The following is a 72,089-nucleotide window of genomic DNA, read 5'->3' as shown; positions in this document are numbered from 1 at the left end:
AACTTGAGAATGAAGTTGTTGGACAAATTCAGCCCTTTTTCTGCCATCAAAACAAACGTGCTCATTGCGTGGCAATGGCATAAGATAAAGAGGAGTTAATGGGTTAAAACCGAAAACAACCTCAAATGGAGAACAAGTTGTAGAGCTATGAATCATACGATTATATGCAAATTTAGCATTAGCTAAAAATTCTTCCCAACTCTTTAAATTCTCATTAACTAAGGCACGTAACATGCTTCCCACAGTTTGATTAACAACTTCTGTTTGATCATCAGTTTGTGGGTGGTGTGATGTGGAAAACATTAATTGTGTACCTAATTTAGCCCAAAGTGTTTTCCAAAAATAACTTAAAAATTGAGAATCCCTATCAGAAACAATGGATTTTGGAACACCATGCAATCTAAGAACCTCTTTGAAAAATAATGAAGCAACATGCAAAGCATCAGTGGTTTTTGTGCATGGAATAAAATTTGCCATTTTTGAAAATCGATCAACCACAAAAAATATTGAATCTTTACCAGGACTACTCCTAGGCAAACCTAATATGAAATCCATAGAAACATCAACCCAAGGGGATTCAAGAATAGGTAGCGGAGGATACAAACCGTGTGGATGAACAGAAGACTTCAACAAGAAGCACGTTGTACACCGACGAATTGCTGCTTCAACTTCTGGAGGACGTACATAATGTTGCCATGTGAGCAGGTCCTGCACTAAGGAGTACAATTCCTTATCGTAGGTTGAGAAATTCAACGCAGGGCCATGTAGCTTTACACTAAAAAATGCAACGGGTCTCTTTTCTTGCGAGAGGACGGCGTCAATACCTACACTAGAGGCATCAAGTTCAAACGGTTTAAAGAAATCAGGTAAAGCAAGTACGGGTGCACATGTAAGTTTCGAATTTAAAGTATCAAAAGCATTTTGTTGTTCACTTCCCCACTCAAACTTATCCTCTTTTTTGGTAATTGCCGTTAAGGGTGCTGCAATAGTGCTGAAGTTCCGCACAAATCGACGGTAGAAACTTGCAAGGCCATGGAAACTGCGGACATCACGTACGCTAGTAGGTGTAGGCCACTCTTGGATGGCTTCAACCTTCGCAGGATCTACACATACTCCATCTTTTCCTACAATAAAACCCAAAAAGTTGCACTTGTCGACACAAAAGTCGCATTTTTTCAAGTTAGCATATAACTTCTCAGCCCGTAAAACATCTAAAACTGCTTGTAAATGTTCAACATGTGTTTCAATAGAAGTACTATAAACAAGTATGTCATCAAAGTATACTACCACAAACTTATTTATAAAATTCCTTAAAATATGATTCATCAATCGCATGAATGTGCTTGGGGCATTAGTAAGTCCAAATGGCATAACTAACCACTCATATAGACCAAAAGAAGTCTTGAAGGCAGTTTTCCATTCATCACCTTGATTCATCCGAATTTGGTGATAGCCACTTTTTAAATCAATTTTTGAAAAAATTGCAGAACCACACAAATTATCAAGCATGTCATCTAATCTAGGAATGGGATGACGATACTTAACTGTTATAGCGTTGATGGCTCGGCAATCTACACACATGCGCCAACCTCCATCTTTTTTGGGCACCAATAGGACAGGTACAACATAAGGACTTAGACTTTCACGAATCCAACCTTTGCTCAGTAGATCCTCCACTTGCCTTTGTATTTCTTTTACCTCATCCGGGTTGGCTCGATAGGCTGGCCGATTAGGAATTGATGCTCCTGGGACAAAATCAATTTGGTGCTCAATCCCACGAGTGGGTGGTAAACCATGGGGTACTTCATCAGGAAAAACATCATCATACGCCTGCAATAAGTTAGAAAAACTAGATGGAAGTTTGTTAGAGTCATTCATGGAAAAATAAGAAGGTTTAGAAAGTAATAGCAGACAATGAACTCCATGTTCTAATCGTAAAGCTTCCTTCCTACACATAAAAAGATTAGACCTCTCACTCTCGTGTTTAAGATTCCAGCTGGTTTCACCCTGAATCACTACACTCGTGTTTGATTTTTGAGTAGAAGGGTAGAGTATTTGAGAGTGGCTCGGGGCAGATGTATTTATTGGTGAGGATGAAGATTTGAGAGGTTGAGGGGTAGTTAGGCTATATGAAAGAGTAGATGCACTTGTATCCGGAGTACCTTTTGTTGCGGGTGATTCTAAGGAGGACTTCGAATTGGACCCCTCTTTTCCTTTGTTGATATGTTGTGGAAGCGGCGCTTTAGGTAACCCTACAATTGGAGCAAGTTTAAACGGATTACCTTGCATCCTCTTTGATTTTAGTTGCTTCTCCACCTTTATGGCCAAGTGTACCATCTCCTTGAGGTCCACGTATTGGTACATCTCTACCGCATCAACAATATCCCTTTGAAGCCCATTCAAAAATCTAGACATCGTTTGCTCCTGATCTTCATGGATATCGGCTTGTAGAAGAAGTGTTTCAAGCTCCTCATAGTACTCCTCCACTGACCGAGACCCTTGTTGTATGCTCCGCAATCTCCGCAATACTTCACGATGGTAATGAGGAGGAACAAACCTCTTCCGCATGAGTGTACGAAGTTCTGTCCAAGTACGCACTGGAGCCTCCCTATTTCTGCGGCGGTTGATGCTCAATTGGTCCCACCATGCAAGGGCATAATCTGAAAACTCCATTACAGCCACACGGAGTTTTTGTTGGTCAGTTAATTGTTGAACATCAAAGATTAATTCTAACCTTCGTTCCCATTGCAAAAATACTTCGGGGTCAGATTTTCCTTGGAACGGTGGCACTTGAAACTTGATCGAGTTGATAGCCTCATCTCCATCTCGTCGGTGATAGTTATTATGATGCCTAGGTCGTTCCCAATTTCCTTCAAACTCCTCATCATCGGGTTCGTCAAAGTTGTGTGGGGGTGGGGGCCGGATGTTGCGTCTTGGCCTCAAATGCGGTTGAACATCATTTCGCCTCTGAGCTTCCCGTAACGGTCGGATATTCTCTTGTAACTTTTGTTGATTCTCTTCCAGTTGATCCATCCTATTATTCATCAATTCCAATCGAGAATAGTGAAGAGTTTTGAACTCTTGTAGAATGGTATTGAGAAGACTTTGAACATCAACTTGTTGAGAATTGGGTCCTTCACCCCCTGCCATTAGAAAGAGACGAAAGAAAAAAAAAAAAGAAAATAACCTCACTAGAACTCTCGTGTATCACTCCACACCTTATGTACCTCTCCGTCTCGCAAAAAGGATTCAAATCAAATCGATGGAATTCTCCCAAAGACGATAGCCAAAAAATCCAAAATAGTTGGAAAACCAAAAGAAATATAAATTAAGAATGAAGGTAGAAGACAAATAATCTAAATAGATTATTTTTTGTTGTTTTGATAAAAGAAAAGATGATTCGAGAACTAGAAGTAAATAACAAATATCTTGATATTTGATAATAAATTTCTTTTTTTTTTTCGTTTTTTTTTTTTTGCCTCTTTTTTTTGTTTTTTTTTTTGCTTTTTTTTTACTCTTTTTTTTTTTTTTGCTTTTTTTTTTTTGCTTTTTTTTTTCTTTTTCAAATAAGAACCGTGATATCAATCAAGAGATTGTATCAACTAGCTCTGATACCAGATGACACGGCCCGGCCGCGTATAATTATAACCAACATAATTTTCTTACCCACAAAGTTCAATAGAACAAATGGATTAAGAATATGTATAAAAGAAAAGAGAAAGAAGAAGAAAGATAGTGCAGAGAATGTGAATTAGTATAGATGATAACCAACCACGAGAATAAGTCTCGGACCTGAAATCAATCTATAGGTAAAGCACAAACAATAGGCTAAATCCCACTGCAAAGGATTGGAAGCCACGAACCGATGGAATCACTCCAAAGACCCGATTTGAAATTCTAAATGCGAGGAAATCACTCCCTAACACTAGAAAATATAAAAGTGAAATTCAATTCAAGATGTAAAAAAAGGTTCGCATTACAATGATAGGCAAGGACCTTATATAGAGGTCCTTGAGGAAAATAAAAGGCAACAAATAATAAAGGAAACAAACCAAAAGGTAAGTCTAACTATAAGGAAATAAATAATTAGGGAAGTTTTAGATATGGAATTATACTATATGGAAACTTATAATAAAAGGAAATAAGTGATGATTCCCTTGATATACTTCCATGATTTAGTGATTCTCTCCATAAGTGATGATTCCCTTGATATACTTCCATGATCGGTGATTCTCTCCATAAGTGAGGATTCTCTTGATATACTTCCATGATTAGTGATTCTCTCCATAAGTGATGATTCCCTTGATAACCTTTCATTATTAGCGATTCTCTTGATCTTTCAATTGGGATTCTTGCGGGTCCCATTGAAGGAGCGTCAGGTGATGGCTAAGTGGTCTCCAAGCATCATCCTTAAATTGATTCTCCATGAAAAATCGTCTGATCAATGCAGTGACGGATTTTTGAAATTGATGAGCTCGGCTTCGAGTGATGGGTCCCACGGGCATTTGAATGCTTGAAGATTTGACGTCCTCGTCATTACTCCCTTCCAACCTAGCTAACACGTACGTGAACTTCATGTCAAAGTCACAGACGGCAAGACAATTCTGCATCGTATCACCCCTTCTACCGCGGAACATTCGTTGATCCCTGGCGGGCAGGCAAGCGTGAACCAATGTTCCGTCAATGGCCCCCACACAGTCCTAGTGAATAAAGACGTCACCATATTATGGGAACTCCGCACGGATAATGGATGAATGCAATTTAAGGCAATTACCTTGAAGTACGGCCAGAAAATTGGGGAGTCACGTATCCTCGTGGCCGGGTTGGACATGTCACCTGGGCGGATGACGTGCGGTGCCAGGCGAACAAGCGCTTTGGCCACCTCGTTAACGTGGTAGCACACGGTCGATGTCGAGTGCTGGAAACGCTCCGCAGTTGAACGTTGCCTGTTCGAATGAGCCACTGTGTGCAAAAATATTGCTACGCGCTCATGAACTTTTATCCGTTGCCTATGGTGGCAATCCAATAGGCCTTTTTCGACCAAGGTGGCGCAAAGATCATGAAATGTATCAGATGATACCCGCAATAAATTTTTAATCCTAGCTGGGTGACCGTGCATCAGCTCGTGAGTGAATTTCTCTCCCCCGAGTGCGGAGTCGTAGCACCGACGCATCGAACAACGTGAGGCTAACGACACGGCGGCAGTAGTTGCCATAGCCATCAACAAAGTGTCTTTCCTGTCACTCTCATTCTCATTTTCTTCTGTGAACCGACGAGCCAGACGAAGAAGATTACGTTGTCGGTTAGTGCCCTCCATGTACTTCCTGCGTTCGACGCAAATTAAATTACAGCGACATTGCAAGGTGAGATGATGACGAAACAATCAGTCTTCCGGAAACACGCCATTAAAATTAACATGTACGAAACCGAATTCTACGTTACAGGTCGACTCAGTCGACAAGCAGTGCGAACAATGTCACGACACCAAGCAGACGATCCTAAGGTGAGAAGTGGAAACTTCACCGAAAATAAAGGATCATAAGTACTACTACTTAAGGGAAGAGACACAGGGATGAGACGTAGACACTTCAACACATCACAAAGGTAGTCCAAAGTAATACGACAAATCTCTACTACATAATATGGTCGCCGTTGCCTCTCCTTATCAATCCACAGCAACGAAGGCATCGATCCACTTAATCCGAGCCTCTGCGTCCAAGGACAACCAGTAGTCCCGGACGTGTGGAAGGAGAAACATGTCGTTTGCCTTCCTCCTAACACGGGGCTCCAATCCGGGCACAGCAAGGAGGGCCGCGCTAACCTCCCCAACAAGCTCCATATTCCTGGCTTTCTCCGCTTCCCTTTCGGCGTTGTTGCGCCCAAGGATATCGCTCAATTCCTCTCGAACCACAGCACGCACCTCCTCTGCGTGCCCCGATGCTCTCCTCCGTCGAACCCTCCTAACACTTGGCCCGGCCTCAGAGGGCCTTGTCTGACCCGTCCCGGTATTCGTTCCGCCCGTCCCTTCGACCCCTGTTTCGGTGCCTGTGGCTCCGTCCTCTGTAATGGGATCAGCACTTGCTCTGCCACCTGGTCCGTTGAATGCACTATCCCAACCAGAAGATAAAGGTCTGCGTGCCCCCTCCCCGGTTGGACCGAACATATCGTGACAATAGTCCAAGTGGGCGAACGGTTTAGTTAAGAGATGCGCAAAGTCTTTATGGGCCTAAGATATGTTAAACCTGGTCAACAACAAATCGTAATCTATATGGATAACGGTATAAGAGGTCACCAAAACATCTAAATGATGTACCACAGCCCAATCCGCTTTTCGCTCCTCGTCTGCTACTATCAAACGTGACTCCGGATCCCATCCGAGTCCCGTTGTATTAACCACCAACGATTGAAGTTCCAAATACCCTTTCTTCGTACGCTTTAGCTTTGTCTGAAGCTGTTTAGCCTGTAATGCGCATTCATCTCCGCATTAAACTTTGCGGTTATATCTTCCCACACCGGTTTTGTGAAGCTCGTTCCTTGATACTCCTCCAGTTGCCATTGCAACCACACTAGGTGGAGGAAACACTCCTCTTGTGCCAACGTCCAATTAGCCTGCGGTGCAGGAGGATCCTCCGTTGCGCGTCTTCCGCGTGCCATTGCCTACGCACAAGATCGGATTTACCAATAATACTTCTATGCCAGCTAGATCGCAGGAACTATGGAAAGTACTCTTTCTCATGTAACTAAAAGCCATGCGCACTAACCTTGCGTTTTACCCCCCGTTTGTGGGGTTGGTCGCAGCTCCCGGTTGAACTTTGCGCGTCAGGAACGTCACCCTCCAGTTTGTCACTGTATAAGCGTTATAGGGTGTGGGCAGTCTTTAGTGTAGACAAGTGAATGTTCTAATGGTAGTCGGGTATGCCTTGACGGATTACAGGCAATAACACTTCAATGCATATATTATTTTAGTAATCGACCAACCACGTTACTTTTTGGCTTGTAGGTAACACAACAAGTTCATCAACAAGAATCTATCGCAACTATTGAGTACCTAAGTAGTAAAACAAGGCATACTGCGTAACGTAATGTTTACTAGGCACATTTCCGATTAAAATAGACTTTCCTCAAAACTAAGTCTGGGGATTAGGACGTAAACTAACAAAGGACAGATACAATCTCCCAACCCATTAGGCAATACAAATATGTTGTAGGACGTAAATGGAACTTCTAATCGTACAACTCATTGCTTAAGGAGTGGAAACTCGCTTCGCTATGTGTGACTGAGATGAAATTAAAGCCACTTGGACCACATTATTTCTTCCTTCCACAACTTGGCCAAACTTGAAATGTAGCATACATTGGCCCCCTCTAAAACGGAAACGGCCAACTATTCCGGCGGGTATTATTGTTAAGCACATACCCCCATCCCCCAAAGACAGTGGTCCTAATATTGGTAAAAGTAGGCACCGTTCATTAGATAATAACATCGAAGAAACCTCATCCCATTCCTTTCGGACAAACTTCCTTATTTCCGGCAAAGTCAAGCGAGGGACGCAATATTGGCGAGTTATGACCTACTATCGATGGAGGCCGTGTAAGACCTGAACAAGTCGACACTCCCATCCCCCAAACACAGTGGTCCTAATATTGGTAAAAGTAGACACCGTTCATTACATAATAACATCGAAGAAACCTCATCCCATTCCTTTCGGACAAACATCCTTATTTCCAGCAAAGTAAAACGAGGGACATAACATTGACGAGTTATGACCTAGTTTCGATTGAGTCAGTGTAAGACCTGAACAAATCGACACTCCCCCCCACCCCCCGCGCGTAGCTTGTAAGTGCAGTATTTACGAGCTTTCCACTTTAATAAAGAACAGGGGAATCGTCTCAGTTAGCGAAGAACGCAATCATTTTGACCGGTTAACAAAGACCACTGGAACTACATGTAGTGCCAGAACGACTCTCGCCGGAAAATCGGCTCCGGAAGGTACACAAGGAACCCCAAAATTGAACAGAAATCACGAAACTCAAACAAACTTCACGCAATATTGATGAAATTCATCTACATTCGAACTAATTTCAAGCGATTTATGGAAAAAATTGCAGAGTAGAACCGAAATCACGCAAAATTGGGGAGACAGTGTCTAGATATACTCACCTCTGGGTCGTCTGGCTGTTTCCGTCGCACCTTGATCTACCGAAGACCTCTTCTTCCCCACCGAGACGCCGGTGTTGAGGACACCACCGATTCGAAATCGAAATCCAACTCGTAATAAGAATGGTGATTACTTATTGCCTCACCTACCGTCACCTACCGTCCAGTCCGTCAATCAAATCAAAGGAGAGGTGAGTACACAGCCGATTCTGCCGACAAATTCTGCTTACAGGGACGTGCGATAAGAAGCCTACGGTTTACGAACGTGGGTAGGTTATAGGGCCAGGATTTGTAATTCGAATTTTGTACAGTAATTTAACAGTGAAATTTATAAGAAACCGTCAAACGAACACAGCCTAAATCTGAATATCTAAAATATCTCAACACAAGTTAGTGTATAAATTCATACAATATTTGCAAAAATTTGACAATTAGATTTTAATTAACATGCATTTTAAATTGAAATATAAAAAAATATATATATTTAATTAACAATAAAATTATAATGTCAAAGAGATATACTAAATTATAATTGAATATATAATTATATAAATATATTAATAAATAATTTTATATATAAACATCCGTATCTGAGTCGATTTCGAGTCGAAACTAGAAATATTGGATCCAGAACTATATAAGATGGATTCGAGTCTAAATACGGAGCTCGGATCCATAAAGGGTTCTCCATCCAGGAAAATTATGCCGAATTTAGATCGGATCCAGCCTGAAAAAGAGTTAATTGACAAACAAGCCTATCCATGGTTATAAATTTATAACATAATTATTAAGGAGTTTGTTCATTTTCTTTATTTTTAGGCTTTAAATTTGTAAGTAAAATAATTATTAGATGTGATCATTTATATAAAATTAATATGCTTTTTATAAAAAAATTTAGAGTTTATATAATAATTAAAAAATAAAAATAATAATTCTAAGGGCTCGAAGCATAAATAATCTTATAGTATACATAAACATGTCTTTAATAGATAGGTGTAGATTGAAATGTTTCAAATGTAAATTTTAAATTAAATTGAGCATACAAGGCTTCTATCTGTCTAATTTGGTATAATAATTATAATTTTTTTAAAAATTGAGAACAATATAAGGTTTTATATTTAATGTAATATTATAAGATAAAATTAAAATTTGATGTGATATTTCTATTTTTTTTATTTTTTTATTATTATTTTTTTGTTAGAAGTAATATTTGGTGACTAAATATTTGAAACCACATATTATAACCCAAACATGCATTTTATTTGTAGTTTACTATTGGTGTGTTTTGTCAGTTTTGATTGTGGTTTGAATTTTTTTAAAATAGAATATTAATTTATATAAATATTATTGTGATATAATATTTTATAAGAAAAGAAATATATATATATATACATACATTTTTTGTTGTTACAAAAAGTCAATCAAACAAGTAAAAAGCTCAAAACTTTCAAACTCAAATCAGACTTAAAAAAAAATGTGCCGATTATTCGATAAACATAATTTGTCGCATATAATCCTTAATTAAATACGATATAGTTGGAATATAATTTCATTACCGATTACTTTTGAATGTTTTATCTTCTAGTTTACACTGCATTTAGTATTAGCTACTTGTATGAACTAATGGGACACCTCAAACCGAAACAAACACATCTGTCGTAACACTTCCGAGTGTCATTTAGCACAACTTGAAACATCTACATGTATACATACACATTAAAGCAACAAAATCATCGAATAATAAAGTCGTTAATGTGGCCACAAGCTATGTATTTCATTATCAAGCAAGAAATCCGAGCCTCTCGCCATTCTTTTTCGCTAGCCGAATGAGCCCTTGTCGTTGCTTGGCATCCGCTCCTATCGACTTACAAAATTCATTGATCACCTTAATCAAAAGTGAGACCGAAAAACAATAAGTTACCAAGTTATATATTTAAATTCGACTATTGAATTTTTATTATTATTATTATTATTATTATTATTATTTTTGTATGTTTAAATATTGTTCATAACAACTATTTTAAATTTTGTATTATTCAACTATTGTGATTTCATATCAAATTAAACACTACAACTAAACCATCGTACAAACAACAAAAACCCAAATCCAACAAATATTATCATTGGAATACATATATATTCTAACAACTATTGTGTTTGTCAAGTGTTTTAATTTAAAATATCTTCTATGTAAAGTACAAATAATAATAATTTTTTTTTTTTTTTTTTTTTGCTGGACTAGCCAAAGCTATGACTTAAATGATAAGTTGTGGATACTTACAAAGGTTAAAGAGTTGAAAACTTGTCTTTAGACTACATCATCGTTTCCAATAATAATATTTTTCTTAAGTAACAATATAAAAAATACTATTTTTTCTTAAATATTAATTTTTAGTGACAATATATATATAATATGAAAAATTGCAAAAATTACCTATTATGTATCTCAAATTATTATTTTTAGACATTTTTTTTCTGGTTTCGCAAAGTAGGACAGTAAGTGTTCTGAAGACTTTTTTTATATCCTCCGGCACCAGAAAACGTCACGTGCCTAACACGTACGCATACGTGGAATCGCCGTTGCCGACGTGTACATGGCCGACGCAGACATGTACCACGACGTGTTATTTTTCCGGTGGCTGACGTGGCATTTGTTAAAAAAAAAAAAGAATTAAATTAAAATTACTTTTTTTAATTCTAATTTGGCCCGATTGGACCAAAATGCAAATAACATATTTGCAATTTGGTCCAATTGAACCAAATTGCAAATAACACAAATTTAAAAACATTACAAATATGTTATTTGCAATTTAAAAAAAAATGTAAATTTTAATTTATTTTATTTTATTTTTTAAACAAATGTCACGTCAGCCACTGGAAAAATGACACATTATGGTACACGTCTGCGCCGGCTATGTACACGTCGGCAACAGAGATTCCACGTCTGCGCACGTGCCCGGCACGTGACGTTTTCCCACGCCGGAGGACATAAATAAAGTTTTCGGAACACTTATTGTCCTACTTTGCGAAACCGAAAAAAAAAAATGTCTAAAAATAATAATTTGAGATACATAATGGGTAATTTTTGCAATTTTCCAAATATAATGTTTCCTCCGTCCATTTAGAAAGTATACATATTTTTATTTTTGGACGTTTAATTACAAAGTAATTATTTTATTAAATACCTCACTTTTTTTCACAAATATATTTACTTTACATCAAATCATTACTTTTATACCAAAAAATAATAACAAAAATATCATTACACTGTTTTTATCTACTCACTGTAATTAAAATATTATTATTTTTTAAACTCCTTAACAAAAGTAAATATGTACTTGTTACTGAGGGAGTATATTATGGAGTATATAGGAATTTGTGTGAGAAATATTGCAGTTTAGGTGAACAAATCCCTCTCATAATCTTTCAAATTTTATAATTAATGAATCATTATTACTAAAATTAATTTTAACAGTAAAATTAATACCCTAAATCAAAACTTCCATTCAATAAAACTTTATAATTAAATTAACTAATCAATTAGAACTAAGTTCAGCACAACACCAAAATATATATATATATATATATATAATTAGTCAGTTACCTGTGAGTGAAGAGCGATGGCTTTCCCTCGAATCTGATTGAACCTCTTCTTCCCAACAATGTTGCGCGTGATGACCACGAGGGGGGCGAAAACCCCCTTCCCTTCGTTGATGTTCCCCATCATCGGAAGCGACCTGACCGGCCGCCGCGCCACCCTCACCGCCCTCGCCGGCGGCGTCTGCAGCACGCCGTGATCTTCGCCGCACCGGCTGCCGAGAAAAGCAGACGCAGAAACTGAAGCGACAGCTGCCATTACGCGCACGCCGTAGTCTTCGATTTTAGCTGCCTCTCTCGGGTATACTAATTCCTTCGATTTCTTTCTTCTTCGTATTGGATTTGGAATCTGTGTTGGAGATTATTTTCAATTTTTCCATTTTTATGGTTGGAATTGTGTTGAGGATATTCATCGAATGGCTGGTGGCCATTGGGGGATCTGTAGCTTCCGCGGTACTGGTTCTTTTCCTAATACCTGTTTCCAGATTACGACACGTGTATTTTTCTTGCAATCTTAGCCGTTCAATTTCAGCAAACAAAATATTGCGCAATTTTGTTTTGTTCTTTCGTTTTATTCGTACCATTGGTTTTTTTTTTGCTTTCAGAAAATTAAATAAGAAAATTAGTGGTTGCTATACATACCGCGTGTGCGCGAATATTTTATGAATATAAATATTTATAAATTTTGGTAATTTTAGTATTATATTTTAAATTATCAGAATAAATTAATTGTGTATTTTGAGAATAATTTTAAGTAGTTTGGAGTAAAATATTTTTAATTAAAACGAATTATTGAATGTAGTATTTTAATTTTGGTTTCAATATAATCAAAATTAATTAATTTTGGTCTTAATAGAACCAATTTCAATTAATTTTAGTTCTATTATAATTAAATCAATGAAAAATAATGACTTGGACTTCACGGAGTCGATGTGACGGATGACATAGAATTAATACAACAGTGTATAATCCAACATGTCTATATTTGAAAATATTGTATACTGAATTTGAAAAAAAATAAAAATAAAATAACATAATTAAATATTAAATAGTACAAATTTGAAAAGTTTGAACTAAAATTAGTAAAAATAATTTAAACAACAAACTTTTAAATTTTAAATTAAGTGAAGAAATAGTACATACTTAAAAACAACATTACATACGTAAAAAAAAAACAAAAAACACAAAGTTACTCATCATCGTTTCTGCTTTGATGATCTGCAAATAAAATATCAGTATCAATTGTGATGTCGTCATGTCCCGGTGTAGATGCATGAGAAGCGTCATCGTTTGGTAGAATAGGAGAAAGATGCTAAAAAATATGCAAAAAATGAAGATCTCATCTTCAACCGTACACCGTCCATCTGGCAATGCATTTCCATCTGCATATTGTTCATATGGCGATACCTATCCATACGTTAGCCATCAATAGTTGATCTGTCAATAGGCATGGTATCCTAAACCATGCAGCGGGGTTAATCATCCTCTGGCGCGCCCTGATCACCGGAAAGCAAACCATCCTCATCCATTGGTCCATCAGCCCTATAAATCAATATGTTTTCATCTACTCATCCCTTCGTCACCTTCCTCACTATACCCATCATCTGCAGCCTCCAAAAAACATAAGGTTGCATGACACATATAGGATCCTCAATCTCTTCATCTAAAATCCCAAGGCCCTTTTCCAGACGAGTAGCATACGAACCAAGAGAAAGTTTCCCCATACCGCTATCATCGACTTGATGTATCATAAATCGAGCAAGCATAAAACTCAAATTTATAGGCTAACATTCTAGTATACTTCAAAGATAGCATAAATCAATATTCGAGACTATCCTGGTGCTCTCGCCAGGACTGTAAAGTGAGTGGGCTGCTAAAATATAATGTATATACCGTAGTGGCGGATACTGTAGAGTCGGTGTCTTAAAACGTGCAGAGCTGTAAGCTGCTTCAGTACCAATTCGGGACTAGTACACGGCATATTTAATAGGAATAAGAATAGGCAAGCCTTGAAAGTCATCCAATTTCATAAATTTCCGATCATATAAACCCATTATCATTGAAAAGTCAGCCAATGATATCGAAAATATCTTTCCCAATAGCCTAAACGTCAAAGTCTTGGGTTTTTCGTAATTATAGTTCACCGAGCCATAATCAAGAGTTGACATGAACTCCAACATTAAATTTTTATAACTCAACTCTACAATCCTAAGAAAAATAAGCCCACGTCCTTACAGAAACTAAAGCCTCTACCTCCTCATTCATCCCCAAAAAAGACAAAACACCCCAACCGATATATTTACTCTTTGAGAATGATCTACTCCTATATCTTTCATATCGTTCAACATATTCTAATTCACTAAAATTTGAAACATCATCATCTGGCTCAAACTCTGGAATAGCTACCGAATAACTTGCATTGTTTGGCCTCTCTTAGCCTTACCCTTCCCTTCAAGCATCATTCTTCTACATTAAAAATAAAAACAAAAACAAAATTATTTTGCTCAAAATATCAATGCAAAGCAACAAAATATCAAATAATATATATCTCCAAAGCAACATAAATCATTCCGGTGGTTAATTCGTCGTTGTCGTCACCCAAAAAAGGTAAAAGGCCAAGAGGAATTAAAATTTGGTCTATCAAAATATCATTACAAACAAAATATCATCCATGTTAAGAAATCTCAAAACATGTCCAAGCATTACAGTCTATCAAAACATGATAATATATGCAAAGAAATCTTCAAAATCCATGTGTTTTTGTCATCTCCCAGATGACGTTCCAATATGATTCAAATTTGCATATTTCTTCGGGTCAGAGTTCTATTTCTCACCTATTGCATAGAAATTTAGATTATTCAAGAATATTTTATATGCAAACATAATTACTGCAAATTCATACCGTTAATTTTGTTATGGGAGCTTGTACTGTTTGCGGCTCCTCATGTTCACCCGATGGAAGCTTTTGTGCAAGAATATCATTTATTTGAGATAACCCTTTAGTAGCCTACATCGTTGTGGCAGTGGAATTGATTTATACAACTGAGTTTTTCTTTGTTGACACCCCATAAGTACATACCAATAAGACCACAAAATTTACAAGTTATTCGTCTTTTCTATTTCGACAAACTATTGTTATCACATTTTTGTCTCCTTGTGTATCCTTTCTCCATAAGCTCATACGGTCACGCCGTCTTGCCATTTTAGGTCGGTCAGCAGAACGTTTAACGATAGGTGGAATTTTTTATAAATTTAAAAATTTTGCACATGATTTTAGTAAGTGTGTATGATTTTGAAAAAAAAAAGATGATAATTTTTTTTATTGAATGGAATAACCCGCTTGAGAAATATAATCTTCAAAATAATGATTGTTTAAAAAGATTATTCAATAAAAAAAGAAAAAAAATGGGCATTGGTTTATGTTTGTCAATATTTTTATACTAACATCATTACGACACAAAAAAATGAAAGTATGAACAACATTATTAAAAGGTACGTCGATTACAAGAATAACTTACGTCAATTTTTTGAATATTTTCAAATTTTGATTGATAATCATCGTTATGATGAGTTGAAAGCTGATTTTAAAGCAAATACAAGTATTTATACATTATCTTTTCCTACTCAATTGTTAAATGCCGCAAGTATTTATACTCCTAAAGTATTTAAATTGTTTCGAAATGAATTGTGCAAAACTTAATTGTAGCATTTATGTTTTTAGTGTAACTGAAGGTGTTTCAATTTATCATATTACATCTTTTGAAAAATCAAAATATAATGTTGTTGACTATGACTCTTTGAATAGCACGATACATTGTAGTTGTAAAATATTTAAATTTGTGGAATATTGTATTTTCATGTTTTGAAGGTTTTTATTATATATAATGTAATTAAAATTCCAAATTCATATATTGAGAAGATGGACAAGAGAAGTGAAGGTTGGAGATTTTTATAATATAATGACATTTCAAGATGATTCAAAAGTGTTACAAAAAATTTGGTATACGAATTTATATAATATATCCAATCAACTTGTTACAAAAGCAGCAACAAAAAAAACATACGAAATGGTAAGAGATGGTCTCAAAGAAATGTATGAAATAGTTAATGAAAAATTGCAATGTAAACCAAAAAAAAAAGAAAAGAAGAAGAAGAAGAAGAAGAAAAGAAGAAATTGTTATAATTCTAGCCTACAAAAATGAAAAGAAAATAAAAAAAAATTCACCTACAGACGAGGAAATAGGGGTAAAGGTTACTGAAGTAATAGCTAAAATAAAAGCTGTTTTAGAAAAAATGATTTAAAAGTATACTAGAAAAAAACTTTTAGAAATAAGAAAAAATTATCCACACAAAGCTTAAATGCAACAATTCGACGAACTACAATATCCGATTAAATTTACTTAATATATATCATCATAGTGACTTTTATTATATTGACTATTTTTTATATAAATATTTATGTTCAAACGGATCAACATTCAAATCACTTGATAGTGAAGGTCATGTCATTTTAAATGACAGTTTTATTTTTTATAATAACATTTTGATTTCTTTTTTAATTTCATATTTGATTCATAGTATACAAATGCGGGATCAATAATATATTTGGAATTTTTGTATTCGAATTATTTTCCTATTTGTTTTTCATTTTTTTTTATCATGTAATAGTATTTTCTTTGGAGTATACAATGATTAATTATATAATTTAACTTGGTTTTAACGATGTTTTCTTTCTTAATTAAATAATAAAGTATAACATTTGTAACGTATGTGTCCTACAAATTTTTAAAAGATATAAGAAAAAATAATGTTATACGATTCTACAATTATTTTAAAATTTTGAAAAAAAAAAATATTTTTGTATGTTATGTATATTTTTTTCAAAAAGATATATTCTATTTAAACTTCTACAATTGTATATCAACAAAATATTAGGTATAACAGTCATTTAAATGAATTGATTAAATAACTGATGATTTTAGTGAATTTGTTTGGGGGATTGAATTAAATTTTTATTATTCATCCCATTTTTTTCCCAAAAAATATTAAACCAAATATTTATTTTTTATTTTTTATATTATACTAAAAATCAATTTTACATTCAAAACATCACATCAACACCTATTTATATCACATCATACAACTATTCAAATTCAAAATTTTTACTATTCAAATCCCAACTCAAAATCCAAACCCCCAAACAAACACACCCTAAATAAATAGTATTATTATTTTTTATTATAAGTGGCTTTTTTTTTTAATAACTTATAAATAACTTTTTTTATTGGATGGAATAGAGACACTAAGAAAATAGGAATATAGGAATTGAAACCATAATTTAATGTTTGTTGTGTGTTTGTATTTTGTCTCCATGTTAGAGGTGTCAAAATCAAATTCGACCTGAAAAATCGAACACGTTCAATCTGAAAATTTTCAGGTTCAGGTTTGGGTATTTCGGATTTGCAAAAAATCGGATCGACCTGAATCCAAAACAAAAAAAAAGTTTATGTCGTGTTTGGGTCATGTTTCGAGTTGACCTGATAACCCTAAATATAAAAGTCAGGTTGGATTTCGTGTTTCGGGTTGACTTGAAATTATTTATTATAATTATTTTATACTCCCTCCGTCCCCAGATACCGTATCTGCTACATTGTAGACACGGTATTTTAGGAGGGGTGTAATTAGTAAATAATTAAGAATGAATTAGTGAAATTAATTATCCTATAATATAAATAATTATAAATTAAGATTAAGATAGCTAATTAGTTTAATTAAAATTTAAAAAAAATAAAAAATTTAAAATGAGATCTGTGTAATCATTTTCAAAAACAAAAAATGACACGGTACGTGGGAACGGACAGAAACGGCAACGTGGACATGGTATTTGGGACGGAGGGAGTAATATTTATATTATTTTGTATTATTTGAAATGTAAAATAATATAAAAAATAAAAATAAAAATGAATTTTTTTTTAGGTTGATTTAATTTATTTTTAAGTTCGGGTCTGTTTGATGTCGAATTTGTTCGAGTTTCGGGTGACCTGAAACTAATTCAGGTCAACCTGAACCCGACCGAAAGAATTCATGTTGTGTTCTTCAGGTCAAATTTCGGGTTCGGATTGACAGTTATTTTTTATTACTCCTATAGCTCAATCCGACACGAAAACGAGTCGAAAACAGGAATTGACACCCTACTCCACATGTTCTATTTGTTTGTGTCTTCATATTCAATTTTTTTTCAATCCTTCTTAGCCTCCGCTCCGATCCACCCTTAATTCCAAAATTCGATCAAAATTTAACTCTTATTGTAAATCTTAAGACACGCCGTAAGCCATATCAGAGTTTTGTACGCTGTTTTTCGATGTTGTCGGTATAAGAATTTTTGTCGATAATCATGTCCAAATGTGGCTAATGATGCATAAGTATTGAATATGACAACCGTTGGTTCTTTCTTGATAGAACAACAACTACAAACAGATGGAACAACTCAAATCCCAAACACACACACTGATGATGTAAGTAAGATTCTTGCAAGCACATTATTCGGATGATGCAATAAAATCGCCAAAGATTATCGATTGTCTATGTCCCGACAGATCCCAACCAATTCGAGAGACTGAGATCAACCGCAATAGGCTGCGACAGATTCTTGCTCGAAGATATGTCCTGTCCTCGCAACTCTTCTGAATAATTCTTTGCCAATCGCCCTTTGCTTTTAACTGATTTCCATTGCGCCAGATTTTGGACAGGAGTAAGAACATTGAACATGTCTGATTTAGTTGGATTCAAATTTGCTTTGGTAGGAATATCATCATCATCTTCGATATCGTCGTTGTTGCTGTCTTCCTCTCCATCACTACGATCAAAATTTAACTCATCATCATCATCGTCTTCTTCTTCTTCTTCTTCTTCCTCGTAGTTTTCTCGACAGTTTTGGTATCGATTGGCTGCTTGCGACCATGTGCTTGATTCCGACAAAGTGGCAATGCTAGCTGGATGGGGTTCCCATGTTGTCTTGTCTTCTTCTTCCTCTTCCTCGTTCTCAACAATTTGTTGGTAATAATAACAATTGTGGGCATCCAAATTGAACCTGACTTTCTTCTTGATCTTGGACAGCAATGGCAATGGCAATGGCAATGGCAATGCCCCTTTCTGCGACTGTTCCTCTCTACAAAAAGAATTGAATTCAAGACATGTTTGGTAATTAAACACGCACATTGACTGTAATAACTAATTATTTGAGTAACTAATTAGTTAATTACCTGAGCTCGTCATCTGAATTGTCGATCTTAGGAGGCCCGCCATGGATGCGTAGAGGCACGTATTCTCCAGCTGGGCTCTGGAATTTCAGAAACATGTAAATAAATAAATAAAACATGAATTAAAAGATGAAGGGAAGAAAGAAGACAGCATATGTAAAATAGAATAGATTAATCTTACTGCATCAGCATCTTGAGGTTGTTCTTGGGGGCTGCTTCTTCTTGTTCTTGTTCTTCTCTTGGGATTTTTGGTGGTGCTTTCGATTCCAAGACATGTAAGAAAACAGCACCCCATTTGGATCTGATCTTGTCTGTGCTTCGTTTTCGATTAATGTTTCTCTATTTCTCTCTCCTCTCTCTCTCTCTCTAGGATGGAGGGAGGGAGGGATATTTGAAAAAATAATAACGTTGAAAAAGCAGAGGTGTAATAATGAAGGAATTGAAGGGAAATGTCAAGTGGTGGTGGGGTTTCTGTTATTATTTATTTTATTGTTGAGGTTTGTTTGTAGTACTAATTTAGATCTTTCAACGTTATTGCAGAATCTGTGTCTCGGATTTTCGTGTTTCTATTTGTTACTCCTCTGGATTTTGTTTGAAATTATATTAATGTGTGCGTATCTACGTGTTTTTAAATTATATTTAGGATAAATTATATAGCACTCCCTTATATTTTAGTAAAAATGCATAAATTTATTTATTGCATGAAATCCTTGCGTTAATATAAAGTTTGCACGAAATACTCTTTTTATTCAAAAAGTGATATTTAGTTCTAAATAAATACCTAAATTACGCAAATTTTATACAAAATAAAAAGCGCAAAATATCTTAAATAATTTTTGTGCATTAAATAAATAAATAAATAATTTATTAATCCTTGGTTTTATAATTTTTTGAGACAAATTATTGTCTGATTGTTATAAAAATTATAAAAATAAATGATTAATCAATTATTTAGTTATTTATTTTATTAAAAAAATTATTTAAGATATTTTACGTTTTTTATTTTTATAAAACTTACGTAATTTAGGTTTTTATTTCGAACCAAACATTAGTTTTAGACAAAGTTTCATGCAAACTTTCCATTAATAAAGGGGATTTTATGCAATAAATAAAACATATAGTGTTTTGTGCATTTTTAGTAAAACACAGATGTGTTATATAATTTACCCTTCTATTTATTATTTTATATTTTTTAGTATATAACTTATATAAAAAAATATTATATGAAATATACTTAGGGTTTGTTCGTTTGAAGAATTTTACCAAAATCTTACTATTCATCCAAAAATTTTTCCCCAAAAACATAAAATCAAACACCTATTTTTCATTTTTTATATTATACTAAAAATTAATTTTACATTCAAAACATCACATCAACACCTATTTATATCACATCATACAACTATTCAAATTCAAAATTTTTACTATTCAAATCCCAACTCAAAATCCAAACCCCCAAACAAACACATCCTTAGTATTTTATTTGAAGTTTTAATTTAAAATTTAATTTAAATAATTTTTTATGTGATATTTTATTAAATAAAATAGTATATTTTTATATTAGTTACTGAGTGAAAAATATCTTACTTTTTAAATATTAAAAAAATTATTATACATACTAAAACTTTTAGAATTTTCAAATTTTAGACACGGGCACCTAATGAACTCGGATCTTTTGAAAATAATACTCCCTCCGTCCAGTTAGAAAGTATACATATTTTTATTTTAGAACGTCCAATTACAAAGTAACAATTTCATTAAATACCCCATTTTTTTTCAAAAATACCACTACTTTACATAACATAATTACTTTTATACCAAAAAAGTAAGGGCAAAAATGTCATTTCACTACTTTTAGCTTGAACGGAGGGAGTATTTGATTTGTATTATTTTAAATATATTATACTATATCAAAATTGATTATGAGGCCATTTTCCATGCAATTAGCCAAAAGTTTTGATAGTGTGATACCAAATGTTGGCTTCCAACTTTAGGATCGAATTTCCAAAAAATTGATAAAAACTCCTAAACTAGATTTGGAGGCAAGAAACGCAAGGAAATATTCATGCTTTAGAAAGAGATTAGAAATAAAAATGCAATAATTTTTGTCTTGGATCATGCTGAAAAATTAATTTTTTATATGTTAAATTAATTATTGAAACCAGCCATCGATTGAACAAGGGCAAGTTCATCCATTTTTTATTTTTTTATTTTATCTTTTTTTATTTTTGAATCAATTGTCTTAATTAAATTCAGCACTGTTAAGTTATTGAATTCAACGTGCCATATCTTTAAAATAATAATAATAATAATCTGTTTTTATCAATGAATTACAATATATATATATATATATGAAAAATATATATGTCTTTATGGTTTACAAGAAACTTACTGAAATAACAATAAATAAATTATATTATAGAAAATATCTTGGGTTGAACAGGAATTATTTCTAATTATCAGATCTATAACCAAGATAATCCAATTTCAATTGTGGTATCATATCCATCTAAGTGGTTAAAAAAATCGAATTGAACCGTCGAACTATAGAACCGAGCCGAATTTTCGATTAACTGAGCAAATTTGATTCAAATATAAATACCGCATATTTAATATTTGTTCGGTTCAATTTTGATTTTTTATATTTTTTCGGTTCAGTTAATCGAACGACCGAATATATTTTTATATTTATATTATTATATTTTAAAATTTATATTAATAATTATATTCGATTTGAGTTCGATTTCAGTTTTAATATTTAAAATATTTTCAAATATTTTTTGTTTAATTAAAATTTTAATTATTTTTTAATATATTTTTTCTTAATTTCAATTCGAATTATTTGTAAATTTTGCAAATATTTTTGATTAATCGAACCGAAATTTTTGATTCAGATTAGGTTCGCAATTTCGAATATTTATTCATTTTAGTTCAATTTTCAAATACCTGCATATTTATAAATAACACAATCGTGTGTAGCTGATTGCCTTGTGTCAAACCGCGAGGAATCTGCACCGTCCCTAACATCTATGGGTGTCCTAACATCAATCTGGCCCTCAAGTCCCAGGCCCTTCAAATATTCCAACACCAATTAACCTCCCCCAACCCCAACTCACGCTAATCCGCACAAAACATCACTCCCTCCCTCTCTAACCAACCAACCAACGTTGCCTCTCTTCCCCCAACATCATCGACGGACAATCTCCACAGATCCAAATCACCAAAACCAGAATTTTCCCAAATTCCGACCAACTTGTCCGTTCCTTCTCCTCTTCCCGCCACCCCCCGCCGCCGTCCGATGGCCGATCAATCCACCCCCGCCACGTCTCCCGACGACGAACTCCTCTCCCCCTTGGGCAGCCTCAGCGGCCTCGACCACGACGACTTCCGCGAGGCCGCTTATGAGGTGTTCTTCACCGCCTGCCGCTCCACTACGACGTCGACAGGCGGCTTGCATGGCAGGGGCTCCGGCTCCGACGGAGGCGGCCCGGATGGATTCGCCTCGGCCAAGACCCCCGGCGTCGGGATGGCCGTCATCAGCCGCGTCAAAAAGGCGCTCGGACTCAAAATGGTCCGGCGCCCGCGCCGGAGTAGCTCCAGCGGGGCGACCCTCTCGTCGCCCCGCTGCAGCAGCCCCCGGCTCGGCGTAACGCTGCCATCCCGGCTCCGGCGGCCCATGACGTCGGCAGAGATCATGCGACAGCAGATGCGGGTGACGGAGCAGAGTGACAGCAGGTTACGCAAGACTCTCATGAGAACCCTCGTCGGCCAAGTACGTCCATACATACTTACATTAAATGACCATTTCACTTAAAAGTTTAAACTTAACGATTGCAATGCAGATGGGAAGGCGGGCGGAGACGATCATCCTTCCATTGGAGCTGTTGCGCCATTTGAAGCCGGGGGAATTCAACAACGCGGAAGAGTACCATCAATGGCAGAAACGCCAGCTCAAAATCCTCCAAATCGGCCTTCTCCGGCACCCGTTGATTCCCTTAGACAAATCGACCGATACACACGCCGCCAAGCTTGAGCAACTCATCGAGGCATCCGAGGCCAAGCCCATCGACATGGCCAAGAATTCCGAGGCCATGAGAGCCCTCTGCAACTCCATCATTTCCCTGGCGTGGCGGAGCCCCGACGGGGGTACAACCGACGTGTGCCATTGGGCAGATGGGTACCCCCTAAACGTCGAAATCTACATGACCCTCCTTCGATCAGTTTTCGACCTCAAGGACGACACGTTAGTACTCGATGAAGTCGACGAGTTGCTGGAGCTTATCAGGAAAACATGGTCAATGCTCGGAATTAACCGATCCATACATAATCTCTGCTTCGCTTGGGTGCTTTTCAAGCAGTATGTTGTGACAGGGCAGGTCGAGTTCGATCTCCTCGGCGCGTCGCTGATTATGTTGTCCGATGTAGGGTACGATGCCAGGAAGGCCGAGAGAGGGACCATATATACGAAGATGCTTGTGCGGCTGCTGTCTGCGATGAAGAGGTGGGGAGAGAAGAGGCTGTTGGATTACCACGAGCACTTCGACAGGGCAACGGTCGGGCTTATGGAGAGCATTCTTCCCCTGGTTTCGAAAGTTACGAAGATATTAGAAGACTATGTTCCTCCGGGAGAAGTGACTGACCAGGTGATGGGTAATATCGTTGATTACTACATCCGATCATCTTCCGCAAAAGCATTTGTCAAGGTATGTCTAGACAGCACTCCATTGTAGTCAGTTCTTCGATCCATACCTGCAAAATATACGAAGCAGGAAACGTATGAGTCGACATAAGACACTAATTTGTATGTACAGATCACAAAAGACAACGATGTGCGCGTGACCAAGCCGGAAGATTTGCGCGACTTGCTGATTCGGGTGGCTAGAGAGATTGAAGAGTTTGCCTCGAAGGAGAAAGACATATACAGCCCTGTACTCAAGAAATGGCACCCGAACCCCCATGGAGCTTCGGCTGTGACATTACACGCTTGCTACGGGACGATGCTCAAGCAACACCTGTCCAAGATGTCGCCCTATATGAATGAGACTATCTTGGCGCTGCAGAGAGCTGGGAAGCTCGAGAAGGCGCTGATACAAATGGCCATGGATGGTGCTGAAAATACAGACAAAGGGAAAGCGATCGTCAGACGGATGGTTTCTTACGAGGCGGACATGACTATACTAAAGCTGTTGAGAAATTGGATGCAGGAAAAGCTTCAACGGGGGAAGGAGAGCCTGGAGAGAGCAAAAGATACAGAAGTAAGCGTGACAGATAGCATCAAATTTTTACCTCTGGTTTTGGAAATGTTCTTCGTTAGTGACTTACGATGTTTCTCGAGATGATCTTTTTCAGATATGGATGCCTAAGTCGAAGACGGAGCCGTTTGCACAATCAGGTGCAGAGCTAATCGGATTTGCAAAGGAGACTGTGGAGAGCTTCTTAGAAGTTCCGGTGAACGTATCAGAGAACTTAGTTTCTGATCTAACCGACGGTTTGGAGCTTCTCTTCGGAGACTACATCTCATTCGTGGCATCGTGTGGTAAGAACTCGACCATTAGTTCATACATGCTGAGAAGCTTTTCGCCATGGCTGATGGTATTCCATTCGAATTTTCAGGATCGAAGCAGGGTTATCTCCCGACACTTCCCCCGCTGACTAGATGCAGTTGCGACTCAACACTGCAGAAACTGTGGAAAAAAACAGCAAGCGCGATCAAGCTAGAACATCAAAATGGAAATACAAAGTATTACGAAGGGAAGGAAGCACGGCTCTCAGTGAGTCGTGGAACACAACGCCTTTATATTCGCCTCAACACCTTGCATTACCTTCTTGTGCAGCTTCAGTCCCTCGACAAGACTCTATCTCTCTCTCCAAAGATAACTCCACCAAAGAGCCGATTCGGGAACAGAAGGCAGTTAGGGTGTTCCTACTTTGAGCACAGCCGATCACTCATACAAGCAGTCTCTCAGCGCGTGGCAGAAGTGGCTGCTTACCGTCTCATATTCTTGGATACAAACGCTGTTTTCTATAGAAGCCTGTATGCCGGAGATGTAGCAACAATGCGTATCAAACCAGCACTAGGAATACTGAGGCAGAACCTAGCTATGGTGTGTGCAATCATTATAGACAAGACACGATCAATGGCTCTAAAAGAAGTAATGAAGGCTTGTTTCGAGGCGTACCTTATGGTCTTGCTAGCTGGAGGCAGCTCAAGGGTCTTTTCCAGAAAGGATCATCCGATAATCGAGGAGGACTTTGATAGCCTCAAGCAATTCTTTTTTATGTGTGGAGAAGGCTTGATAGGGAACGACGAGGTTGCAATGGAAGCTGAGACAGTGGAAGGCGTAGTAACGTTGATGGGGAAGTCAACTGAACAACTGGTGGAAGAATTCAGCGTTCTTGCTTGCGAATCCAGTGGGATCGGCATTTTGGGCACCAGGCGGAAGCTGCCAATGCCTCCAACAACAGGGAAATGGCACAGTTTGGATCCTAATACCATATTGAGAGTACTCTGCCACAGAAATGATCGAACCGCGAATCACTTCCTCAAGAGAACATTCAAATTGGCAAAGAGAAGCGTATCCGGATGAACTGAAAATCGAAAACTAATCTTAGCAGTTAACAGACAAATGTTACAATAACAAAAATGTATAAAGGAAAAGTGTGCGCTTGATCCTTCTAACTGATGAAGATGATTATTATTACGTTCCAAACACTGTACGATCGTAGCAAACTTTTTTTGTTACACATTCTACAGTTACTAGAGATACAATCTTAAGACAGAAATGTAGGACGAAACTTCTCTCTAATGTTGTAAGTAACTTACCAAAATGAGATAGTTTTGTGCATTTTTGCTTTCTGTAACAGCTAGGATTGTAACATGTTCTACCTATTTGTGCATTGAAGAGTTCTCTCTGAAGGTAGGACTACGTATCGAGCAAACAATCTCCTATATATGTAAGTTACTAAATTTCGAATCATTCTTTTGCTATGATATTTGGTTTTACCTTTGTTCTGTTGGCTCCATAAATAAACTAATGCAAATAGAATGATCTAATAACAATCCATAAAAATATCAATCTATAAGGTTTTCTTAATTCATTCAAACATTCAAGATTTAAATCTCATAGAAAAGAACTGATGTCAGCTAAAAATGGAGCAATTTAAAAGACAAAGATATCACCCTATGCCTGAATTTAAAAATATCATACCGAATCGATATCCATGAGCTGATAATTCAACTTGGTTCCTCAACTTCTAGATCTCCAATTTTTCTTTAAGCGCTTCCATCGAGTCCGAGACTTCAACCTTATACCTATACCATCTGGCTATAACTAGAAAAGCTATGAAGTTCAAGAAGCTCAAGACTGCCAAAAATGCAAAGTACAAATCAAGACGGGAGGCGTTGAGGTTGTTCAAAATCCATCCCTTATGACTATTGGATCTGGTGACACGAGCAACGCCGGAAAGAATGAAACTACTGAGTATGCTTCCAATTCCCATGCTAGTTGAGTAGAATGAAGTCCCGAGACTTTTCATGCTCTCGGGAGCTTGATCATAGAAGAACTCAAGCTTCGCAACTTCTGAACAAGCATCTGCCACTCCCATTAGTATGAATTGCGGAAGCAAGATAAATATTGTCAATGGAACTTGCCCACCACTCTCGACTAAGCCGTATTTCTTGGCCATGTTCAGCCTATACCTTTCGGTAACAGATGCTACAGCCATGATGATAATATGAAGCGAAAACCCGATCCCCAATCTCTGGAGCAGAGTAATCCCTCTTGGATTTTTGGTCCATTTTCTAGCAATCTTGACAAATACACGATCGTATACTAGTAAGCAAGTGAGCAAGGTTAGTGTAACAAATGTGCTTAGACTTGCAGGAGGCAACTTGAAATGACTACTCATCCTTCCGTCGAGTGTCACCCCTTGTTTGATGAAAAGAGTGTTGGTTTGAGCAATCATCACGCTTGGAATGAATGTAGAGATCAAGATTGGTAGCATTTTCAAAATCTGTTTGGTTTCCTCAACTTCTGTTACTGAGCAGAGCATCCATGGACTCTTTGAATTTGTTTTCACACAAGCTTTGTTCAAAAACCTACATCAAAAGCTTAAGCTATGTTCATAACATAATTAACAACAATTCGAGCATTCAGCCATTGAAATTACTTTAAATCACTATCCATTCACAGTAACAAAGAAATGCATACTCACAAACAATGTTGCTTCATAATCAAGGAACTACAATACCAAAAGATCTAGGCAATTGTGTACCTCAAGGCAGGGGTGGATTCGAGCTTGAATTTCCCTTTCGTGTTACACACATCTTCGAGTTCATACAATTCTCCAGTGTTTTCAGGAATTGGAACTCTAGATTTCCTCGATGCCGCGACAATGACCCTAGCCATTCTCGTGAAGGGGCTTCCATGGGGCTTTTTATGCCTATAGAAGGGAGTTCCTATTACGAAAACAATAATCGCCAAAGCAAGGCCGGCGGTAGGAATTCCGTACCCCAGAGGCCAGCCGACGTTGTCCTGTAGGTAGACGATGACGGTGTTGCCGAAGAGAACGCCGGAGAAAATGCTGAACATCCACCAATTGAAGAATGAAATCTTCTGCGCCTTCTCCTTAGGGCTGAAATCGTCGAATTGATCGGCGCCGATGGTGGAGATGTTCGGCTTCGTGCCGCCGGTGCCGATGGCTAATGTGTAAAGCGCGGTGAAAAATACTGCGAGCTCCGATGTGGTGGGTGTCCGGCAACTGGTAGGGTTTGGGCCGGTGCATGGCGGAGGCCTTAATCCCGGAACCGACACCGATGCCGTCAATAGGCACATGCCCTGAAAATTATAAGAAAAAGTAAGAGAAAATGGCATGGGAGAATTGTTTGGAGTTCCCCGGAGTCCAACACCGCCCGCCATTAAAGGGGTTGAGTTCTCTTCTTCTGCATGACTTCCAGAAATAAAAATTTTTTAAATAGATATTTTATTAAAAGAAATAAATAATCAATTTTTTTATTTCATCAACTATATTTATTTTTTTATTCATAAAATTGATCGTAATGATATATTTGTAATAAGTTTAAATATAATTTTAATAATAAAAAATTATTATGATTAGAATAAAATAAATGAATATTTTGATTTGGAATTAAAAGGACAGAGGGAGAGGAAGTATAAATTACGAGGGTGGAGAAGGAAAGGGAAAGCAAGATTACCACGAGATAAATGAAGGAAGCTATGAGAAAAGTCCAATAACGGGTGAGATGTGCGTCGGCAATGTAGGCGCCGATTACCGGCGTCATCCAGACGGCGCCGTTCCAATACGTGACGTTATTTGACGCCGTTACCGTTCCTTGATGCAGCTTCCTCGTCAGGTACAGTACCAAGTTGGATGAAATCCCGCAGTACGTCATTCGTTCCAATACCTCATACACTAATCAATTAATCACAATTTCAGAGACGGCTCACAACTTCTTCATCTCAATTTCATATCAGGTAAACGTAGTTTCTGTCAATTTCATTTCTAAGTTATATATAATTAATTCATCGCAGATTCACAGAGACCTAATTTCACCAGAATATTTCCCCAAATACAGATATCTATGGTAAATTGGTAATTTAAATTAGAAATAGTAGTAAGATCGAACGAATTAACTATCAGATCTACTCTACTTAAACTATCTATATATATAGATATATATATATAGAATTTGTATGTATATGCGGTGTTGAAGATAGGATGAAGAATTAGTACCGACGACGAAGGAGCAGGCGGTCCAACCGCCGCGCTTGGATCGACGGACAGGATATCCTCTGAGGTCGACGGTTCCGTCTTTTGTGTAGTCACCGTTTTCTTCGCCTTCCATTTACGGCCGCCGGAAAATTGAGCTTCCGAAATACAATCAAGGTTTTGAAGCGAATGCTCGTTCGTGAAGAAGCAGCGGTGGTTTTATACTCGCAGGCGGTTAATGTAGAAATTTATTGGAAGGTCCCGGGATCTCAGGTCCTGAAACAGATTGGACAGTGGTCGTGTGTGGGACCCGTTAGATGAAGGGTGTAGGGGACTTGGAGGTCTAGGGACCTTCACAAACTCAGATTTCTGTGTTGTTTCTAAGTCATATTTTTGTCTTAGATAAGATAGAAATAATAATGAGTGTGTTTATAGGACTTTTAATTCCGTTTAGATATCGATTTGTGTAGGGTTTGGCATAGGTTTAATTTTTAAATGAATGAATCACCTAATTTTAGTTCAATTTCTTAATTATTATGTCGAATTTGTGCTAACTAACTTGTATAAATAATTAATTGAATATGACTCAAAACTTAATTGTTTAATACCATGTTTGTTTTTTCGTGATATCTACAGTGAATTAAATTGAATTATTTAAAATTTTACTCAATTAAAATTAATATATGGGTTTTGATTTTTTTTTTTAAAAAAAATAAACTTATATTATAGGAATAATACAAAAAAAAAGACAAAAAAAACAAAACAAAACAAAATAGATACAACGATATTTTATTATTTAACATCATCAGCTATGTCAAGTACATCAGCATCTAAGTGTGTATCATCGTGGGCAATGTGATTTGTTTCGGGGGCAGTTCTGTCTTTCTTTCGAGACCCGATACAGTTACGTCAATTGAATGGTTATGCCCCAATGACCTTTGATTCTACATCAGGTGCATTCATCATCATTGTTTTTGTTTCTCCCGGTGTTGAACCTCTATTGAGATATGTACGTCCTTCTACCATTATAGCACCGATTTGGCACATATCGGGGTCTATTTTGATAATTATTGCAACTGTATGTGTTTGTCCGACCCCGTCCGCGATTTTGACTTCGATAGCAATCAATTCGTTGATTTTTGTCCTACCGACGGCCACACACGGATTTGCCGGATGTATTGCGTTTGCCTCTGAAAATGGATTTGTATCTGTCGGTCAAGATTCGTGATTTTTCAACAACAACTTGTTATTTTGTTTGGCCAGCAAAAGACAAGTGATCAACTCGTAATATTTCTGAAAGTCTCTTTCGCGTTACTGCTGTTGCAAAACCACGTTATAGACATGAAAAGTGAAGAAAGTTTTCTTCATCGTATCAGATTCAGATATATTTTTGCCACAGTGACCCAGATATGATGTTATTCTAAACATGACAGAATAATTTTTTTTGGATTGTTTTTGTTGTGAATTTATTCTCGGATCTTTTGGATTTATCGAACAAACCTCGTATACAAAAATACAAATCAATTAATAGTGGAAGCGAAATTCGAATAAACCCAAATTAAACTAAACCGAAATCAAAATTAAACTAATATTAAGGCTAACATAAATCTGGAAATTAGAAATCAAACACAAACAAACAGCCCTAAAATTCAATTGCAGAAACCAATTTGCAACTCCCTGTTTGGGCTTCTTCCGGTTCGTTCGAGTCTTTGTTTCTCCATTGCCACAGCGACTACGAAATCAGCCACGAGCAGCGATCCTCCGGCAGCTACTGACGGAAATCCAGGATTCGGGAATAAATTTACAACAGTTTTAAAGTCCTAAAGCCGTAGGCTTTGCCACAATGTCATTCGTTTCGTGCCATTGCCAACAAAGTCAGCATCAAGTGATTATATATTTCTTTCAATCTTTCATACAATTCAAGTGGGGATTCCAACGTCACATACTGTATTTTCAGTGCCTCGTCGATGTGATGGCACAAAAAGATCATGGTCTTTGCACAACGGAATTTTTTATCTCGGACAATGGTATTTTCCAAGCCAATTGATGTTATATGCATTTTAATATCGCGAGCTCAGACCATATAGTTTTGGCAAGAAACGAAGAGAGAGAAATTTTTGTTTGGCAAGGTTAATCATAATAAAGAGATAAAATATTAGCCTATTACTAGTGGATAGCACGGGTAATTATAGAAATTGTGACATTTAATGTAATTTTATATTTTAAATAATAAATTTTATTTTGACAATAAAACTTTTCACGAAGATAGCCTAAATTAACTTATATAAAAAATAAATTATAAATAAAAATACAGTACCTAAACCAAATAAAGAATATTAAGTAAGCAAATCAAAGTTTCATAAATATATATTCAATTTAAACTCAAACGTAATAGAAATGAAAAATAATCATTCATAATCACTACAAAAAAAAAAAATATATTTGTAACTGAATTTCGTCCCTAAAGTTCACGTAACTAACGTAATTCCATTCATAATTCCGTCTCTAATGTCATTAATAACGAAAAAAAGTAAATTTAGAGACAAAAATATTTTGTTACAAAAATAATTTTTTCTTTGCAGTGAATCCCTCTTAAATTAAAAATTAAAATAAATTTAAAAGGAGTTTTTACCTATCAATGAGGAATAAAACTAATTATTAATATTTGTAGTCATTTATATTGTTGTTAGCATGCAGCAGTTGAAAACAATATTCAAACAATATATTAAATAATATATATAGTAACGAAAAAAAAGTAAATAATAAGTGAATCATAAATCAACTAAAATTTATATAGCATTTTAAATTCAAATCTAAATTAGATTTAAAATATTTATTTACAATCTTATTAAATAAAACATTACAATAAATTTTGAAATAAATTTATATATATCAATGAAAAAAATCTTGATCTTTTTATCGCATTTTTTATCGCCAATTTGAAAAGAAAGTTTAAAAAATATGCAAATAAAAAAATACATATACTAACAAAAGTAAAACCAAATATTGCATAATATTAAGTAATGAAATTAAAAACATTTATTAACAATTCATATTAGTTTAAAAACAAATTACTCTAAATTTGAATATAGTATCAATTTTTTTTTTTAAAAAAAACAAAATGTATTAGAATAGTAATTTCTTAGACTAAATTAATTAGAAAAAATACATATAGAATAATAATTTATTAGTAAAAAATAAAAAAATAATAAAAAATAACAAATGCATACTAAATAATAAGAATGAAAGTATTAAAATAAAAATAGAATTTTTTTTAATTACTAAAGATTTATCCTAATTTTCTGTATCCATTTCTTTAATATTCTTTTAAATAAAATTAGGGGATAAATATTTTAATATAATATTCAATACCAAATAAATTATAAAAAATACATACATAATAAGAATGAAATTAATAAAATAAAAATAAACTATATATATACTAAAATTTACTATAATTTTCTCTATGATTTCTTCAAATATTCTTTCAAATCTAAAGAATACAAATTTAAATATAATCTACCATATTAAAAAATAAATTAATCAAAATCAAATCAATTAGAAAAAATAAATACTTAATAACACAATAAATAATTTTAAAAAATTCATATACAATAATAATAAAAAGTATTAAAATATTATACCTGAAAATAAATAAATTAGTAACATACGTACATAATAATAATGAAAAAGAACGATTAGTAGAACACTAAAATTAATTTAATAATATTATTATACATAATAAAATAAAATACTATAACAAACAAACAAACAATAAAATACTATACTTGATTATCGTTTTTTTTCCTTCTTCTTCCTACTTCTCTAAAAAAAAAATGATTAGTAAAAATTACCGTATAATAAAACTTAAAATTTATAAGTTAAACAAAAAATAAAATTACTATAAAAATTTCACTATATAAGAAAAGATTAAAAATTATATGCATAAATAATATATAAAAGATATAATGATATTTTTTTCATGTGAAAAAAATTTTGTTTTGTTTGAATGATACCAAATTATATGCATAAATAAAACATAAATAAAATAAAATAATTTTTCATGTGAAAACCAAGATAAAAAAAAAAAATCACACGTTGTCCTTACCAAAGTAGAAAATTAACTATAATCAAATTAAATATAAGAGTTTAAAAAATACATATAAATTCACTTAATCACCATTTAATCAACCAACGAAAACTACAAATTTAAGAAAAATTAAGATTAAAAAATAAAAACCTAAAAATTTGTCATGTTATGTAATTTTTGGATTGAACTACATACATCCAATAAAAAATCTCAAAACCGTTTGATTAAAAACGCAACGAACGAATTGCAAATACTTTTTTAAAATTTCATATTGATCTGACGGTTAACGAAACAGTAATCGCCGTTTTTTGCAGTGTTGGACAAAAATTTCATAATAATTTTTGTTGTGGCAATTTTGCTTAATCTCTCAATATATATATATATATACACGAAACTCTAATTTTATCCATATTTTTGTTATTTATTATATTGATAAATTTGAATTTTGTTAAATTAATTGTCACCTTAATAAATTTTAACTAATTATCCAAACTTATTATTTAATAAATAAAAAGAAAACTCCAAAATTATGAGAGTACATGAATTAAAGTGCCTTGTCAAAAATATATGTCCATATTATCTTGCATAAATTAAAATATATAATCAGCACTTATAATATTACTATAAAATTAGACAATATAAATATTAATTATCTCTACTGCTAACTACTATTTTATATAATGTATACATATATATAATATAATATATAAATATAAGATATATATGCTTAAACGACGTATATAATAAAAAATAATATTTATATATTATATATATATGTAATATATAATATAAAAATATATACTCTCTCCGTTCATAAACTATTGTCTTAGTCCAACAATTATTGTCCTATTTTTTTTTTTAAATACAAATTTTATATTTTTACTATCCATTCATTTATTATTTTTTAATATCTACCATATAATTAAGGACAAATTTGTCAATTTATGACAAAAAGACAATAACCTAAAAAACCTAAAAAATCTTACAAATATACTTTAGGACAATAAAAATTGGATGGAGGGAGTATAATATTATGTAAAGAAATAAATATCGAGGGAGAGAGAACCTGGTAGAGAGAAAGCATGAAAATTAATTGCTAGTGTTGTGTATTATTTTATTTCATCAATTCATATATGTATTTATAGGCACACTTTTGTCGAACACATGATATAGAAACGTCTACATACTACGGAAGTGTGCACTACATGATATATATATATATATATAATCACTATGTATAATCATTTTATTCTTATTTAATCACTACATGTATATATATAGAAACATTTTATTCTTATTTGATAGTGTACGAGTTTTAAGAAAAATATTTTAAAATAGAAAAAAAAATTATATTAAAGAAAAGTGAAAAAATGATACTCCCTTCATCCGGCAAGAAAATCACCTTTTATTTTTTGCACGTAAATTTTTGAATATTAGTTTGTACAATGATATTTGTATAATATATTATAAATTGTAAGATTATTTATTATGTTAGGTAGGTAGTACAATTACTAAATTAGAAAATGATACATTTTTTTTGAGACCGACAAAAATAAAAATAGTATCCTTCTTATGAGACAGATGAAATATTATTTTTTACTAAAACGTAAAATAAATTTATATAACAACAAATAAAATAAAATAAAATAAATTTGGATGGAAGAAGAAGTAATTTTTTGAATTTGATTTAAATATATATATTTTTATAATATACTATATTATATTTTTCTCTCATTTTGGATTTATTCACGCATTCATTCCGTTTACTCAACATTTTTTAGATGAATTTTTTTTGTGTGTGGTTTAAAAAACTGTGTTGGTAATATAAAAAAAAGGGTAAACTGTTTTTTTAGTTCCGTAACTGAACCCTTTTATCATTTTAGTCCAGTAAGTGGAGCCTGTCGCAAACTAGTCCCATAAGTGAAAAATTTTCCCTGTTTTAGTCATCCGGCGCCGGAGACATCCGCGTGGCTCGCCGGAGGTGACGTGTCCGCCAGGTGTCCCGCCAGATCAGCGACACCTGGCGGACACGTGGATTTTATTTTATTTTTTTTTTTAATTGTACCAAATAAAAAAAATAAAAAAATACAAATAAAATTAAAAATAAATTAAAAAGAAGTTTTTAAAAAATTAAAAAAAATATCCACGTGTCCGCCAGGTCATTGCACGTGTCCGCCAAGTCAGCGATGACCTGGCGGACACGTCACCTCCGGCGAGCCACGCGGGCGTCTCCGGCGCCGGAGGACTAAAACAGCGAAATTTTTTCACTTATGGGACTAGTTTGCGACAGACTTCACTTACGAGACTAAAATGATAAGGGAGTCCAGGGACTAAAAAAACAGTTTACTCTATAAAAAATAATATTTTGTACTTTTTATGAGTGAATAATTCCGTCCGTTCCAAACACCCTAAATATTTCATTTTTGTATATAAAAAATGCTCTGCAACATTTCCAAAATAAAAAATAATTAATTATATTTCATCTCCGCCTCACATTTTACCTTATTACATCACCCAATAAAAAAAATAAAATATGCACTTCTCTCTGCATCACATCAAGTAATTTTTAAATTATCTTACATAATACTGTCTATCTCAATTTTTTTATTGGATATATTTTTTTTTATTGACACAATTTGGAATAAATATTATTAAAAAAATATTATTTACACACTTATAAAATATATAATATATAAATTTTATATGCTCACAAAAATTTATATTTAATATAAAATATTATTTCTTGTAGTAATTATTTTTATACTTAAGATAAAAAATATATACCTAAAAAAAAAAAATATAAAGTGCACGTACCTTCGTTGGTTCCAACATTCAAATTTCTTTTATAAACATATCTAATTCATATTAAATTTAAACTAAAACGAAATAAAAAAATATATTTTAATTCTAATATTTCTGAAACAATTCTCGTTAAAAACCGGTTAAAATGATTTTAGCGGTATCCTTAGGTTGTGTTTGTTTGGGGGATTTTGTGGGATTTCTACTGTTCCCACAAAATTTTTCCTCCAAAAATATCAAATCAAACATTTATTTTTCATTTTTTATATTATACTAAAAATTAATTTTACATTCAAAACATCACATCAATTCTTATTTATATCACATCATACAACTATTCAAATTCAAAATTTTTACTATTCAAATCTCAACCCAAAATCCAAACCCTCAGACAAACACACATAATAGAAAATTTGGCCCGGCCAATATATACGATGGGTCATCCAGACGGGTCGGGTCAGCCCGAGGGTGGAGCTACCATTGTAAATTGATGATTCCTAACCCTACATTTCAGTCGCAGCTTTCTTCTTCGTCTTCCCTCCCGTCGACTTCTTTCTCCTCTCTGTAACTTCCAACTTCGAATTTACTTCCTACACCCATCATTTTCTTCTTCTCCACTTTCGTCATACTTTTCTTTTCGTGGTCTTCGGCGTCGTCCTTCAAGACTGCGGCTTCGTTGTCGTTGTTGTATTATCGTTTTCTGCTTCTGCAATTTCGTCTGAGGCTTTGTAAGTTAAATTCCTATACTAGTTTTGAATCGTTTGTTGTTATCAAATTTTCAATGCCGGCTTCTATGGGATTTAGGATTTGAATTGTTTGATGTTAGTTGCGGAGTTATGTTGATTTTATATTGATTGGAAGAAGTGAAGTCTATTTGTTTAATTTTTTTTGGCTGTGTGCATTCTTTTATGGATTGGTAGTTCACTTTTTGTGTTTTTTGTTGGGAATCTTCTGTTTGTTTTGTTGGAATTTGTTTAGGTTTGCAGGGTTAGTTCTAAGCTATATATTTTTGTGTAATTGAAGCTACCTCTCTGACATTGGCTTCGAATTATTTGCATATTGAAAAAAGAAAAACAAACAAACAAACATTATTGCATATCCACTGATTTGAATCAAAATATTAATATAGCATGGAAGATCAAAAGGGATGAAAGTTAGACGGCTCTATGTTGTTTGGAAGTTAAAATAAAATTCTTATGTGATGTTTTTATTTTTATTCTCATTCAACAGTTGTTTTTTATTCTAAGATGATGGTGATTGCACAAAGACTAAGATAACCTTATAGGGTGGAGGATCTCATGTTTTGCATATTAGTGAAGAGGAACAAGAAGGAAAGGAAGGGTATTTTGATGTTGATGTAATTTATCAACTTTAATTTGAAAATATGTGTTTGTGCATTTAGGTGTTGGGGATAGGAGGCTTTGAAAAATCTTGATGTCTTTGTTGATGAATTGATATGTACATTTGTTTCTTTTGAAATATGTATTGCTTGAATTTTATTATGTAATCATATATATTTTATTTATTATTATTATTATTTTACATTTTGTGGATATTGCTTGTTAAAACTTGTAATTTTGAGTCCATTTTTTTGTGTTTTTGCTAGACAATTTTTACGATTCTCTAAAAATAATTATTTTCTCTCACATAAATCACATCCAACCAATGTTTAAACACAAAATGCAAATACAAAGCTAAAGTAAACAGTGTCATAATTTTAATATGTATTTTAAATATTGCTAAAAATCCATTGGGTTTGCTTGTTTCCCATTGATGGGTTGGGTTGGACAGAATAAATTTGAGTCATGCCTCACCGTGGGCCAGCTCACTAAAATCTGCTGACTGGTGGGGGTAGTGTTTTGTTCATGTGGTAGCTCTTTTTTCTTACACTAGCTATACAAGTGTCTGTTCTCTGTTCTCAGCAGACTTTCTTACTATAAATACTTTGCAGCTCCATTTGGAAGCCTAGGAACTTGGAAGCTTAAGTGTGGGATCATGACCAGATCCAATCCACGGAAAGGGAAGCATGAAAGAAATACAGAAATGACATGTGATGATGACATGGAGGGAACGTCAGCTCGAACAAGGCCTTTCAGTTTTGATGAGATAATGCTTGCAAGAAAAAACAAGGCTGATGCCACAAAACAAGTTATCAGCGGCCCTGTATCTACGGATATTACATTAGTACATGAGGGGAAGATTGTTCCTCCTGAATCCCATAAGAAAACAAATGAAGATTTTGATATTAAGGACACTAAGAATACATACGAAGACTTTCAAAAGGCCACTTCTCTGAGGAAGGGAGATACAAATACTTCCAAAGGGAACAACAAATTAGACCCAGATAATGACAAAGGATCCCAGGAGCATTATCCGAAACTGAAGAGTGTGGTGGATAAGAACATAAGCAATGATAGAGTAGCCGAAGTGAGAAAGGAGAGACGTTATTCATACAACAGAGAAAAACGTGCTGGGGAAAAGGATGGCTTTTTAGGGGATCATAATGGATCTGAAAGGAGACAATATAGAAGCTCAGTTAAGAAAGAAAAAGGTTCTGAAACAATCAGAGGAAAATCTGAAATGGATAGAAAACAACTTTATACTGACGACATGTGGGTCTCTAGAAAGAGGAAAACTGATGGTCATACAATCAGTGATTCTGGCTTCAAAAAAAGAAATGAAAGAGATATGATGCTTTTAGACAAACTATCTAATCGAGGCAAAGACAGATCTGGAAAAGAAGTTAGACACCGGCATCATGATGACGATGACAAAACTCAAGGCAGGAGTGCTGGTGAAAAACATGGTTCTGAGAAAAAAGAAAAGAAGCCCACACGTGCTTATCATGGAGAATCCAAGTCAAAGAGAAGACGATCACCAAGCATAGAGCACATTAAAGAGTCACAATCTCCAAAAGCACACAAGCACAAACGTAAAGATAAAAGGGAGCATGAAGAACTTCCACCAAATTCTACCCAAGACAGATCAGGGAAAGAAAATTCTGATGCTGACAAGAGGATATCAAATAATGGATCTAGCAATCAATATAGACGAAATAATGCCTCTTCAAGTGGTCTTGGGGGTTATTCACCGAGAAAGAGGAAAACTGATGCTGCTGCAAAAACTCCTTCACCCACTCGTCGTTCTCCAGCAAGGAGATCTGCTGGATGGGACTTACAACCTGTTGAAAAAGAGGGTGTGATTTCTGGTTCAACTTTTGCTGATGTTCATATGAGCCAGAGCCAAGGCCAAAGCCTAAGCCTGTCCATGAGCATACAGGATTCTCCTAGTGGTACTCCATTAGTACCTATTGTGATGAAGCCCATTGGGATTTCTCCTCATACCTTATCTTCACAGATGCATGCCATTGAATCTATTCAGCTAACACAAGCTACACGGCCTATGAGACGTCTCTATGTAGAAAACTTGCCTGCTTCAGCCTCTGAGAAAGATTTAATAGAATGCATTAATAAATTTTTACTTTCTTCCGGAGTCAACTACATTCAGGGAACTCAACCCTGCATTAGCTGTATAGTACGTCCCTGCCTTTCACTTGTTTTATTTCAATTATTATACTTAGTATTATCTTTGCAAAGATTTCAGTCTTTTCCTGTCTTTGTTTGAACTTTAGATACACAAAGAGAAAGGACAAGCTCTTTTGGAATTTTTAACTCCCGAGGATGCTTCTATGGCACTTTCTTTCGATGGAATTTCCTTTTCGGGGTCTAATCTGAAGTTCAGGCGCCCCAAGGACTACTATACTATTTCTGTAAGAAATATTACCATGCTTTTTTATATTAAATGCAATGATGATTTAATATATTGAATTACTGTGGATGAAGTTGATACACAGTTGCATAAACTTAATATATAAATGTGAAATTTTCATTTTTTTGATCTTGAATATGATGTGTTCGTACTAGTGTGATATAGAAGTTGATTTTGTTGAATACATGCAAATGTTTGACAATCATTTCAAATCACATTTGTAGTTTTGTTACTTTTGTATACTATTAAGAAACTAATTACGTTCATGATTAAATTCTAAAATTACTGTATGTTTGGGTGTTGCATAGTTTAACCCTATTTCAGTTTTTCCCCTTAAAAGGTTATACACGTCAGTTAAAGCTTATGTATATACATTACTATGAATAATAGCTTTTCATTTGTGTGTGTGTGTGTATACATATGCAATGTCCTATATATGTGCAGATCTTAAAATCTAGTCATTACCTACAGGAAATTTTTTTATGTGATCTCTACCCTTCTTATAATCAGTGATTTATAATTATATAATATTACTTGTATTTACACTGTTTGTGAAAAAATATATGTTAAAAAGGAAAACAAAAAAAAAAATAAAAAATAATCGTTTTTAACCTAAAATGTTAATCGAATCAGAGTCCATATGTAAGATCTCTTTAAATTTAAACCTCAGCCATTCAACTATCCTTTGTCATATTTTAATACCCTGTTAAATTTTAAACTTCCATCCTCTTATGCAGTAACGAAATATTCAAACCTGAGCAAAATTTATCATTGTCTATTGTCTAATGCTCCACTTTTAAGTGGGCTACTTCTATGCAACTTTAGTTTGTGTATTTGAAAATATTGTTGTTATAATATCTTCTGATCTCAAGTTCATCGGTGTAGCTGAAATATTTTAGGAAAGTTTAAGTTACGTGATAAGTAATTGCTTGAGTCATCTACCTTGTAAATTTTTCCTGCTTCCTTGTTGAGACATAAGCATTATCATGGTTGAGCTTTCTAGGAAGGTACTATGCTCAATGAAGTATTTTCAATTTTTACAATTATTCTCTTTATAATTTGCAGTTTCTGAGGTATAAAGTGGTTATTATTCATGTAGCAGGTTTTCAGACAGTTGCTATTTTCATGCAGACTGGTGTTCCTGACAAATCAATGGCTGCTTTTGATTCAGTTAGTGACAACATTGAAGACTCTCCCCACAAGGTGTGCAACTATCTGATATCATAACTTAACTTTGTGCTTGAGATGATATAATAATCCATTTATTGTTTGGATTTTATATATTGATATTAAGTTTCTTAACCTTATGAGTTATTTGCCATTAATCACACTTGAGCTTGGACTTTCAATCACTATATTATATACTCTGATCGAAAGGCTAGTCAATCGCATGTGTAATGTTTGGTGTGTTCCCAATTGGTGGCTGATGTAGTAATTTTCATTGTAGGTGAGTAAAATACCAACATTTGGGTTCACAAACTTGTCGTAACCAGTTATTTTCTCATGCCATTTATAATTATTCATCCATCTATTATCATGCTATTTGGTTCAAGTCGGGTCAAGTGGATACAGCAACTCTTGCTCATATTGCTTGACCAACTGCCAAAGTTTAAACATAAATGACACTACATGTAATATACTACTAGTTTGTGACTGAAATGGACTTAGAATTCTTATCTAAATGTTCTTTATCAAACTAATTTATAGGCTATGGTTCATGCAACCTGTTTATTAAATGGAGCACGTAATTTACAATAATCACTCTATGGTAAATGCAAATTCACTTCATGTGTTCCTAAGCCTATATGCGTGCATATTAATCTGTATGCATAAAAGTGACTCACTGTATTGCCACCCTAGAAAAGCATTTAGCTTTATAATTATCCGGATCCACTGATAAAAAATCAACATTTGTTTAGTTAAGAGTTTTGAAAGTGTTGGAGTTTTGGAGAATTTTGGTAATAGTAAAAGTTCAATTCGATATTTGATGTGATGTTTTGTCAGAGGAAGGTATTTGATATTTTGTTTTTTGAAAAAGTTATTGTTGATGACTTGAATAGTGCCAAAACTTCCAAAAGTGTATGTAAACATAGCCGAAGTTTCATTCAGCAAATTGGTTATTTATTTATTTGCTTTAGTATTTAGTTTGTTGTAGCCCATCTCTCTACCTCTTTGCTTTCTGATGAGACTTGTCTTGAGCTTCTAGATCTTCATCGGTGGAATCTCAAAATTCATCTCTTCCAAGATGGTAGGTTAATAATTACTTCCAAATAAATTCTATCCTATCATAAATGTATCTTACTTGCTGCCATTCTACGTGTCCTATAGCTTTTGGAGATTGCTAGAGCATTTGGACCTGTCAAGGCATACCGCTATGAATATGTTGCTGGCATGAATGAACCGTGTGCTTTTCTTGAGGTAATTATTTTGACGTGAATATTTTAACCTGAATAACTGCATGATCCCTCAAAATAACACTAACCAGGCTCCGGTTCTATTTTCCAATTTTCTAAAACTTGCCAAAGATTGCTCTGCTTTTCTTGCAATCAGATTAATTTGTTGTTGCTTCAGTTTGTCGACCATTCAGTTACCTCAAAGGCATGTGCTGGTCTCAATGGCATGAGGTTAGGTGGAAAGGTTGTTACAGCAGTATTTGCTACTCCAGATGCCACCACGGTGGGTATTATATTATCCCCTTTTCCATTGTTATTATTTTCTTGATAACTGAAGATAATAATTGATGTGTTGACTTAATGTTCACTTCAGGGAGATGTAGCCAAATCGCCATTTTATGGGATTCCCGAGCATGCCAAGCCGCTCCTTGAGAAGCCCTCAGCTGTTCTACAACTCAAAAATGTGGTATCTTTTCTTAACTATGCTGTTGAGTTTCTTTTCCTCCCCTACCGAAGTGTCGTTATGTCTTAACAGTATGTGGTCATGATTTCAGTTGGATCATCGAGATCTTCTAGCGTTGTCTGACTCAGAACTGGAAGAAATATTGGAAGATATCAGAATAGAGTGCTCCAGGTTTGACAATATTGGAATTTTCTGAATTTTCAATTTCCTTTCTGGTACCTATTTCTATAATTCCTGCATTGCCCTAGGTTTGGTACGGTGAAATCTATTAATGTTGCAAAGCTAACAAACACTCCTGGCACCAAAAAGGCTGATGGGTGTGACTTAATGCCTGAGAATAGGAGCTCTGAAATAGAAAAATCGAGAGACACCATCAATGAGGTTCCTGTACTTAATCAACGAGGGCCTGCAGAAAATTACAACTGTGATGACAATGCAGGGATATCGAATCCATCTACTGGCCAAGAAGATGCTGGTATGTCGGCTGTGGTTGACAGTCTGCCTCATGAGATTAGTGCCGTGAATCCCATTGAAGAAGAAATTGGAAAATCCGCATCAGACGTGTCTGGTGTGTTGGAAAAAAATGACAATTTGAGTGAAGAAGATTCAAAAGTAGAAGAAAACAGCCCAAGAGATGGAGGCCCAGTCGAACAAGACACAAATGAGAGAAGAAAGATAGATTCTTCCGAGGTAGACACTAACATGGATGCTCCAAATGATCCTGGAAATCTTTTTGAGCCAGGCTGCGTATTTGTGGAGTACAGAAGAGCTGAAGCAGCTTGCACGGCTGCACACTGTCTGCACGAACGGCTATTTGATGGTCGCGTCGTGACAGTGGAATATGTCAGCCCGGATGTTTACCATTCGAGGTTTCGGAAATAAAGAGTCAGCATCTGATTTAGGTAGCAGCAGAGTGAAAATGTTGGCGCATCGCCGAATGGTTCTATACCCGTTGGGATTCGCAGTCGAGGCGAGGAGAGACAGGTATGATGATGATGTCTTTATGTGTAGAATGAGTGATTTGAATGTATGATGGAATTTGTTGCACGCTCAACATTTTATGGAATGCTATTGAATTGACAATCTCAGTTAATTGTATTTGTAGTAGGTATGGGATGATGACCACCCACGACTTCGACATGTAATTCTGTAAGTTGATTACTTTCACTCAATTGTTCTCAATCATACTAATTCTCTGTCTTTTGTTTTCTCACCATTATTAACATTACATACCTGGCAAAAACTGATCCGGCACGAAATAATTGGGTTTGGGTCAAAAATTTCAACTCAATTATGTATACGGGTTGACACAAATTCGACATGATAGTAAACGGGTCGGGTTAGAGTTGAGGCTCTCAACTCAAATCCAAATCTGACACGATAACTCGATTATAAAATATTAATCTTGATTAATATATTTATTATATATGTAAAATAATCATAATTTAATAATTTTCTAATAAATTAATTTAAATTAAGTTCAATTTTAAATAATTCAATTTAATTTACCCTCAAACCAATAAAAATTAATATAATATAACAACATAGCAATTTTTTTTTTAAATTTAAATCAAGAAATTTAACTTAATTATGTATACGGGTCAACACGAGTCAATCCGAACTCGACACGATAATAAATGAGTTTACACGAACCCGATACAATCATAAACGGGCTGGGTTAGGGTTGAATAATTTAACCCATTTAAAGTATTTAACCCGACACGAATCAACTCAGATTTGGTTGAAAACGAAGATTACGAAATAATAATAAAGTAGGGTAGGTAAACAGTAGAGTATGTTAGAATCTGTTTGGTTTGAGGAGAATGGTTAGAGGGAAGAAAAAGGAAGAAAAAAAAATCAAAATTTAAAATTACTTCAGGGAGATAAAAAAGCAAAATGAGCTTATTCTGCTTTCCTTTTAATGTGGGGGCATTGAATGTGAGAGAAAGATGTTTATTTTTTTTTTTATAAGATTATTATTATATTAATATTATATATTGCTTTCCTCTTACAAGAGTTTAATTTATTTTTTGAATGTTGATTTATAATATTATTATATTAAAATTTATTATAAATTAAAAAAAATTATAAAAATATTTTCATTAGTGTTTTAAAAGAATATTCGTAAAAAAAAAAAAATTATACAAATATATTAATGTTAAGTAATAGAGAGTATATATCTACATTCAATTATATATAAAAATTATAAATTACATTATATCTTATTTTATAATTAAAAAGTTATTATGATATTTTTAAATTATATAATGTACTTAAAATTATAAAATAAAATTTTATATATATCAAATTAAATTATTTCAATCTAATCATCTAATTAAATAGGTAAGAGTCTGGTTTTAAATAATAAAATAACTTTATATCTATTCTATTTATTTAATACTATATATTATATTTATCTTGTAATTTATTGTAAATAAATAAATTTAATGTTATGATGATTATTTTGTTATTAAATGATTCAATTGTTTTAAATGTTATTTTATTTAAATTTATGTTATGTTTTATTTACATGATATAAGTATATATGTATTTATTTTAAAACAAACTACGATACACTATCTATTATTTATAAATTAATTTATATATTATAGGGCAACATATTAAAATTATTCTAATTTTCTTTTCCTTCTCCGTTTAACCATTCCCTTTCCTTTCTTTCTTCTATATCAACCAAATAAACTATTACAATTTTAATATTTCTTTTCCTTCCTTCTCCTCCCCTAAAATTCCTCTCATCCCCTTGTTTGAACTAAACAGACTCTTAGGGAATTTATTAAAAAATTAATATGGATAGTAGATAAGGGGTAATAATATACTGTTTTGTCTTACAAAATAACATATCAAAAATATTATAAACAAAAATTCAAATCTAATATCCTATTTTAAATTAATTTTCAATTACAACAAAACAGATCATTTGTAGGGGATAAAGTTATTTATTATAAATAAATTGTGTATAAATTTAGCTTAAGACAAAAAAAAAACAGGATGGTGATATGACTTTGACAGACGGAAAAAAAAAAAAAAAAAAATCATAATGAATTATATGTAGTTCAAAGTTGATTTGAAGAAAAATGCAAAATGCAGTAGTTTTGGTGAGTAAGGTTGTTTCCGCATATAACAGTAGTAATATTGACGTTATTTATAATTATACTATATACATATGTAATGGGAAAATTTGATTATCACACTAAATTGGGTAAAAATAAAATTCACTTAATTAAATAAAGTAAACTAAAATGCAAGATTGATTTACCAAAGATGGTTAAACTCTACCATAGACATAAATTTTTTTGTTCGGAATATGAACTTTGTTCATCGATTAAAAATTAAGTTCATGGACTAGTTGGATAAATTGGTTATAGTTGATTTACACGCATTCAAAATCAACTTTTCCTTACCTTGTCGATAGCTAATGTACGACACTTATCTATATCCCTAATCGAGTGAGAATTCTAGGTATGACCGTAGTTTTACTGACTCGACATCATTAAGGACTAGGAAGACCCAATTCAATTTAACAAAATTTCTACGCGGATTTGTTCAAAATTGATTTGAATTCTTCCCTAGAGTATTCTTCCTCTAGGTTGCTACACCAATTAGAAAATTACATAATTACGGGTGTCAATCTTCAATATAGGTATGAAATCTCAAATCAATACATGCGCAACAATCAATTTAAGATTTCGAAACTCGTAAATTAGAAGAATTAAAAATACCCAACATCGATGAACACCAAATTCAACCAAAACCAAGTCTCACAAATTCAATCATAAACATCAATTCACACATACACAATAAATGATATTACTTGCAATCCATAGAAATTGAAAAAACAAAATAAATCAAGGAGTTCATCATGCCTTCAATTTTTAGAAATCGACAAGGAAAAACAATACTTAAAATAAAAGAAGAATGTCCCGGAAAGTCATCTGCACTGCTTCTCGAAATTCTCCGCTCTGTCGTGTTCTTTCATTTTTCATTCTCTTCTTCAAGAAATAGTTTCGTGTGTGAGAACGTGGTTGTACGTTTTCTCTTTTTTTTTTCTCTCTTCAATTGCACACTAATTCTCTTATTTCTCTAATCCAAGATTCACTGTGCAATTAAATCCCCATAGTTTCTAAATTTGCCAATCATCCGGAAGGATTTCTTTGTAATTTCCATTTCTCCCACTCTGGTTTGCACTTAGGCGTGATCATGACCAAAACTTTCGTACATTATGTTCATTTTCTCCCAAGTATGTCCAAAACTTGCCAACTCTACAATATCTAGTGAATAATCCAAAAACACACCATTAGAAGCATTCTACAATATTCACACCCAAAAATCGCCCAAAATATAACAAAATATTTTGATATAATGGAAAATGACGAGGATCTTGAACCAACATCAATTGATAAATATCGGAAAAGAAACGATTAACCAAAATAAAACGATACGATCCAATTTGAATTAGACTCATTAGCCAAAAGAAATGTCTTGAGACCCATAATTCGAACTCCAGAAAGTGTTAAGTTAATTTGGTGCAAATGGGTATTTGTGAGAAAAAAAAAATGAGAACAATGAAATTGTCCGATATAAAGCGAGACTTGTAACTCAAGAATTCTCACAAAGACCTGAGATTGATTATAATGAAACACATCTTCCAGTTATGGATGGTATCACATTCAGATACCTCATACGCTTGGCAGTACATGAAAAACTTGACACGTTTGATGGACGTAATCATTGTTTATTTCTATGACCCATTGAAGAATGATATTTATATGAAAATCTCTACAGGATATGACATGCCTGAAGTATGCAAATCAAATTCCAAATAATATTATTTTATCAAAATACAAAAGTCTTTGTATGTGGACTTAAACAGTCTGACGCATGTGGTATACACTACAATAAAATATCAATTTTGTAACGAGGTTTCTTCGTTTCTAAATTCACTTTTTTCATTACTAATGATATTAGATATGAAATTAGACATGAAATTACGTTATCTACGCGAACTTTAGAAACATAATTCCGTTACAAATATACTATTTTGTTGTAGTGATAACCGCCTCACCTAGTGTTTAAACAAAGAAGGTTACACTAACGACTCAATATGTCCATGTGTTTTTATAAAGAAAAATTGGTCAAAATTTGTGATTATTGTAGTATATGTTGATGATCTCAATATCATTGGGACTCCTGAAGAGCTCCAATAAGTCGTAGAATATCTAAAAAGAGAATTTGAGATCAAAGACTTTGGAAAGACAATGCTCTGTCTTGATATGCAAATTGAATGTGAATAATGAAATATTTATCCACCAAATAGTTTATACCCATAAGGTATTAAAACAATTTTTTTATGGATAAAACACATTTATTGAGTACCACAATAATCTTTAGGTCACTTGATCCTAACAAGGATCCATATGGACCAAAAGAAAATGATGAAGAGATACTTGGTCCTTCTGAAGTACCACATCTCAGTCCAATAAGTGCACTAATGTACCTAGCAAATAGAACAAGGTCATATATTGTATTTGCAATAAATTTATTAGTCATATTTAGTTCATCTCTAACTAAACAATATTGTAATGGAGTTAAACATGTTTTACGCTATCTCTTTGATCCCCTCTATTGTAAATTTATTCTCGGATCGATGAGTTTATTTGAACAATTATTGTAAACAAAATATAAAATATTAGCAGAAGCAATAATTAAATAAACTCAAATTAATAATATCAAATCAAATAAAAAAAATTAACACAATTAATAAGAAATATATAATCGGATGTTCTGGAATTGAGAAATCAAAAATCCAAACAAACAACCCTTAATCTTTACTCTAAGCAAATAGAGCATTGAACAACGGCAACTCTGGTAATGGACAGAACGTCCGACGGAACTGGTACTCCTCTGGCGTGGCATCCAGAAACTCCGGCTGCCCGCAACCAATAGCGGTGACTTTCAGGCAGCAACGGCTCCTCCCAATGAACATGTTGTCTTTTTTTATTAGCTTCAATTCACACTGATTCTTTCACCAATCTTCCTCAAACTCTTTTCTTTTCCGCATTTTTACTCATGATCAGCTTGTGGAAATATTTACAAATGCTTTGAGAAACCATTACTTTTCTCCTCAAGCTATGTATATATTTTTTATATTGTGATTGACTTTAGAATTTGGGAAAGTTTTATTCAATAAAAGTTGAGATTTAGGCCATTTTCTTCAATATTTATATCTTTTGTATTATATATTGATGCACTTTGATATTTATGCTGATTATATCAAATCAATATGTGTTTATTTAATCCAATTAATACGTATACAATAAGACAACAATGCATAGTTGAAAGCATGTAAAACATATATACAAGACATATTCTGACAGTTCATGACATAATTTCACATAGAACAATAAATTATTAATTTCAGTCTGTCTGGCAGATAAGAATTCCAGAGGAATTGTGAGAAGAAGAAACAAGTAAGTCTATTATTATTTTGCATAACTGCTTTATGAGGTAATACAATCGTATTTATAAAGTTCTCACACATGCTTTTATAGAGTTCATGCATTTTGATTTGGTGGTAACCAACTCTTAAATTAATTTTTTTAAAAAAATTGTAGCTTCCCCAAGCTCATCCAACAATCGTCAACCAAAGGGATTTGATAGCTATCTTTGATCGTGGCTACATTTAACTTTCTAAAATCCACACAGAAACGCTATGTGCCATCCTTCTTCTTAATCAGTAAGACAGGTGAAGAGATAGGACTATTACTTGGTTTTATAATAGCCGTTTGTAACATTTGCTTTCACCAACTTCTCTATCTCCCTCATTTGGATTAATGGATACCTATAAGCATATAGCTCAATAGGTTTGACATTCGGTTTGAGTGGGATTTTGTGATTCATACTCCTTTGTGGTGGTAGTCCCCTACGTACCTAAAAAATGTGTTGAAACTTCTCAAGTAGAGTAAATATTTTTGTCTAGCAAGAGGGTATATCATTTTTAATATGAGCAGAAATAATACAGAGAAAATCACCCTTAGAATCTGCTCTTGTTATCTCCCTGTCCAATTGAGTTGCCGATAATATATCTAGAGTGAGATCAGACTGAATTCCTTTTAATTTGATCAACATTCCTTTGATGTTAAACTGCACAATATGTTTTTTTAAGTTCATGAGGGTCTCCCCAAATTGGCGCAACAAGTCAACTCCTATCACCATATCGCAGCCACCCAGCTTGAGCAATCTAACAGATGTACTGAATTTATGTTCTCCCACTTCCTACTCGAATGAGGGGCACTTTGAATTACATTCCACCTTGTTGCAATCAACCACAATTATCATCCATCAATCTGTGTACTCAATGGTGCAAATCAACTTAGTGGCTGCTTAAGGATCTAATAAGGTATGAGTACTCCCCGAGTCTAAAAGGATGATTAACTTGTAACGTTTGGCTCTGCCCAAGAGTTTGATAGTATTATAGGGTGTTTCACTAGCAACAACATTTAAGGATATTTGAGGATTCTCAAACTCACAATCCCTCTCATCTAGTTTTACAGATTCAGTACTGCCCTGGTCATCCTTTTCTTCCATTATAAGTTACAATCTTTTGCATTTGTGCACCAAATGAAATACTTCTTCATTACAATTAAAACATAAGTTCTTCTCCTTTCTTGCTTTCATCTCTTTGGGTGTTAACCTTTTGATTGGTGGGGGTTTGGTTTTCCCCAAATCACCTATCACTTGGTTTCCTTCTATTTTATAAGTTGAAGGTATAACAGGTTTACCTAATGTCCTTTGCCCATTATTGAACATATTAACAATATCTTCACTTTTGAGAGCCAATCGAATGGTAGACATACGGGTATTAGGCTTTTGCATAGCAACAAATTTGTCAATATCCTCTCTTAAACTTAGGGATGACAACGGGTCGGGTCTAACCAGACTCAAGACCCGACCTGAAAAAATATATATGGACACAGGACCCGAACCGGACCCGATTGGACCGGACAGACCCGACAATTTTAGAATTTTTACTTTAAATAGGACCTGGATCCGGACCCAGACCCTCATAAAAAATTATCTATTTTTTTTTCAAGAAATTATAAAAAAATAACAACAAATAATAAGCAACAACAATAGTAATAATTCAATAAAAAAAATAAAACTAAATATTGCATATTATGATTTATAATAACCAAATATGCAATCTTTTGTGCATTCATTGTAAAAAATCTAAACACATTAAAACAAGTCATCGATCACAACGTAAAATAACAATAATCTTCATTGTTCATCGCCATCTCCTTCTTCATAGTCAAATGCTTTTGAGCATCCGGAAGTCAAATTGCTACCTAAAATAATAAATCAACAAATAATATAAGTCTTACAATATAATAAAATATAAAAATATTAATTAAAAATATATTAAAATTAACTTACAATTTGCTTCATTCCATAACCAATGTCGAGCACATACTAATGCTTCCAAAGTAGAAGGATTAAGTCTACCACGATTAGGGCTAATAATTCTTCCACTATTACTGAACGTAGATTTGGAAGCAACATAGAAATTGGAATAGCCAAAATATCCTTTGCCATCTTCTGTAAGTAAGGGTACTTGACTCCATTCGTCTTCCACCAACCTAATATATCAAAATTTTGTGTCATCGGTAAAACGATTTCTTCCAAATAAATAACCAACTCTGACATTGTAGAAATCCTAGAAAAATCATTCATACTTGCCACAAATTGATCATATTTCTTCAATGAATCTAGATAAAATGCATTAGTAGAAACAACATTGTGAGTCATCGCACCTCCCAGATCCAACATACCAACATCAACCGCCAAGTTCATATCCGTAGAAGACGTGGCTCTAGATTGGTAATCAATCAACAAATCATAACAATTTTGACAAACTTGATTAACTTTGATCTCAGCTCCATCACCATATATCATATTAAAGTAAAATTCAACCAACTTTAACTTGTACTTAGGACCCAATACAACAGCAACCTCCAATATGATATGACAATCACTCCAATATTTTTCATACTTTGCAAGCATTTTCTTCGTCATTTCTTGAACCAACACATTTGAAATCTTCACCTATTCATCTAATTTTTTTTTATTTTATCTCACATATATGAGTAAGATAAAAATTTGATGTAGGATAAAGAGTTCCTGAAAACAACTTTGTCACATGATAGAAAATTTTCAACTTTCCACATATTTTAATTGTAATTTCCCAATCCTCATTACTTGGCTCACTACTGTAATTTATCTCTCGACATTTAAGTCGTGGGAACACATCTTTATAAATAATAGTCGTTTCTAACAATAGATAAGTAGAGTTCCAACGAGTTTTGCAATTCAGAACTAACATTCTAGAACAATTGATACGCAATTGACGATCAGCTTCTTCAAATTTCTCAATTCTAAAAGGTGAAGCAGTCTAATATATCACACTATCACTCACTTTTTCAATTGCACCACTAATTATTTCCAACTCATCTCTAACAATCAAATTTAAAATATGTGCAGAACAACACATATGAAGTACCTTTCCATCCATCAGCATATTTTTTGACGATAGTTTCCCCAAAATTTGTTGAATCATCGAATCATTGGTAGTACAATTATCAACCGTAATAGTTGATAATTTCCTATCAATATTCCAGTCCATCAAAGAAAAAATGAAGACATTTGATAAGACTTCAGCGGTATGAGAAGCCGGTACATAAACAAACCTAAGAAATGAAAGAATTGTTAGTAAGTTTCAATTATCTATACAACAAAAATACCAAAATAAAAAAATTATTTTTAAGTAAATATACCTCAAAATGACATTCTTCAAAGTCCAAGAGTCATCGATATAATGTCCAGTAATTGACATAAATCCTTTCTTATTATTGCTTGAAGTCCACATGTCCGTTGTGATAGTAATTCCACTATTAAGCTCGTCTAATATCTCATAACACTTGCTTTTTTTTAAACCTCATAAATTTTAAAAATGTTACATTTCAAAGTGTTTATTGTAATCATGTTAAAATATGACTGAAGATTACCAACAAATCTTCAAAAACCAATATGATCAACCATTGTCAATGGATAATCATGCAAAATCACTGTTGTTGCAAGATCGTGCCTTGAATCTTCTTGATTAAACACACGTTTTCAAGTGCTTGACCTCCACCAAGTTTTTTGCTTCCCATCATCATAAATTTTTTCGAATATCCATTTTCATTTGTCTTTTTTTACAAACTTTTTCAAAATGCTTTTTCAAATATGTCATTCCACAACCACTCAGTATTTTGAGACGGGCTTTGCAATAGTTGCATTATGCATATATCACATCATCAATTTTTTTCCTTTCAAAATGATCCCACCGTTCCGATGCCCTTTTTCTTTTACAATCGGTAGTCATTAGTTTCCAAACTATCATTGTTAGTATTTTTTTCCGAAGTTTCTTGTGTTTTCATATTTTCCTGAATGTTGCTAACCGAAGGAATAGAATTGTCAGCTCCTTTAGAATCCATCTGCAAAATAAAAAAATAATGCACTTGAGAACTATGAATTATCAATTAAGTTTTTTTTTTTTAAAAAAAAATTGCATTTGAATTTAAGAAACACTGCATTTGAATTAATTTCTAATTTTTATACAAAATAGATCAATAACATTATGAACTATCAAATTATCAATTTTTTTTTTAATTAAATGTACTATTGCAAGCCGACAGTAAACAACAAGCAGGGCAAAGAAAGTAAAATTTCACAATAATAATAATAATAATAATAATAATAATAATAATAATAATAATAAATAAATAAATAAAACACCATCATCTTGATTCAGTTTTGAATCAACCGACAAATAAAAAAAATCAATCACCACCCCTGAATTTCGAACTCAACCTGAACAAAAATTTATTCTTAACAACTATCATCTTGCTACAATTTAGAACTCAAACTAAACAAAACCCATTATAATTATTTCTTCATTCATTTACTTTTAATTTTTTTATACCCAAAATCCAACAAATAATAGAAAAAAAAATCTCACAACACCAAAATAAATAAGTAAAATTACACAATAACTTACCCTTATACAAAAAACAGCAGTGCTTAATGATGGAAGATTGAGTTGAAGAATGGATTAGATGAAGAAGAGGGAAGAAATCAACAAGAACGGTGCCGTGGTGGTGTGTCGCCTGCCTGCGTGAGAATAAATTGGGGCAGAGGGGGCTGCTGCTAGGTTTTATTAATCTTAGGCGTGAGAATAAATGGAGGCGGGGGCTGTTGCTAGGTTTTGTGAGGAGAAATATAATATAACTCAGTTTTTTTTTTTTTTTTTTTTGTAATTAAAAGCCGGGTCGGGTCCGAGTCCGGGCCTAGGTCGGGTCCATGCTCGGGCCTAGGACCCGACCCGACCCTTAATTTATTTTTACCTGGACTTTGACCTGACCCTAGACCCGAATATTTTGACCCGACCCCAAATAAATGGGTCGGGTCCGGGTCGGATTTCGAGTCTACCCGGACCCATTGTCATTCCTACTCAAACCTCTGATAAACTCTTCACAAAATATTATTCATTCAAGGCTTTGTTGCTTTCTCTCATTAAAGTCTTTATTTCTTCAAATTCGTAAGTGTACAACCGCACAGTAATGGTTTGTATGAGTTTATTAAATTGAGCAACGAGACTACCTCTAGTTGGATTCATGAATCTCTCCAAAACTAATATAGTGAATTCAGCCCACTTCAGGTTAGGTCTCCCTTTCGATATAGTCTACAAACTAATTATCAGCTGCCCTTCTAGATTCATAGCAACTAAGTTAAGTTTTTCATAATCAGTCATTTGATTATAAGAAAAATATCTAGAACATTTTCTAAGCCACAATCTAGGATTATCCCTATTGAATTTAGGAAATTCTAACCTCAGTTTATTATTCGGCAGACTGGAATAAGACTCATTCAGTATAGTTGTTGGGTAGAAACAAGAGCAACGCGTGAAACATAAGGATTAAGAGGCTCCTTACCCCTTGTCGAAGGTCCTGCCTGTTGTTCCTTTATTAGGCTTAAGAAATAATTTTTCGGCATCTCTCCTAGGCTTTCCAACTTCACATCCAACTTCGATTCTAGCCTAGCTTTCATTTGGATTTGGCCTTGCAACATTGTGCTCTGACCTTCCATTACTTCTTCGATATGTTGCTCTAGAGTATCGAAGTGATGAGTATATGATGGCGCCATAAGAAGGATTAGCATGCTCTGATACCAGATTGTCAGACATAGAAGAATTCCAGAGAAATTGAAGAAGAAACAAGTAAGTCTGTTCTTATTTTGCATAATTATCTTATGAGGTAATACAATAGTATTTATAGAGTTCTCAACACATACTTTTACAAAAAAAAAATTAAAAAATACGCTTTTAAAAGGATACGAAATAGCATAAATAACTTCATGACACAATCTAAATATATATATATATATACACCACAAGTGCTTTTATAGGCAAAATTGCTCATAACTTCCTTGTGGTTACGAAATTCAACGTAAATTTATCTTTTACTTTAAAAATTGCATGGCGTCAGCTTATACTTTAAAAAATATAAAATGAAATCGCTTTGTGGTTTTAAAATTCAGCATAAATCCCCACTTTATTTTAAAAATTACATAGCGCCCCCTTATACTTTCAAAAATATTGTATGAAATCCCCCGCCAAGCAAAAAATACAACTAGAAAATCATCTTCTCATTACACAAGGAAGGTTTTATGGTGGTAGAGTTTCATGAAACATTTTCTAAAGTATAGGGAGACGTCATGCAATTTTTAAATTACAGAGAGATTTTACGCTGAATTTCGAAACCACAGAGGAGTTATGAACAATTTTACTGCTTTTATATAGCATAACATTGATGACAAGATCAAGAAACATAAAATATATTGTTTCCAACATATATTATTCTATTTTTTGTCCATATTTTATCTTGTGTACCAACATATATATACAACAACGGCTACATCCTCAATTTAAAATTCGGCATTGTGCTGAAAAGTACATGTATGCTTATTGGCGTCATACAATATTATTATTGACATTACATTATATATGTTAATATAATACATATATATCACATGAACTAACAACACATGTTATAGTTTCATACAACATACAACAAGAAATTTTAGCAGATCATATATTCTTATACAAAATACATGTATTAATGAACAAATAGTACATGTCTTTATTACACAAAAATGTATTTTATATAATATGAACATGTGTTGTTTGTATATGTATTTTCTAAATTAGCATCCTAAGCATTCTTTTATATATATATATATATACCTAGATATTCAAATTTAATTGTATTACAACTATGATTATTTAATTTTTATCACATTATAATTAAATTTCAAGATTGATTCAAGAACTCCAGCATTCTTTTGGCTTGCCATGTAGAAAACCCATTTTTATATTTAAGACCGAATATAAACAATGATATAAAATCACCAATATTTGATATTTACGTAAGAATATTACAATAACTTCCCATATATACAGAGGGAATATATATATATATATAAATTATTAGGAATGTTAATACTGAAAATATGATAAATAATTATGAATTATTTGGTAAATATTATATCATGAATATTAATTATTCTAATTAAATTACAAATAATTATAATTGTCAGGAAATTATATTGGAGATGAATATAATACTAATAAGGAATCAGAGACGATTGGCTGCATGAACAACTCAATTTTATGTCAATTGAATCAACCCATATATAACAATATAAATATAAATATAGGAGAGAGATACAGTCACAGTCACAGACAGTGATAGAGATAGAGAGTGATTTTGAATGGTGCATTGATAGATTGTATTACAGTAGCAGTCAGTCCCATGTCATGTCATGTTATCTCATGTCGACTGTCTACGTAATCTTAATATTGTCTGCTCTTCATTCCCGCATAAACATCATCAATTCTCTATATTAATTAATCAATTAATTAATTGATTAATAATACTCATACATTCCCAAATATGTCACGGCCAAATCCTCCGCCGAAGCCACCGCCGGCGCCGCCGCCACCGCCAAACCCTCCGCCTTGCCCGCCGCCGAAACCGCCGCCAAATCCTCCGCCCTTTCCAAACCCTCCGCCTTTGCCGCCTCCAAAACCACCGCCACCACCTCCGCCGGCCCCGCCGCCGAAGCCACCGCTCCCACCTCCGGCTCCACCCCCGGCGCCGCCTCCAAAGCCGCCACCTCCAAGGCCTCCGCCTCCACCAGCTCCGCCGCCGGCACCGCCTCCGAAGCCGCCGCCGCCTTTTCCAAAGCCGCCACCGAAACCACCACCTGCGCCGCCTCCTTTACCGGTGTCGCCGTCGGGGCCATGTCCGACCCCCAGGCCTCCACCGCCACCCGCACCACCACCTAACCCTCCGCCTCCGCCGGCACCACCTCCCATTCCCCCACCCTTACCAAATCCACCTCCGCCAGCACCGCCACCAATTCCACCACCTCCACCAGCACCCCCGCCGGCTCCGCCCCCTACGCCACCACCTTTACCAAAACCGCCTCCAGCACCGCCACCAATGCCTCCCCCTCCACCAGCACCCCCGCCTGCACCGCCCCCTACGCCACCCCCTTTACCTGCACCCCCGCCGGCACCACCCCCTATGCCCCCACCAGCACCCCCACCAATCCCTCCACCACCACCGGCACCTCCTCCAGCACCGCCACCTACTCCACCTCCTCCAGCACCACCACCTACGCCACCCCCAGCACCGCCACCTACGCCACCTCCAGCACCACCGCCAACGCCCCCACCACCACCGGCACCTCCACCCGCGCCACCGCCAATCCCCCCACCAGCACCGCCCCCTTTCCCAACACCGCCACCAGCACCACCGCCAATCCCTCCGCCACCACCAATGCCTCCTCCTCCACCGGCTCCGCCGCCAGCACCGCCTCCTATACCACCACCTTTACCAAGGCCGCCACCAGCGCCACCTCCCACACCTCCTCCCGCACCACCCCCAATTCCTCCGCCTCCACCAGCACCACCTCCAACTCCTCCACCACCGCCTTTACCAATGCCGCCGCCGGCGCCTCCGCCAGCACCACCACCAATACCCGGCAATCCTCCACCAATCCCACCCCCGCCCCCCCCCCAACACCCCCTCCACCCCCAAAGTTCAAAACCCCAACATCCCTCCCCACAACCTCACTCGCCACAATCACAAAAACAAAAGCCAATCCCCAAACCCTAATTCCCATTCCCCTCCCCATATACAACACTTCACAGCACAATCTCCCGAATACGTACATATAAGCCACCACCCCACCCCATATATATACCCACCCACCCACCCAGTAAAAAAGCATCCGTTTCGAGTCGCTTTCAATGCCCAACTCATTAATTAATTAAATGAACGGCCAACACCCAACCGTTTCCACGCGTTGACAACACACTCATTTCCCCAACAATCTTTTCTTCTTAATTATTATTGAATAATGAAAGAATCCGACCTGTAATTTAGCAGCAGCTGATATGATTCTGTCGTTTTTTGAACTCCAATTCGCCTATAGCTAACTTTGTGTTCTCCCATGCAAAGTACCACCAATTAAACACACATTCAATTCCCAACTGTGACCAATAATATTTTTCTTTTTCTTTTTCTTGAAATTATGGCTATGTTTCTTTACTTAATTTTCTCTAAATTTTACTTTGAACATTGAGTTTCCCACAAAACTTCCCATCAAACATTATTTTCATACCAAACCCAAATCAATTTTTTTCCATACTCATAAAAAAAACACACCCTATATTGTTATGGGAAAACTATGGGCGTCTTGTCCAATAACAAAGTATTTATTTTATTTTTTTAAATAATTTTACTTTCTACTAACATTAAAAATACCCTTACAATTTACCGTATATTATAATAATGTCACTATTTTTATATCAAACAATAATAATAAAGTTATTTTAGTATTTTCATAATATAATACTAATATTTCTAAAACTGCAAAGTAGTAAAGGGATATATACAGATAAAGAACGGAGGGAGTATATTTTTTGAATAACATATTTTGCTAAATTTAGTAGCAGGCACAAAAATATATCCAAAGATACAAAAGGTGCCCTTTACTTTTAAATAAATTAAAAGGGATGTCTATTCATTTTGTATTTTTAGATAAATGTATATATATATATATTTTTTGTTAGATATGAAAAATTGTATTGATAATATGAGAAATAATATTTTGTGTTGAATTATTGATTTTTTGTGAGTGTATAATAAATATATATTGGGTGTCTTTGTTTGAAAGATTTGGAAGAATTTATAGTACTGTTCATACAAATTTTTTCCCCTAAAAATATCAAATCAAATACTTATTTTTTATTTTTTATATTATAATAAAAATCAATTTGACATTCAAAACATTACATCAATACTTATTTATATTACATCATTGTTCAAATTCAAATTTTTTATTATTCAAATCTCAACCTAAAATATAAAACCCCAAACAAACACACCCTATATTATATGTATTGTATTAATGTAATATTATACTTTTTTAATAACATTTATGAGAAATTGTTTCAATAAAAAATGCTAAGTGAACAAACCCATAGTTTTTAAATACATTAATTAAGTTTAAGTTGAATATATGTATGTCTTTGTTTAGTATTTTAATATGAAGTATTTTTTTTATACTAGGCATGTGATATTATATCCGTAATATAAAAAGTAATATTTTGTACTGAATATTATTTTTTTTAAAAAAAATATATTATATCACATATATTAAGAATCGTGTCTATAAATTTGGTTGGGCAAACATCCCTAAAAAAAGAATTAATTAATAAGGTTTTCATAGTATTGAATTCCCATGATTTCAATTTCTTCAACATAAAGACTTGATTATATATATATATATATATATATATATTCCATGGAAAATAGCATTAAACAAAACACCCCTTATATACATCAGATTTAATTATCATCGCCTCAGCTCACCTCCTACACATGGTTTGCCTAGCGTAACTTTTCTGTCGGGCTTGATTTGCAGGGTATTAGGTTCGGCCGGAGGTTTACCCAATGCGCACTTTCAAATAGCGGCTGCGGATTTCCATATCATAAAAAAAATATTTAATTATCATAATTGAATCAAATCCATTTACGTGCATACATATTTATGTTTACAATTTCACAATAATTATTGGGTAGAAATCATTTTGATAATAACTCTAATAATAACATTTTTAGGATGGGTTCGTTTGGCGGACTTTCCAAGATTTTTAGTATTTATCAATTTCTTTTTTTAAAAAAATTTTTATCGAATTAAATACTTATTTTTTATTTTTATATTATATTAAAAATCAATTCAAAATATCATATCAATTCACATTTTTACCATTCAAATTTTAACTTGAAATTCAAACTCCCCAACCAACACATTTGTGTCCAAACATATATTTTCAAATAAAAAATAATTTATTATAATAAAAATTCATCAATATGCTACCATCGGAGTTAAATATGGTCTCACTATTATTAAACAACTTTACCAATATTAACGAATTTTTGTTATAATTAATACGACTATTATTTATTAAAATTTACTAAAAATAACTAAATTTAATTAAATTAAAACTACAATTGTGTGAAATAAAATAAAAAAAAATACCCAATTATATATCTCAATTGTAAAACATTAGAATAACCATAAAAATTTTGAAGAAAAGGTGTGTGAATGTGTACGAGCAATTGATTATATTGGTATATGATAATTAAATCTTGATGTATATAATTTGTTCACTCAATCTATTTTTCAGATGAGCCGATTCTCATAAATATTATATAAATATAATATATATACTTTATTTATTTAAAAAAATCAACAATTTAATATAATATTATTTTTTATATTATCGACATGATTCTATATATTTAACATAAAAAAATATATTTATCCAAAAATACCAAGTGAACACATCATCTATTATATAAGTGTATTTAATAATTTTTTTTCCACACATATATAATAAGATATTACGTAGCACATTGAGATTGTGGAAATGCTGTATTATTTATATTATAGTTTCGAAAGGGTTATATATATTGTTATTCAACTAATTTTTTGGGGTTTTGGATTTGAATTTTGAGTTGAGATTTGAATAATAAAAATTTTAAATTTGAATAGTTGTATAATGTGATATAAATATGTGTTGATGTGATGTTTTGAATGTAAAATTGATTTTTAGTATAATATAAAAAATAAAAAAATATGTATTTGATTTGATATTTTGAGGGGGAAAAATGGAATAAATAGTGGATTTAAATCCAATCCCCCAAACAAACACAGTCTTAACACGCTTTATAATTTTTTATTTTTTATTATTTATTTTTAACGTCTCAACTACTGAATTAATGTTCTTTTGAAAGTTTTTACTAATTTTGTTGTTCGAATATTTATTGAAATTTTTATTATTCCGTACAAGCTACAACAACATATTTGACATACACATTGAATTATCTCTACTTCAATTTCTATTTGGGTTTCAATGTTGTTTTAAATAGTGCTCTTTGTGTCCGGAAAAAAAAGTTCTCGTTTGGGCATGTCCTAAATTTTATTATTTGGACTCTGCATTTTAAAAAAAAATACATTTTTTTCATATCATAAAATATTTCATCAAACATTATTTTCATACTAAACCCAAACTATTTTTTTTTTTCCCAAACTCATCAAAAGAAACACACAATTTGTTTTTTGTTCTTTTTACAAAATTAAAAAAATAAATAATACTAGTATTTCACATATTGCATTGAGTATAATGACAAAAATACCTTTTTGACTTATTACTCCATCCATCCGACTAAGAAGGTGTTTGGGAAACAGAGCGTTTAGCTTATTGAATAATTTTTAGTTTTTGACCAGTCAAAAAGTTAATTTAGGTGTTTGGTAAATTAGCTTTTTAAAAGAGCTTTTTGGACCCAAAAAACTAATTTTTGAAAATCTCATCTACCCAACGTTTTGAAAGAGCTTTTTCATTTTAATTTTGGTTATTTCTTATTTACCCTTAAAACTTAATTATTTATTTTATATATGTATAAAAATATTTTTATAGCAGTATTTATTAATTATTTTGAATATACTTAATTTATTAGATATATTTTTATTTTTGTAAATTTAAAAAATAATTACTATTATAAATTATTACATATAAATTATTTTATTCGTAAAATATATAAATTTTCAAAACTAAATCAAATAGAAAAAACAAAAGTTATTAATTTATTTATATATATTAAAAAAATAATTAACATAATAAAAATATATATACGAAAGATTTATTATTTTATATTTTACATAATTTTAATAAAAAATTATTATTTTTTAGTAAAAATAATTTTCTTTGATCTAAATAATAATAATAAAAAAAATAAACATTTTATAATACTTTTTATAAATTTCAATAATTAATAACATAAATTCTCATAAATTTCAAACCAAAATGAACAAAATTAAATATTTTAAAAATATATATATCAATGTTCTTAATAGTAATTTTACGTATAAACAGCTAATGTTAAACATTGTTTTACCAAACACTTTAATACAAACCGCTAATTGAATCAGCTAGTCAAACCAGCTAATTGAATTAGCTAACACCTAAGCTATCAACTAATTGATAAATGCACCCTAAAAGTTAGAGTTGATAGACACAGTTCAAAAACTCGATCCAAACCCGGCACAATAAAATTATGCATAGACCACAAAAAATAGGCTCAAATTTTCCGAGTTGTGCTTGGCCCAGCACGCAAATTGACCCGTCTGTGCCCGGACACATGAAAATCGGGTCATGCGTGACTATTGTAAAATTATTGAATATATGAGTATTATTTATAAGAGATGTATAAAAAAAGAAAATCAAACGAATACATTTATAGTGGCAATCGAATAAAGTAATACTCCTTCCGTCCCAGAAAGATTGTCATTTTTCATTTCCGTTCGTCTCAAAACAAGATTATCATTTATTAATTTAGTAATTGTATTACCTACTTAACATAATAAATATCTTTTTAACTTACACTATATTACGCAAGTCTCGTTACGTTTATATTACACAATACTAATAGAAATATTTTTTTTTTCACTATAATCCTATATAATACTATATTAAAAAATCTATGTGCAAAAAGTAAATGGTACCCATTTTATGGGACGAATGGAGTATTTTTATTTTTTTTAAAAGAATAATAGTAATATATTTTTTATTAAGAATTAGGCAGAATAGTAAAAATCTTTTGAAATTAAAACCAACCAAATCCTTAATTTTATGATTTATGTAATTTCACCCATATTTGAAACAAACAACTCCTTCGATCCCACAATCTTAAAATATAGGGTAAGTTTTATTTATTATTATTTTTTTTCATAATTAGTCCCTAGCGTCGCAGATGTGACAACAAAAAAATATCTAATTAGCTATATTACTTTTAAATACAAAATACTTTTGTAGTTAAAATGTGTCATTTAGCAACAAAAATTAATTTTATCGCTAATAATAAATTATGTACTGCAAAATTTTTTTTGTTGCTAAAATTTTTTGCTAGAAAATTATATTTTCACAGCAAAAAAGTTTTAGCTACAAAATTATTTTTCATAGCTAAAATCTGGTTAAAAAATAATACATATTTTGTAGTTAAAATTCTTTTGTTATGATTTTAATTTTATAGCAAAAGATCTTTAGCTACTAAATTATATTTTCGTAGTTATATCTCTTTTTTAACTTTCATTACAAAAAACTTATTTTTTTATCATGAAAGTCATATTTATCACCAAAAACCTTTACTAACGCAGTATACACGACAAAATAAATTTCATCGCAAAAATATTTTTGCTATAAATTCATTATCTTTTGCTACGAAATTCTTTTGTAGTTAAATTTTAATTTTTTCGTAGTGTGTGCACGTGATACGTCGGAACATACGTGTGCGCCTACCACGCAGGCATCTTCGACGACGGAGAGCCAAATATATCAAAAAATTTATTTATGGAACTATTTCAATATTGATTCTTGTTACGAAACTAAAATGAAAAAATTGGTCAGTTGCGAAACTAAAATAATAAAATTGGTCACTTGCAAGACTAAACAAATAATTTGCCCTACAATATTTTAGTATGAATTTAGTTTTTTTAGTGACAAATTTAATAATAAAAAATACTACATTAGGGCAAATTATTCAAAAAAAAAATTTGGTATGTCTCATAAACAATTCATTTTTCTTTTAAATAAATTTATTTATTTTAAAATTATTTATCAAATATAAATCAATTTAATTAATTATTAACATCTTACGTTCATTCAAATATTTTAATTTTTTAATTTTCATTTTAATAAACAAATATTTTTATTTATATTTAAGATTATTTACTTTTTATAAAATAAATTTAATTTAATTATAAATAAATAAATAATTTTTTATTTAAAATTTATATTATATAAAATTTTATTATTTATAAAAGGGTAAACTGTTTTTTTTAGTCCCTTAACTGGACCCCCTTATCATTTTAGTCCTGTAAGTGGAGCCTGTCGCAAACTAGTCCCATAAGTGAAAAAATTTCGCTGTTTTAGTCCTCCGGCGCCGGAGACGCCCGCGTGGCTCGCCGGAGGTGACGTGTCCGCCAGGTGTCGCTGACCTGGCGGACATGTGGATATTTTTCTATTTTTTTAATTTATTTTTAATTTATTTTTTATTTTATTTTATTTTTATTTTTTTTTATTTGGTCCAATTAAAAAAATTAAAAAAAATTAAAAAAAATGGAAAAAATAAATAAATCCACGTGTAGTGTCGCTGACCTGGCGGGACACCTGGCGGACACGTTATCTCCGGCGAGCCACGCGGGCGTCTCCGGCGCTGGAGGACTAAAACAACGAAATTTTTTCACTTATGGGACTAGTTTGCGACAGGCTCCACTTACGGGATTAAAATGATAAATGAGTTTAGTTACGGGACTAAAAAAAACAGTTTATCCTTTATAAAATAATATTTATATTATACATTTTTTATGAAGATATAATATTAAATATATTTAAACAAAAATTAAGACTAAATCCTAAAATTAAAAATGAAAATTGCAAACAAACCCGCCACTAAATTGAAAAAGGAGAATTAGACAATTTGCTCCAAGTTCATGTCTATTTCTGCAATTGATTTCCAGTCCAGACGCCGAAACCGATTGACGACGACGACGACAACCGCTGGACTGCGGTGGGCGGCGGCGATTTCTTCTCCGGGCAGCAGTGTCAGCCGCCGGTGGTCCGAACTTCACTGCAAGAAAACATCAATTTTGTAACCAAGTTTTTTCGTTCCTAAATCCACTTTTTCCGTTACTAACGATATTAGAGACGAAATTAGGGATAAAATTATGTTATCTACTTGAACTTTAGGAACAGAATTCCGTTAAAAATATACTACTTTTTTTTAGTGCTCGTTGGAAATTAAACCAAGCTATTAATTTCTTTGATATTTATTTTAGGAGATAAATATGATGTTGAAGTTTAAATATGATAGGGATAATAAGTTAGATTTTATCACAGTGAAAAAACTGTTTTCTCTTAAGTTAAAAAGGAGTAAAACATATGCGTATTTGATTGATTGTATTTTTCCTAAGAAATTTTTATTAATCATGTGGTTGCATCTTATTAATTTTATTATGTGCGTGTATCAGAACTCGAGCGCATGAGTGATTCACGTCTCCAATCTTCCTTTGGAACGACGATAGCTCCGACGACTCCCGAATCGTAGAAACTGGCTGTTCGTCTCCTCCGATGAATGGATAGAGGGTGAACTCCTCCGGCGACTATCAGCGGGCAGCTCCGAGACAGCACCGATCTCCTTATCGACGAAGAACACTTCTAACTAAGGCCCAACCCAAAATATATGAAATGACCTAACGTAACCACACCGCAAGGTGAAGGTCAGCGACGATACTCTGAGCCTCGAACACCAAGGCCGGCCCTAGGTCCGGGCGGGAGGGACGTCCCGCCAAGGCCCACAGTAAACGGGGGCACATTATATATTTATGTTATATACATGTAATTTATATATATATAATTTATTTGATATATTACCTCCGTCCGGCTCTAAGAGTCTCATTTATTTAAATACTAATAAAATGACATTTGTACAAAAGATTATACAAATATAATAATATTTTTAATTAAACATCACCCTTAGAGGCGAATGGAGGAAATATAATTTATTTGATATATATAAGTAAAATGGGTTGTAGTTTGGTAGTATTGAAATTAATTTTTAATATTGAGGTCTTAAGTTCAAATTCTATATCTCTCAAACATTTAAAAATAATTTTTATACTATTTTTAATCTAAAAATTCTAGAAAATTATTTTATTTAATTATTTGTATTTTATTATAAATGAAAATATATTATTTATATATATTTAGGGTTAATTTTTTTTTTTCGCCCCGAGTCTTTCGAAAGTCAGGATCGACCCTGTCGAACACCCATCGAGAATCGGCCAAAGAAAATGGGCTTCGATCATCTCCGAAATCTCTCAAATCTTACAGGTACACTCACTGAAAATCCACCAAAATCACTCGTCGGAATTCCACTAGGAAGGCGAAGATGAGAAACCACTTTCAGCGCAATACTTAAAAAATAAAGATATTTTAATGTTAAAATAAAATAGATAAAAAAATAAAATAAACGGAAGGTATTGTATAAAATTTATTAAATGATTAATATAAAAGTAAAAAAAAATAAAAATTATTTGTTAAAATATAAATAATAAAATTATAAATAAATACAATTGTTTGCTACAAATTATTAGTTCATAAATTTAGCTGATATAAAAAATATATATAATTTTAAATTGAAATTAAATTATCCCTAACAAATCTTAAAATGTTGGGCCCAAAATGATCCATCTTAACGATCCAAAACTAGATATAAGACAAGTAAAAAGTCGTGTGATTAAATAATAAAAATTTGAATTTAAAACTCAAATCAAACATGCTTTTAATATTGTCGTTGTTTTAGGACTTTTCTCTTATATTTGACTCAAATTTTATTTGTCCTAATTAGTGACGTTATTTTTTATGTTCGTTGGTGTTTTTTTTTTTTTTTTTTTTTTTTTTTTTTTTTTTTTTAATTTACAAATAAAAATGTAAATAAACAATCTTATGTAAAATTCATTTAAAAAATTTTATTACACAATTTTTTTAGTTAATTTATGCTCACTTAAAAATATAATTAAAGTTAAAATTACAAACGACCTTTTAACCAAATACTCTTTCACTTTTGAAATAATCGACGCGTTTTGTTAGAAACGCAGTATTTAAGATAGTAAAATTTAATGTGTTAATAATAATAAATTATGTTATTATTTTATTATTTTTTATGCCAATGTTATTAGTTGTTTTAAAATAAGAATATATATATTAAAAGAGATTTAAAATATATGTTCAAATATATAAGTAATTATATTTCAATAAAAATATATATAATATGATTATTATTTCATAAAAAATACTCTATAAGATTATATAATACAAATATATAAAAGATATAGATATTTATTTATGATTAACATAAATTAATTTTATAAAAAATTAAAAATTTTAAATATACATAAAAATATATATATATTTTTTAGAATATTGATAAAAATAGAAAATTTTAAATAAGTCTAATAATGTAATTTATCCCTATTTTTTTTTTTCGTCAATTCCACATAATTTGTTATTTGGATATATGATTGTACATTTCAATCACATTTGATTTTTTTATAATATATTAATTTTAATAAACTATTTAGTTATTTTAACTTTATCTGTAATTATTTTTAATATTACAATAATTATTTTTACTAATATATATTTTAATTACTTACTAATGATACTTAACTAAATTCTCGTATATATAAAAATAGACCCAAATTAAATTGGACGGGGAGTATAATGTAAAGTTAATTAAATTAATTATATTTATTATTTTATATTTTAAATGAGTTAAATATAGAATGTACAACTCATTTAACGGTTGTGGGCCCCATTCACATATATGTGTTTGCTTGTCTTTTTATCGATATTTTATTTATATAATTAATTGTTTTGGATCAAATGAGTGGCCCGGCCCATAGGCTCAGTTCTTTTAGAACTAGAAGTTAGATTTGAGCTATTGATTTATTTTATTTTATTTTATTTTATTTTTATTTTTATTTATTTATTATTATTATTATTATTATTATTATTATTATTTTGTTTTTCTAGAACATGCTGAACGGGGTTAAGGCGGGATTTCGGTTTTTATTTTTATTTTTTATTTAATTTTTTATGATTCTTTATATATATATATTTTTTCAAAAGATGATATTTAAATTGTTTTTTTCAAATAAATAAAAATAAAATTATATATACCATTTCAAATATAGATGAACAATATATAAATGTAAATCAACAGTATTCTCTCCGTCCAACCAAAAAATAAATAATTTGCTATTTTTGAACATCAAATACAAAATAGAATACTCATGTCCTTATTTAGTAAAAATGGCCCATTTAAAATTACAAATATTTTCATATTCATACAAATTTACATGAATACAATTACAATATATTTACACCATATTTAATTTAACATACAAAAATTACTCATTATTTAAATTATTAACCATTTACAAACAAATTTAAACACAATTACACATAAACAAATAAATTACACACATGGCATTAAACACAAACACAAACAAAACAAAATCATCCATCCTTCTCTCTTCATTAACTACATTAATACATTCTCTCTCTTGGAAGCTTTTAGCGTTTAATCCATTCGATCTCTTTGCTCGCTATTCTCTCTTCACCGTCGAATGCCTATATGGCCACTAAGAGTATCAATGGTGCCAGAGCTAAGAACGTTGATGAAGCTCTTGGTTTCGTTGTGTCCTTTACAATCTCAGTTTCGTGTATGGGAGCTATCAACGACATCGAAGAATATCAATTTCTAATTAAGATCTTTATAAATCAGTGGTTCTAGAGACCTCGCGGACCTTCGATGGTGAGTTTGTGCGGGATTACGATGATACAAGTTAAATCTTGATAGGCCCGTGGTTCCAGAGACTTTCGGGACCTTCGACAATGAGTATACACTGGATTCTGGTGATTTATGATTTGGATCTCATTTTTTTTTTTTTTTCAATTATGATTAATTTTTTGTAATCCCTGACCCTTTACAACTTCGGATTTACTCTTCTCTGAGGTGCCGGAATCTTTTGACATCTATTACGGAATGGTTGTGCCGGATTTTGATAATGAGCCTCTCTTTGTTACTCCGGTGGTCATAAACCCTACAAAAGGATGGCGGAAACTTTCTTATCGGAGGTCACTCTGCCGTGGCTCGTGAGATCCTCTATGAATTCTTCAGGATTTACTGTCTTATTGCCATGTCATTTTCTGCGAGTATTCTAAAGTACACATTATGTTGCTTTATTTATCATAATTTTAAAGGAAAATTTTTATTTTGCGATCTGAAATAATGATTTTTTAAGAATATTATGTGCAATCTACGTACTTTGATGTGTGTGCAATGCATATTGTTTGGGGGCTTGCGATATAGGTTATGCAACCACATATGCATTGAAATTTCTACACACATGAGTCACTCGATGATGATTATCATTTGATACTGCACTGTTACTTTATTTGGTGTGTGTGTAATGCATATTGATTACGGAGGCTTACTATATAAGTAATGCAACTGCATGTGCATTAAAACTTATACACACACTTCTCTTACTCAATGAAAATTATTATCGAAGCGAGTAGTGTGAATATAGTACTGAAAGTGAGTTGACGACACTCTGTGATGATAAAAATTATTTTGGCATACTTATCTTGTCAATCAAACTAAAAATAAATTATGTCATACAAAAATGTGAGAACTGTGCAATTTCATAGCCCTAGCCTATACAAGTGACTTCTATTTATTTTAATTATCATCTGTAAATTGAAGCGTTTTATTGCAATAAACATATGTTTCACATACTCAAAAGTCTCTTTTGTTGTACTAAAATTCTCATTATCTAAAATTCCTCAAGAAATGTTACTCCCTCTGTCGTAGATATTTTGGGCTTATTACTGTAGATACGAGAATTTAAGTAAAGTATAATTAATAGGTAATTAAGAAGTATATTAGTAAAAATAATTATTATTTAGTAAAAATAATTATAAATTAAGATTAAAATAAATAAATAGTTTAATTAAAATTAAGAAAATTATAAAATTTAAAATTTAAAATTTAAAATGTGATTATATTTTAAAAAATAGAAAGGACAAGTTATGTGGGACGGGCGAAAATAGAAAATAGAGACAAATTATGTGGGACGGAGGAAGTATAAATTCTTTTAAATTTTTGACTATTTACATCCATCAAATGGTCAAGATATTTTGATCATTTCATTGTCCACTTGTAGGTTTTCCAGGGGATTCATTGACTTCCTTAATGAGTATTTTCATAGACGAGGAATCTTATAATTATTTGAGTTAAGATTGGTTATTATTTTTCCAAGAAATGCTTGGAAACCTACAAAAATTGAATTTAAAGTAGCGTGTGAGAGCCATTGAAATAATTTATGAACTACTTCAAGCAGATCATCAACTGAGGTACCTAGTGTGGTGGTAATTTGTAAAAACTGCAATGCCAAAAATCATCCCAAATCATTTAAATTTGTATCGGGGTTGTTTGGTGGTTGAGACACCAAATTTATGTTGAATTCATCACTGCTTGCCGCCTTTCTGAAATTGGGATCATCGTTGATGTGAGACTTTGCGTTATCTTGTTGAATAATAATGTTATTATTCATGTTGATAGGCCACTTTTCCTTTATTGTTGGGATCACCAGTAATAACGTCACCAATAAGGATTATTTTTGTAATTTTTTATTTAGTAGACTTATACTCGTGATCATTACCCTATATAATACAAAATGAACTAACATACCTTATCGATTAAAAGCTCCTTGGTGACTTCCTTAGTGATGGATTCCAATAGTTTTGTAACAATTGTTTCAACTGTCTTATTCTTTGAATTTTTTTGGGTTGGAATCTTCTCGGTAAAAGGAAAAATTCATATTTTTCCATCAATACGCATTCTTCATTCGGATTATACATGGGTCTAGTAACCGCATATAAAAATATTATCGTGGTGATAAATCTTTTATTTTGACAGGACCGATATGGCTTTGTGTCATCTAGTGCTAGATAGTACCTCTCGGTCTCCCTTGTCAGTTTGAAAAAATTCTTATTTATATGCACAATTTGCACCATATTTCTAAATTTGACTACTTTCAGCTCATTATTAATCTCTAAAACTGAACTTCAACCTCTCTATATTGTTCTCCTAGCTTAAGGAAACTTGATATCATTTGTGTATGGTTTGATCAACCCCGTCTTTTCTCAATTTTCGACAGTACTCTTACTTATATGCATCTATTTTGTTATGTTTCTATAATTCTCTCTTGTGCACGAGAATATTTTCACAGTAATTTTATTAAATGGCTTCTATTTTAATACAAGGGATGACTGTTTTTTTTTTTCCCTCTACATAATGAAATAGGCTAACTTGATTGCAATTGTTTTTAAACTTTTATTTTTTTCATACTTTATGAATCGTCTTTCTTATTACACCGAACTTGAAACTTGCTCAGTGATTTTTCCATAAGCTTGTTTCCTATTCGTTGACCCTTGCACCAGAAATTGAGCAATATTGTTGAAATTATATACCGGTACTTAAATTTGGCTTTGTTATGTTCTCAATCATTAGAACAAAATGTGTAGTGATTGTGCATATATACTTATAATGGTATTTAGTGGGAGAAATTACTTTCATTATGGGGGAGAAATTGTGTTTTCATGAGAAGGAAAAAAATAGTGTGAGTTGGTTATGATTCCCTTATATTTTTGGGATAAATCCAACTTGAAATGTATTTTTGCTGTCTCATGCAAAGTTTTGCAATTTCTTTCAAAATTTTGTATTTTTGGTTATTATATTTCATCTTTTAAGTCTTCCCGATTTCATCCTCCCAAACTACTGATTGATCGCAATGCTTACCAATTTTTATGTTACTGTAATTCATCACGACGTTTACTGATTTCTCCTTCTCACTTGCAAATTATTTTTTGTGCTAAGTTGGGTTGATTTTTCGTCTCAGGCACTGATTTTATATTGTATCACCCATGCAATATAATTCTAGTGTTGTCTGTGGTTTAATTTGTTGCTAAATTAGTGTATGATTAAAGTGTTTGCTTTATTTTGTCCATTGCAGTTATTTTATTAAGTAATGTTTTTTATAATTGATATTGAGCTTTAATTGTATTTTAGAATTTACTTGGTGAATGAATAAATATAAATTAATACATAACCGTAAATTTGTCGTTACATCAATTATCATTAACTATCATTAAAATATAATATTTTTTAATAATTATAAAAAAAACAATTGTTTATTTTCCAACTTGACAGAGGGAGAGAGTATAAAATTTATTTTAATATAACATAAATATAACATATGAGTTGACAGTATAATATAATAATTCACATATTACACATAAGAATTAATTTCAACATAAGATATATGTTCACACCGCACATGTAAAATATGAATTATCAGTCATACATATCATGTTGATTAAAACCATGCAGGGTCTATTTCTTTTTCATGTGTTGATTAGATAATCAGTATAATAAATCATTTTATATTAATA

At 32.9% G+C, this 72,089-nt stretch overlaps 6 protein-coding genes across 10 annotated transcripts; 2 read left to right on the top strand and 4 right to left on the bottom strand.

The window, feature by feature from the left end:
- Positions 1–9,794: 9,794 nt before the first annotated feature.
- Positions 9,795–12,130, bottom strand: LOC127249409 (protein PROTON GRADIENT REGULATION 5, chloroplastic). Of its 2 annotated transcripts, none has more exons than XM_051272185.1 (2): positions 11,763–12,130; positions 9,795–10,022 (listed from the first exon to the last, which is right to left on the bottom strand). In XM_051272185.1, the coding sequence occupies exons 1-2, from the start codon at positions 12,012–12,014 to the stop codon at positions 9,939–9,941; spliced, it is 336 nt and encodes a 111-aa protein (XP_051128142.1). In that variant the 5' UTR covers positions 12,015–12,130; the 3' UTR covers positions 9,795–9,938. The 2 variants fall into 2 exon arrangements, with proteins under 2 accessions (XP_051128142.1, XP_051128141.1); XM_051272184.1 differs by having other exon boundaries at positions 9,795–10,043; positions 11,763–12,122.
- Positions 12,131–18,162: 6,032 nt separating this feature from the next.
- Positions 18,163–19,440, bottom strand: LOC127249315 (uncharacterized). Its single transcript, XM_051272059.1, has 3 exons — positions 19,196–19,440; positions 19,018–19,094; positions 18,163–18,923 (listed from the first exon to the last, which is right to left on the bottom strand). Exons 1-3 carry the CDS (start codon positions 19,307–19,309, stop codon positions 18,338–18,340), a joined length of 777 nt encoding a protein of 258 aa, XP_051128016.1. The 5' UTR covers positions 19,310–19,440; the 3' UTR covers positions 18,163–18,337.
- A 2,872-nt stretch (positions 19,441–22,312) lies between these two features.
- LOC127249047 (protein unc-13 homolog) lies at positions 22,313–25,622 on the top strand. The gene is made up of 5 exons (XM_051271639.1): positions 22,313–22,786; positions 22,857–23,721; positions 23,806–24,269; positions 24,364–24,550; positions 24,628–25,622. Exons 1-5 carry the CDS (start codon positions 22,313–22,315, stop codon positions 25,599–25,601), a joined length of 2,964 nt encoding a protein of 987 aa, XP_051127596.1. The 3' UTR covers positions 25,602–25,622.
- On the bottom strand, positions 25,391–28,915 carry LOC127249082 (protein NRT1/ PTR FAMILY 5.2-like). Of its 4 annotated transcripts, XM_051271683.1 has the most exons (6): positions 28,768–28,915; positions 28,229–28,446; positions 27,526–27,851; positions 27,289–27,456; positions 26,223–27,112; positions 25,468–25,602 (listed from the first exon to the last, which is right to left on the bottom strand). In XM_051271683.1, exons 1-5 carry the CDS (start codon positions 28,877–28,879, stop codon positions 26,269–26,271), a joined length of 1,668 nt encoding a protein of 555 aa, XP_051127640.1. In that variant the 5' UTR covers positions 28,880–28,915; the 3' UTR covers positions 25,468–25,602; positions 26,223–26,268. The 4 variants fall into 4 exon arrangements, with proteins under 4 accessions (XP_051127639.1, XP_051127640.1, XP_051127638.1 ...); XM_051271682.1 differs by having other exon boundaries at positions 25,391–25,522; positions 27,289–27,851; XM_051271681.1 differs by having other exon boundaries at positions 27,289–27,851.
- Positions 28,916–36,133: 7,218 nt separating this feature from the next.
- Positions 36,134–43,344, top strand: LOC127249213 (splicing factor U2af large subunit A). The gene is made up of 10 exons (XM_051271919.1): positions 36,134–36,360; positions 37,584–39,166; positions 39,264–39,401; positions 40,532–40,603; positions 41,607–41,648; positions 41,729–41,818; positions 41,972–42,076; positions 42,167–42,259; positions 42,348–42,427; positions 42,505–43,344. Exons 2-10 carry the CDS (start codon positions 37,628–37,630, stop codon positions 43,136–43,138), a joined length of 2,793 nt encoding a protein of 930 aa, XP_051127876.1. The 5' UTR covers positions 36,134–36,360; positions 37,584–37,627; the 3' UTR covers positions 43,139–43,344.
- Positions 43,345–54,241: 10,897 nt separating this feature from the next.
- Positions 54,242–57,635, bottom strand: LOC127249046 (glycine-rich cell wall structural protein). Its single transcript, XM_051271637.1, has 3 exons — positions 57,612–57,635; positions 56,316–57,497; positions 54,242–54,535 (listed from the first exon to the last, which is right to left on the bottom strand). The coding sequence occupies exons 1-3, from the start codon at positions 57,633–57,635 to the stop codon at positions 54,242–54,244; spliced, it is 1,500 nt and encodes a 499-aa protein (XP_051127594.1).
- Positions 57,636–72,089: the final 14,454 nt, after the last annotated feature.

Source organism: Andrographis paniculata, unplaced genomic scaffold, assembly GCF_009805555.1.
Source record: "Andrographis paniculata isolate CXL003 unplaced genomic scaffold, ASM980555v1 Contig35END, whole genome shotgun sequence".
NCBI lineage: Eukaryota > Viridiplantae > Streptophyta > Magnoliopsida > Lamiales > Acanthaceae > Andrographis > Andrographis paniculata.
The sequence above is the reverse complement of the archived record's forward strand: the minus strand, read 5'-3'. Positions and strand labels throughout refer to the sequence as shown.

What these genes read in the sequence shown, in the direction of transcription:
- LOC127249409 (XM_051272184.1), bottom strand. Translation starts at nt 12,014, where the DNA reads ATGGCAGCTGTCGCTTCAGTTTCTGCGTCTGCTTTTCTCGGCAGCCGG. An exon ending in CCATCGCTCTTCACTCACAG is followed by an intron (nt 10,044 to 11,762) that starts GTAACTGACTAA and finishes CTTTTGATTAAG; the next exon opens with GTGATCAATGAATTTTGTAA.
- LOC127249315 (XM_051272059.1), bottom strand. Translation starts at nt 19,309, where the DNA reads ATGGGGTGCTGTTTTCTTACATGTCTTGGAATCGAAAGCACCACCAAA. An exon ending in AACCTCAAGATGCTGATGCA is followed by an intron (nt 19,095 to 19,195) that starts GTAAGATTAATC and finishes CTGAAATTCCAG; the next exon opens with AGCCCAGCTGGAGAATACGT. An exon ending in AATTCAGATGACGAGCTCAG is followed by an intron (nt 18,924 to 19,017) that starts GTAATTAACTAA and finishes TTCTTTTTGTAG; the next exon opens with AGAGGAACAGTCGCAGAAAG.
- LOC127249047 (XM_051271639.1), top strand. Translation starts at nt 22,313, where the DNA reads ATGGCCGATCAATCCACCCCCGCCACGTCTCCCGACGACGAACTCCTC. An exon ending in TGAGAACCCTCGTCGGCCAA is followed by an intron (nt 22,787 to 22,856) that starts GTACGTCCATAC and finishes ATTGCAATGCAG; the next exon opens with ATGGGAAGGCGGGCGGAGAC. An exon ending in AAAAGCATTTGTCAAGGTAT is followed by an intron (nt 23,722 to 23,805) that starts GTCTAGACAGCA and finishes AGTCGACATAAG; the next exon opens with ACACTAATTTGTATGTACAG.
- LOC127249082 (XM_051271682.1), bottom strand. Translation starts at nt 28,879, where the DNA reads ATGGAAGGCGAAGAAAACGGTGACTACACAAAAGACGGAACCGTCGAC. An exon ending in CTTCCTTCATTTATCTCGTG is followed by an intron (nt 27,852 to 28,228) that starts GTAATCTTGCTT and finishes TATAATTTTCAG; the next exon opens with GGCATGTGCCTATTGACGGC. An exon ending in GAATCCACCCCTGCCTTGAG is followed by an intron (nt 27,113 to 27,288) that starts GTACACAATTGC and finishes CTTTTGATGTAG; the next exon opens with GTTTTTGAACAAAGCTTGTG.
- LOC127249213 (XM_051271919.1), top strand. Translation starts at nt 37,628, where the DNA reads ATGACCAGATCCAATCCACGGAAAGGGAAGCATGAAAGAAATACAGAA. An exon ending in AGGACTACTATACTATTTCT is followed by an intron (nt 39,402 to 40,531) that starts GTAAGAAATATT and finishes ATTTTCATGCAG; the next exon opens with ACTGGTGTTCCTGACAAATC. An exon ending in TTGAAGACTCTCCCCACAAG is followed by an intron (nt 40,604 to 41,606) that starts GTGTGCAACTAT and finishes TTGAGCTTCTAG; the next exon opens with ATCTTCATCGGTGGAATCTC.
- LOC127249046 (XM_051271637.1), bottom strand. Translation starts at nt 57,635, where the DNA reads ATGGGGTGGGGTGGTGGCTTATAT. An exon ending in GGTGGGGTGGTGGCTTATAT is followed by an intron (nt 57,498 to 57,611) that starts GTACGTATTCGG and finishes GGTTGTGGGGAG; the next exon opens with GGATGTTGGGGTTTTGAACT. An exon ending in GCCGTGACATATTTGGGAAT is followed by an intron (nt 54,536 to 56,315) that starts GTATGAGTATTA and finishes ATCTGGTATCAG; the next exon opens with AGCATGCTAATCCTTCTTAT.